This window comes from Cervus canadensis, chromosome 12, assembly GCF_019320065.1.
Source record: "Cervus canadensis isolate Bull #8, Minnesota chromosome 12, ASM1932006v1, whole genome shotgun sequence".
NCBI classification, from domain to species: domain Eukaryota; kingdom Metazoa; phylum Chordata; class Mammalia; order Artiodactyla; family Cervidae; genus Cervus; species Cervus canadensis.
Genome location: NC_057397.1, coordinates 73,186,772 through 73,258,860, shown reverse-complemented (window position 1 = coordinate 73,258,860; position 72,089 = coordinate 73,186,772). Strand labels below are relative to the sequence as shown.

General features: G+C 40.3%; 3 protein-coding genes across 5 annotated transcripts in view; all 3 read left to right on the top strand.

Annotated features, from left to right (window-relative positions):
* Nucleotides 1-14,505: 14,505 nt before the first annotated feature.
* LOC122451347 (solute carrier family 7 member 13-like) lies at nt 14,506-29,759 on the top strand. Its single transcript, XM_043484115.1, has 4 exons — nt 14,506-15,303; nt 17,223-17,354; nt 24,816-25,177; nt 29,443-29,759. Exons 1-4 carry the CDS (start codon nt 14,619-14,621, stop codon nt 29,734-29,736), a joined length of 1,473 nt encoding a protein of 490 aa, XP_043340050.1. The 5' UTR covers nt 14,506-14,618; the 3' UTR covers nt 29,737-29,759.
* Nucleotides 29,760-32,616: 2,857 nt separating this feature from the next.
* LOC122451348 (solute carrier family 7 member 13-like) lies at nt 32,617-48,839 on the top strand. Of its 2 annotated transcripts, XM_043484116.1 has the most exons (4): nt 32,617-33,402; nt 40,420-40,551; nt 43,654-44,015; nt 47,937-48,839. In XM_043484116.1, exons 1-4 carry the CDS (start codon nt 32,736-32,738, stop codon nt 48,210-48,212), a joined length of 1,437 nt encoding a protein of 478 aa, XP_043340051.1. In that variant the 5' UTR covers nt 32,617-32,735; the 3' UTR covers nt 48,213-48,839. The 2 variants fall into 2 exon arrangements, with proteins under 2 accessions (XP_043340051.1, XP_043340052.1); XM_043484117.1 differs by lacking the exon at nt 43,654-44,015 and having other exon boundaries at nt 32,623-33,402.
* Nucleotides 48,840-62,427: 13,588 nt separating this feature from the next.
* Nucleotides 62,428-72,089, top strand: part of LRRCC1 (leucine rich repeat and coiled-coil centrosomal protein 1) — a 39,317-nt gene continuing 29,655 nt past the window's right edge. The window contains exons 1-4 of one of the 2 annotated variants that reach the window (XM_043483481.1): nt 62,428-62,612; nt 64,911-65,116; nt 65,371-65,436; nt 71,529-71,696. In XM_043483481.1, coding sequence (XP_043339416.1) covers nt 62,524-62,612; nt 64,911-65,116; nt 65,371-65,436; nt 71,529-71,696 — 529 coding nt within the window. In that variant the 5' untranslated portion in view covers nt 62,428-62,523. The remainder of the gene's footprint in view (nt 62,613-64,910; nt 65,117-65,370; nt 65,437-71,528; nt 71,697-72,089) is intronic. The other variant, XM_043483482.1, reaches the window with a different exon arrangement.

Genomic DNA, 72,089 nt, shown 5'->3' with positions numbered 1-72,089 from the left:
CTGTTCCAGCAAAGCCACTGGGCACAGAGACTGCCTGGGGATGCTCGCACGCGATGACACAACTTCATGTCGGGGGGAACCGTTTCATCTAAGTGCATAGAGGCAGCGAGAGACAAACAAAATGAAAAGACAAGAATAATTTCAACAGAGAAAAAGAAGAGAATCCCAGAAAATAACCCCATTATGTGTGTTAGTCGCTCAGTCATGTCCGACTCTTTGCAACCCCACGGACTGTAGCCCACTAGGCTTCTCTGTCCGTGGAATTCTCCAGGCAAGAATACTGGAGTGGCTGGCCATTCCCTTCTCTAGAGGAGCTTCCCAATCAGGGATTGAACCCTGGTCTCCTGCAACGCAGGCGGATTCTTTACCATTTGAGCTAAAGGGAAGTCCTAAAATAACCCTAAAGAAACAGAAATAAATAATTTGCCAGATAAACAGTTCAAAGCAATAGTGATAATACACCTAACAACTTGGGAAACAATAGATGAACACAGAGATAATGTTAACAAGGAAATATATATATAATATAATATATATATATATAATGTTAACTAGAAAATATAAAAAAGAACCAGAACTGAAAAAGACAATGACTGAATCAAAAAAAAAAAAAAAAATTAAAAACAGACTAGGTGATAAAGAAGGCAAAAGTAATCTGGAATACAGAATAATGAAAATCACCCAATCAGAACAGCAAAAGAAAATTTTACTGTGAATAGTTTAAAAGTCATATGGTGCAACATCAAGTATACTAACATTTGCATGGTAGGAGTCCCAAAAAGAGAAGAGGAAAGGGTCAAAAATACATTCAATGAAATTATAACTGAAAATTTCCCAAAGTGGAAGAAGGAAACAGATTTCCAAGTAAGGAAATCAAAGAGAGTCCCAAACAAGATAAATTCAAAGAAGACACACCATAATTAAAATAGCAAAAGTTAGAGAATTTTAAAGGCTTCAAAAGAGAACAAAGGATTACATACAAAGGAACCCCCATAGGGCTATCAGCTGATTTTTCTGCAGATATTTTGCAGGACAGAAAGGAAGGGCATAATATATTTAAAGAGCTGAAAGGAAAAAAGCCTAAAACCTAGGACACTCTACCCACAAGGTTATCATTCAGAATTAAAGAGAAAAAGAGAGCTTGTCAGACAAGCAAAATCTAAAGGAGCTCATCGATACTACCCCAAAATTACAAAAAGTGTTAGAAGATTCTCATTAAGTATAAAAGATAAGGCTGCAAAAAGAAAGATAAATTTATAGGAAAGGAAAAATCCCACTAGTAAGACAAATATATCCCACTAGTAAGACAAATATATAGAAAAGTCTATGGATCAACCACTAAAATAAGCTGGCACAAAAACTTAAAATTGGGATTGCAAAATCAACTATAACTACAATAAATAGTTAAGGGATAGACATGAAGATGTAAAATATAAAAACAAAAATACAAAATGTGGAGAGGACACAGGAGTAAAAATGTAGATCTTTAGAGTATGTTTGAACTTAAATGACTACCAGTTTAAAATAAGCAAACCTATAAGTATAGGCTGAAATATATAAACCTCATGGTAACCGCATCAAAAACTTATAATAGATATATAAAACTAGGGAGGAAAGAACACAAGCATCTCACTAGAGCAAATCATCAAATCACAAGGGAAGATGATAAAAGAAGAAAAGAACAAAGAAGAACTATAAACACAGCCATAAATCAAGTAACAAAATGACAGTAAGTACAAATTATCAATAATCACCTTAAGTGCCAATGGACTACATGTTTCAAGCAAAAATCATAGGGTGACAGATTAGATTTAAAAAATAAGACCTATTTATTTGTTGCCTACAAGACTTATTTCAGAATTAGACATACACAGATTGAAAGTGAGGGGATGTAAATATATATACCATACAAATGGAAATGAAAAGAAAGTTGAGGTAGTAGTATCATACAAGACAAAGTAGACTTTAAAACAAAGACCACAAAAAAAAAAAAAAGAAGGGCACTACGTAATGATGAAAGAGTCAATACAAGAAGCAATATAACATTTGTTAACATATATGCACAGAAAATTGTCACTATTGTTGTTTAATCACCAAGTCATGCCTGACTCTTTGGGACCCCATAGCATTAGGCCACCAGGTCCCTCTGTCCATGAGATTTTCCAGGCAAGAATACTGGAGTGGGTTGCCATTTCCTTCCCCAAGGGATCTTCCCAACCCAGTGATCAAAGCACCTAAAATATGAGCACCTAAAAATATGAAACAAATACAAATAAACAAAAGGAAAGAAATTGGCAATAATCCAATAATAGCAGGAGAACTTAACACCCCACTTACATCAATGGACAAATCATCCAGACAGAAAATCCATAAGGAAACAGTAATCTTAAGTGATGTATTAAACCAACTGAAGTTGATAAGTGATTGCAGTACATTCCACTTAAAACAGAAGAGTACACATTCTTTTCAAGTGCATATGTAACATTCTCCAGCACAGATCATGTGGTAATCCACAAAACAAGTATCATCAAATTTAAGAGGTTAGAAATTACACCAAGCATTTTTTCCAACCACAGTGGTGTGAAACTAGAAATTATTTACAGGAAAAAAAAAAAAAAACCATGTGGAGACCAAACATTCTACTAAAAAACCAATTGGTTGATGAAAAAAATAAAAGAGGAAATCAGAAAATAACTTGAGACAGATAAAACAAAACTTTCAGGAACATAGCAAAAGAAGTTACAGGAAGGAATATTTTAGAGATATAAGCCTTTTACAATAAACAACAAAAAGAAATCCTTCAAATAAACAACCTAACATACCATCTAATAGAATTAGAAAAACTACAAGCAAAGCCCGAAGTCAAAAGAAAGAAGGACATAATACAGACTAGAGAGGAAATAAACAGAGACTAAAAAAGAATAGAAAAGATCAATGACAAAGACAAATGTTTTAATTTTAAAAATTAATAAGCCTTTAGTCAGGCTCATTAATATAAAAGAGAGGACAAAAATAAACAAAGTAAGAAACGAAGAGGAGAAATTACAACTGCTATCACAGAGATACTAAAAATCATAAAAGAATACTATTTATAGCTAAATGCCAACAAATTGGACAACGTAAAAGAAATGGATAAGTTTCTAGAAACACACAATCTTTTAAGACTGAATCAAGTAGAAATGGACAATCTGAGCAGGCCAATCACCAGTTATGAAATTGAATTAGTAATAAAAAAAACTCCCAGTAAACAAAAGTCCAATACTGGAAGGCTTCACAGGGGAATTCTACAAAACATATAAGGAAGACTGAATAACTATCTTTCTCAAACTTTTCCCAAAAAATTGAAGAGGAAAGAAACTCCCAAATTCACTATACAAGGCCACAGTACCCCAATACTAAAGCCAGACAAGGATGCTACAAAGAAAAGAAAATTATAGGTCAATATTTCTATTGCATATAGATGCAAAAAATTTGTTCCCTCTACCAACTCTGATGAGAATTTTAATCATGAATGAATGTTGATGGTTTTTGCACTTGTTGAAATGCTCATGTGATTTTTATCTTATGTTTTGTCAATATGGTATATTGCTTTGCAGATATTAAAACATCTTTGCATCCCATTTAATCATGGTGCATGATCTTTTAAAAATATTGTTGAATTTGGTTTGCTAATATTTTATTATTTCATGACTTTAACATTTTTTAGTGTTCCTTAATTTGGATTTCTCTGAAGTTTCTTTGTGGATAGATTCAGTTTATACCTTTTAGCAGGAATAACCACTGGCTGTACATTGTTATTTCATGACATTAACTTAGTGTTCCTCAATTTAGATTTCTCTGAAGTTTCTCTGTGGATAGATTCAGTGTATACATTCTATCAGGAATAATCACTAGCTGAACATTGTTCCATTACTGGTTAAGTTACTTTTGAAAACTTGGCTAAGATAGAATTCCTCCATTTTCTCCAATGTGGCTACTAGTTTTTCCATTAATATTAGTAAATAATTTCTGGAGAAAATCTTTGGAACTGTTTAAAGATTTTATCAAGTTTTTTCAAATTTTAATAGCCTTTAGCATTCTTTTTAGCATTCTTGTTTGAATCAATTATTATGATGATTGCAGCAAAATGATTTTTAACTTCATTATTCCTTCTAATTCTACTAATTGATATTCTGTTGTGCAGATTTTTTTAAATCTCTCACACAGGACTGGATCTTTATAATCAGTCCCTCTCTGAAACATGGAAGAAAAAAAAATTAGCATTACTTGGACTAAAATCTGATTTTACAATATTTTTTAAATATAAAAAGTTCTTAAAGTCTACCAAGCATAATGTTGGTAAAAGTTTAAATCCAATATTTGTTTACCATTAAACATTAAACACCAGCACCATCCTTTTTACCTCCGTTGTATTTCTTGTGTTCACCAATTAACATGACCTACAATTTTTAAAACACATTAACCACAGTATTTCTGAAAAACAGAAAAACCTGAGTAAAATTACATGTTTTGTAAGATCAATGTTGCTAAAGCCCAGACAGATTTACGCCTGTCTAATTCTTGCATTTTACAGACGAGGAAACAAAGTCCCCACACGGACAAGTAATTTATACAAGATGTCATCAATAATTAATTTTTTAAAAATAGTTCCAGAGCCAAGATCTCCTGTTTTTTTATATGTTAAATTATCTAAAAGGCATGATAACTAACCAAAATAAAATTTTATAGCAAAATGGTTAAAAAACAAGCTTCCTTATGTCTCTTCATATAGTTATGTGAGATCTTTTGAGAGGCAAATAGGAAAAAAAAATTATCATGGCCAATGACCTTTTGAAAATGTTAAAATTGCAACATAGAGACCACCAAGCTTCCAAAGGCAATGGACTTTTTTTGTTTCTGGAATCAAGGATTTCAGAAAAACAGATGTGGGAACCTTTCTGTCTCCCAGAGACCCTGATGTACGTCTCACTCAGGGAGAGAACCGTTGATCGGGCTGTGTGGTCAGGGGTCTCCACGCCGTCCGCGCTTAGTCGTGCAGAGACAGGACAGTTTTCTGGAAGTGGAGCACAGTGCTCTGCTCTCTGCCTTCTGACCCGCCTGGTGTCTCAACAGCATGAGGTGCCTGCAGAACTTCCCAGCCAGGAGAGCTTATTACCTAGCCTTTCCACCCCTGACATTCCAAAGTAGATCTCCTCACAAAGGATTTTGTTTGGTGATTTTGCAGTCTTGAGAAACTTTGATTTTTTGAAGCTTCAGTACGTGGTTTCAGTGTATACGGGAATAAGAGTTGTCCACTTTATTTCTCTAACTGTAAATGTGCTCAGGTACAGGAAGAAGGGAGTCTGGAGAAGACTTGTGAACACCCTCAGTGACAGTCTCCTGGAGACACTGACGGAGAAAGCTGAAAAAGGCATAAGTAAGTGGAAAGCTATTCCACATCTTTGAAGCAAATAAACTCATAAATACAGAGGACAGATTGGGGTTTGCCAGAGAATAGACTGATGGCAAGAGATTCCATACTCATGTCCTGGAAAAATCAATATTGTTAAAATGTCCATACAATTTACAAACAAGTCTAAAATTTGCATGGAACCACAAAAGACCCCAAAGAGCCACAGCAATCTTGAGCAAAAGAAGAACAAAGCTGGAGGTGTCATGGTTCCTAATTTCAGACTATATTATGAAGTTATTAATATAATGACCAATAAAGTATTGCCATAAAAACAGACACATAGATCAGTGGAACAGAGTCAAGCGCTCAGAAGTTAACCCACACATTTTTTTTTTAAAGTCACTCAGTCGTGCCCTACTCACCATATATGGAGATTAAATTTATATATTAAGACATCATTCAGCCATAAAAAAGCAAGAAATCTTGCCATTTACCATGATATGGATGGACCTTGAGGACATTATGTTAAGTGAAATAAGTCAGATAGAGAAAGACAAATACCATATGATGTCACTTAAACAAATAGACTCTTAAGTGTAGAGGACAGATTGGTGTTTGCCAGAGAACAGATTGATGGGAGCTGGGTGAAATAGGTGAAGGTGGTCAAAAGCATTTCAAGCTTCCACCTCTAAGTAAGTCATGGGGACAGACTATTTGAACATTGCTAAGAGAATAGGTCCTAAAAGTTCTTGTCACAAGAAAAATTTGTAACTATATATGGTGATGGATGTGAACTGGACTGACTGTGGTGATCATTTCACCACAATACTGCTGTACACCTAAAACTAACATCATGTTATGTTTCAAAAACATGCCAGTTAAAAAGAAGAAATATCATAGGTTTTGATATCTGAACCAAATTTTGGATGGCAGAGTACCAGGTCCATTCCGTCTCAGTGGGATGACTACAGTATCTTTGAAGATTGTTTTCTATCTTAAAAAGCATGTTAATTTCACCTTCTGCTCCATAATATATGCATGCTTGAAATAAGTGTTGCAAAATAAATTTAGAATGCTTAAATAAAAGCTTCAAAAATTTTCCTAAAAAAATGTACTCTGTGGAAGATGAATGACATTGGTCCCATGGCTTCATCTACTCTCTGGCACAGAGTTATTTGAGCAATGAGTATTTCAGTTTGAGAGTTATAGATGAAGTCCTGCTTCATTAACTTATAAATGACAGAAACAGATCCATTGAAAACAAAGGAAATTTCTAAGGATACATAATTGGCCAGAACGAAGATCCTGTTCTTCCAATATGACAATTATTCCAAAAACCTAATTTATTATTAACACTAAAAAGCTAGTGCAGTCAGGGTGTTTGTAAAAGTTATTCGCAAGCACAGTCAAACATAAACACCAAAATCAAATTACTATCTTAGGAATTAAAAGCATAGAGACAAGGGGAGAGTTACAAGTGCATGTGTGTGTGCTCAGTTGTGTTTGACTCTTTGCACACCCCAAGGACCGCAACCCACCAGGCTCCTCTGTCCATGGGATTTTTCAGGCAAAAATACTGGAGCAGGTTACCATTTCCTCCTCCAGGAGATCTTCCTGACCCAGGGTTCAAATTCACATCTCCTGCTTCACCTGCATTGATAAGCGGATTCATTACCACTGTGCCCCTGGGAAGCCCAGAGTTACAAGTAAACAGCTACAAAAAAGCAATCAGCATCTTCTCATGTACCTGTTAGCTACTTTTAAGTCCTCTGCCAGCTTTTAATTGAATTTTTTTTTCTATTGAGCTATATAAATGAGTTCCTTATACATTGGATATGAACCTTTATCAGATAGATGGCTTGCAGATATCCCATGCTGTTTCATTTTGCTTGTTGCTTCTCTTGCTGTGCAGAATCTTTTTAGTTTGATGTAGTCCTACTTGTTTATTTTTGAGTTTGTTGCTCACACTTTTGGTGTGATATCCAAAAAAATCTTTGGTAAGACCAATTTGAGGATCTTATTTTCTGTTTTCTTTCAGGAGTTTTATACTATTAAGTGTTATGTTTAAATCTTTGGTCCCATTTTGAGTTTAGTTATTGTGAGCATGCATGCCTCGCGGTATAAGATAGGGATCTAATTTTGCTTGTGAATATCCTATTTTTCCAACACCATTGATTGAAGAGACTGTCCCTTCCTCACAGTATTCTTGACTTCTGTGTCAAATACTAGTCGACTATAGACGCATGCATTTACTCTCTATTCTCTTGCATTGGTCTGTGTCTCTTTTTTAGCTAGAAAAAGTATAGACTATTCCCAACGAGTTTTGCTTGCAACTGTAGAAATATATCTGCTGTTCAGTCACTTAGTCATGTCCAACTCTTTGCAATCCCATGGACTGCGGCATGCCAGGCTTCCCTGCTCTTCACTATCTCCTGGAGCTTGCTCAAACTCATGTCCATTGAGTCGATGATGCCATCCAGCCATCTCATCCTCTGTCACCCCCTTCCCCTCCTGCCTTCAATCTCTTCCAGCATCAAATCTTTTCCCATAAGTCAGTTTTTCACATCAGGGGGCCAAAGTATTGGCACTTCAGCTTCAGTATTAGTCCTTCCAATGAATATTCAGAGTTGATTTTCTTTAGGATTGACTAGTTTGATCTCCTTGCTGTCCAAAGAACTCTCAAGAATCTTCTCCAGCACTACAACTCAAAAGCATCAATTCTTCGATGCTCAGCCTTCTTATGGTCCAACTCTCTCATATCCATACTTGGCTACTGGAAAAACCATAGCTTGAACTAGACGGACCTTTGTTGGCAAAGTGATGTCTCTGCTTTGTAATATGCTGGTGACTTTTGTCATAGCTTTTCTTCCAAGGAGCAAGCATCTTTTAATTCTGTGGCTGCAGTTACCATCTGCAGTGATTTTAAAGCCCAAGAAAGTAAAACCTGTCACTGTTTCCACTTTTTCCCCATCTATTTGCCATGAAGTGATGGGACAGGATGTCATAATATGTCTAGTGAGCTTCAGAATACTGTTCTACAGCCAAGACTTGAATTGAAGTCTATCTGTAGAGTTGCAATAACCTACGCTGACAGGCCATTGTAACTGTGCCATTTGTGAGAGACGGGAGAGTGAGGCTGATGATGCGCTCAGAGCTGTGAGTCTGACGTGAGTACTGCAAGTTGCTTCTTGGTTCCTTGTGGCTTTATGGATTTCTTTTTAAGTAAAATCATAAATATATTTTAAAAACATGTAAAGTCCATTAAATTAATTAAAGTGAATAGTTAGGTAATCTTGGCAAACTACTTATTATTCCTTAATTTCCTTATCTATCTGTACTATATCACAGGTGGTCGATTTGACTTAAAGAGTTAATATAAGTGTCTTAATATAAGTTCTGGACACACAGCAGGTGCCATGTAAATGTTAGCTATTAGTGTTATCATGTTGAATCTCACAACCAGTATTAAAAAGTTTTAATTTATATACATCTTCTCTAAACAGCAGCTTCTGGAGGATAAGAATGTCAAAACAGGGCTTCCGTGGTGGCTCAGTGGTAAAGAATCCGCCTGCCTATGCATGAGACGCAGGTTCGATCCCTGAAGCAGGAAGATCCCACATGCCTCAGAGCAACTAAGCCCCTGTGCCACAGCTATTGAGTCTGTGCTCTGGAGCCTGGGAGTCACAACCAATGAAGCCCAAGCGCCCTAGAGCCCATGCTCCGCAATAAGAGAAGCCACTGCAATGAGAAGCCCTCACACCACAATTAGAGAATAGCCCCTGCTCTCCAAAGCTAGAGAAAGCCCATGCAGCGATGAAGACCCAGCACAGCCAAAAGTAAATAAATAAATACAATTAAAAAAAAAAAAAAAAAAGAATGTCAAAACAGATTTACTGAGACATACCGTGTAACCTGAGCTGGGCCCGGTGCCAGAGTAAACTGGTGAACAAGATCCAGACCATCTCAGCCACTCCCGCACATGCGCTGATTCACACCGTACCAGGCAAAAGGGAGATGCTCAGCAGTGTGCCATAAGTCAGACTAGCTGAAAGCATAGAAAAAATTAATAATGCTTAAAAGATTAACCATGCCCCTACTGGAGTATCGACCAGGAAAATGTAAAGCACTAAATATGTGTACAAAGTGAGCTGTTTGTCAAAAATGAAGTCTAATTTGCAACTAACTACAAAATGTTTTTTAAAGATCTTACATAAAAATAATAAAAAGTAAAATTTTTAAAAATAAATAAAAGACCTTAAAGAATGAAGAACTCTGTATATAATGCAGATAGTGATAATTAAAATAACCGGTTATTTTGGTGTCTGTGCCATGCTGGAGCAGTGAGCGGCCATGAGGAGATGCCCCACGTCCAAGGTCAGAGAAACCCCAGAAGATGGTAGGCGCTGGAGGTGCTGTGAGGAGATACCCCACGTCCGGGGGCAAAGGAGAAGCCTTGGCAAGATGGTAGGAGGGACGAATTTGAGTTTAGAATCAAACCCCTTTCCCACCAGAGACCCTCAGAGGGCTCATGCAAACCTTGTGCGCACCAGGACCCAGGGACCCCACAGAGACTGAGACAGACTGTGTTTGGGTGTCTCCTGTGGAGGCGCGGTTGGCGGGGGTCTGCCGCAGGGACGGGGCTCTGGGTGTAAGCCCGCGGGAGGAGGTCGCCATTAACCCGCCATAGAGCCGCCAGAACTTACCCAGGACTGGGAAATAGGCTCTTGGAGGCACAACAGGGCCTTGGGCCCCAGAACCCAGGAGAAAGGAGCAGGGACCCCACAGGAGACAGACCCAGACTTGCCTGTGGGTGTCCAGGAGTCTCCGGTGGAGGCGTGGGTCGGTGGGGGCCTGCTGCAGGCTTGGGGTCGCTGAGTGTAGCAGTACATGCATGGGATCTTTTGAAGGAGCTCACCATTACCTTCATTACCCCCACCAGAGTTTGGCCCCAAATAAATAACAGGGAGGGAACACAGTCCCATCCATCAACAGGAAATTGGATTAAAGATTTACTGAGCATGGCCCCACCCATCAGAACAAGACCCAATTTCCCCTTCAGTCTCTCCCATCAGGACGCTTCCATAATCCTCTTATTCTTCTCTATCAGAGGGCAGACAGACTGAAAACCACAATTACAGGAAACTACCATTCCAATCACATGGACCACAGCCTTGTCTAACTCAATGAAACTATAAGCCACGCTGTGTAGGGCCACCCAAGATGGACGGGTCATGGTGGAGAGTTCTGACAAAATGTGGTCCACTGGAGAAGGGAATGGCAAACCACTTCAGCATTCTTGCCTTGAGAATCCCATATGAAAAGGCAAAAACATAGGACACTGAAAGATGAACTCCCCAGGTCGGTGGGTGCCCAATATGCTACTGGATATCAGTGGGAAAATAATTCCAGAAAGAACGAAGAGGCATAGTCAAAGCAAAAACAACACCCAGTTGTGGATGTGACTCATGATGGAAGCAAAGTCCAATGCTTCAAAGAGCAATATTGCATAGGAACCTGGAATGTTAGGTCCATGAATCAAGGCAAATTGGAAGTGGTCAAGCAGGAGATGGCAAGAGTGAATGTCGACATTTTAGGAATCAGCGAACTAAAATGGACTGAAATGGGTGAATTTAACTCAGATGACCATTATATCTACTACTGTGGGCAAGAATCCCTTAGAAGGAATGAAGTAGCCATCATAGTCAACAAGAATCTGAAATGCAGTACTTGGATGCAATCTCAAAAAAGACAGAATGATCTTTGTTCGTTTCTAAGACAAACCATTCAATATCATGGTAATCCAAGTCTATGCCCCGTCCAGTAAAACTGAAGAAGCTGAAGCTGAATGGTTCTATGAAGACCTACAAGACCTTTTAGAACTAACACCCAAAAAAGATGTCCTTTTCATCATAGGTGACTGGAATGCAAAAGTAGGAAGTCAAGAAACACATGGAGTAATAGGCAAATTTGACCTTGGAGTACAGAATAAAGCAGGGCAAAGGCTAACAGAGTTTTGCCAAGAGAATGCACTGGTCATAGCAAACACCCTCTTCCAACAACACAAAAGAAGACTCCACACATGGACATCACTAGATGGTCAACACTGAAATCAGATTGATTATATTCTTTGCAGCCAAAGATGGAGAAACTCTATAGTCAGCAAAAACAAGACTGGGAGCTGACTGTGGCTCAGATCATGAACTCCTTATTGTCAAATTCAGTCTTACATTGAAGAAAGTGGGGAAAATCACTAGTCCATTCAGGTATGACCTAAATCAAATCCCTTGTGATTATACAGTGAAAGTGAGAAATAGATTTAAGGGACTAGATCTGATAGACAGAGTGCCTGATGAACTATGGATGCAGGTTCATGACATTGTACAGGAGGCAGGTCTCAAGACCATCCCCAAGAAAAAGAAATGCAAAAAAGCAAAATGGCTGTCTGAGGAGGCCTTTCAAATAGCTGTGAAAAGAAGGGAGGGGAAAAGCAAAGGAGAAAAGGAAAGATATACCCATTTGAATGCAGAGTTCCAAAGAATAGCAAGGAGAGATAAGAAAGCCTTCCTCAGTGATCAGTGCAAAGAAATAGAGGAAAACAATAGAATGGCATAGACTAGAGATCTTTTCAAGAAAATAAGAGATACCAAGGGAACATTTCATGCACAGATGGGCACAATAAAGGACAGAAATGGTACGGACCTAACAGAAGCAGAAGATATTAAGAAGAAGTGGCAAGAATATACAGAAGAACTGTTTGGTTTGTCATAACTTTCCTTCCAAGGAGTAAGCACAGAAGATCTTCACAACTCAGATAATCACGATGGTGTGATCACTCACCTAGAGCCAGACATCTTGGAATGTGAAGTCAAGTGGGCCTTAGGAAGCATCGCTATGAACAAAGCTAGTGGAGGTGATAGAGTTCCAGTTGAGCTATTACAAATCCTAAAAGATGATGCTGTGAAAGTGCTGCACTCAATATGCCAGCAAATTTGGAAAACTCAGCAGTGGCCACAGGACTGGAAAAAGTCAGTTTTCATTCCAATCCCAAAGAAAGGCAATGCAAAAGAATGCTCAAACTCCACACAGTTGCACTCATCTCACACGCTAATAAAGTAATGCTCAAATTTCTCCAAGCCAGACTTCAACAATGCGTGAACCGCGAACCTCCAGATGTTCAAGCTGGTTTTAAATAAGGCAGAGGAACCAAAGATCAAATTGCCAACATCTGCTAGATCATTGAAAAACCAAGAGGGTTCCAGAAAAACGTTTCTGTTTTATTGACTATGCCAAAGCATTTGTGGATCACAATAAACTCTGGAAAATTCTGAAAGAGATGGGAATACCAGACCACCTGACCTGCCTCTTGAGAAATCTGTATGCAGGTCAGGAAGCAACAGTTAGAACTGGACATGGAACAACAGACTGGTTCCAAATAGGAAAAGGAGTACATCAAGGCTGTATATTGTCACCCTGCTTACTTAACTTATATGCAGAGTACATCATGAGAAATGTTGGGCTAGATGAAGCGCAAGCTGGAATCAAGATTGCAGGGAGAAATATCAATAACCTCAGATATGCAGATGACACCACCCTTATGCAAAAAGTGAAGAACTAAACAGCCTCTTGATGAAAGTGAAAGAGAAGAGTGAAAAAGTTGGCTTAAAACTCAACATTCAGAAAACTAAGATCATGGCATCTGTTCTCATCATTTCATGGTAAATAGATGGGGAGACAGTGGAAACAGTGACAGAGTTTATTTTGGGGGGCTCCAAAATCACTGCAGATGGTGACTGCAGCCATGAAATTAAAAGATGCTTACTCCTTGGAAGGAAAGTTATGACCAACCTAAACAGCATATTAAAAAGCAAAGACATTACTTTGCCAACAAAGGTCCATCTAGACGAGGCTATGGTTTTTCCAGTGGTCATGTATGGATGTGAGAATTGGACTGTGAAGAAAGCTGAGCATTGAAGAATTGATGCTTTTGAACTGTGGTGTTGGAGAAGACTCTTAAGAGTCCCTTGGACTGCAAGGAGATCCAGTCCATCCTAAAGGAAATCAGTCTTGAATATTCATTGGAAGGACTGATATTGAAGCTGAAACTCCAATACTTCGGCCACATGATGCGAAGAGCTGACTCATTTGAAAAGACCCTGATGCTGGGAAAGATTGAGGGCAGGAGGAGAAGGGGATGACAGAGAATGAGTTTGTTGGATGGCATCACTGACTCAACAGATATGAGTTTGGGTAAACTCCGGGAGTTGATGATGGACAGGGAGGCCTGGCGTGCTGCAGTCCATGGGGTCACGGAGAGTTGGACACGACTGAGGGACTGAACTGAACTGAACTGAAAATAACCAAATGACAAAACTAACTTTTATGGATCCCTAAAATATGTTAGGTGGGGCTTCCCAGGTGGCTCAGTGGTAAAGAATAAGCCTGCCCGTGGAGGAGACGCAGGAGATGTGGGTTCGATCCCTGGGTCAGGAGGATCTTCTGAAGGAGGAAGTGGCAACCCACTCCAGTACTCTTGCCTGGAAAATCCCATGGACAGAGGAGCCTGCTGGGTAGCAGTCCAAAGGGCCATACACAACTGGGCAGGCACGCAAACTGTGTTAGGTATAGTACTAGGAGCTCTGTATTAGTATTTGCTTCATCAGTAAATTACCTTATTTAATTCTATTAAAGAAAAAGTAAGATAAGGATTATCAGTCCCATTTAAAAAAAAAAAAAAGTGACGTGTATTTTCTAGTAAGTGGCAGGTGTGTGTGTGATTCAAACCAACATCTGCTAACAAGGGGCAAACTTATGATTCAGACCTTGTATTTTTGTCATTCTTTACAAACTTCCTTATGGTACAAACTTTTAAAGAATTACTTGTTTAAGGATCGAAATGAATGTGGTTACATATCCATAGTGGAAACCTGACCTGGATGTTTTCATCTCTTATTCCCAATTAACTGTGTCTAACTTGTTTAATTGTGTTTAACTTTTAAAATGTTTAACAGTAAAACATTTTAACCCTAATTTTAAGATCTCATAAACTTTAGTTTAATTAACTTTACAAGTTAACTTTTTTTTTATTATGCTAAGTGCTGTGGGGAAGTTTATTTGAGGAGGAGAAGAGGAGGGAACCAACACATTTAACTGTAAGAAGATCACAAGTGTCACAGAGTAAACAGTGAATTTATGTTAGCTTTGGACCTTAAGTGTCAGACTTGAGAAAATGAAGATGGGAGAAAGCACTCAGCTTCAGCGGGTAATAGGATATTTCCATGGGACGATTTTTTTATTCAGTATCATCATAGGTGCGGGAATATTTATTGCTCCTAAAGGGGTGTTAAAATACTCTTCACTCAACGTGGGCGTGTCCCTAAGTATTTGGGCTGCTTGCGCTGTGGTGTCTATGCTGGCTGCCCTGAGTCACGCAGAGCTGGGGACCACCTTCCCTAGAAGTGGAGCACAGTATTATTTTCTCAAAAGGTCTCTTGGACCCTTTGTTGCTTTCTTCTACCTCTGGATCAATCTATTCAGTACTCCCGCAGGAATAGCTGCGCGCGGCTTGCTGCTAGCGGGGTACATTACGCAGCCTTTCTATCCTGGGTGTCTTGTTCCCGAGATGCCAAAGAAATGTTTGGCTTTGGCTATCTTGTGGTGCTTGGGAATTCTGAATGCTCGGGGAGTGAAGGAGGTGACGTGGTTTCAGACTGTCAGTACCGGTGTGAAAGTGACAGTTCTCGGCTTCATCTCTGTAACTGGAATCGTGTTGCTGGTGAGAGGAAGAAGGGAGAACCTAGCCAGGTTTGAGAAAGCGTTTGATGCTGAAGTTCCGGATGCTTCACAGATTGCCGAAGCCTTCTTACAAGGATTGTATGCGTATTCTGGTTGGGGAGTCCTTGTCCGAATAGCAGGTAAAGTTATTATTTTTAAATTATAAAGAACTCCACCAGGCTATAAACATACAAGGGTTAATCAGCTTAATTCTAAGAAAAAAACACAATATTGTTTCACTCTGACGTGTGTCTCTCTTCTGTCAGGTGGGTGGAAATGCATTAAACTCTCTACAAATGTGGTTTTCTAACTTTGGAAGGCAAAATATTTTCTAGGTGTTTACAAATTAAAACAAGTAAATGTAGAACTGATACAGTTTAAGGACTCAACAACAATTGCATTTTTTTTTTACTGAACAAATATCTTAATAGCAAAAGCTCATCAGAGAAAAATTTAAATACAGAAAATATAAATTAAAATAAAGATTACCAATTATCTTGTATATACACACTTGCAGGGGTCACACTTGTACATATACTCATCATTTATTTTACTTAAAGCACATAGTGAGCATTCATAAACATTATTAAATATAAATGCCTTTAAATGAATACATAATACTCTATCATATGCAATTTGACCATTTTTCAAGCATCTCCCATTGTTGGTTACCAGAATTTTTTCCAGTTTTTCACTTTAAAATTTTATGGTTATTGTTCCAATCAGCATCCTTTTATATAAATCTTTGTGGAATTCTCATTGTTTTATTAGGAAAAAAGTCTTGAAAAATCTTAGTAAAATTACTAAGTGAACCATACAAATATTCAGAAATGTCTTGAGAAATATTGCCAAAATACATCCCAGAAAGGCTTTACAAATGTCTATTAGTGTGAATTAAAATGATGACACCTGAAATCATCAAACCTTTTTCACTCTTTATGGTCACTGAAGGTTGTGAAAATAAAATTTCAGAACTCATTTTTTCTTCATTTTCTAGTGAAAGGGCAGAGTTTTGCAAATGTTAATGACCAATTTCTTCCTTGTAGGATAGGTAAATGGCTATCTTTGTTTGTTTTCATTAATCTGTCTGTCAAGTCTGAGTTGCGACCTGCAGGATCTTTCGTGGTGCGTGGGCGCTCTAGTTGGGCATGTGGGCTCAGTAGTTAAGGCATGTGGACTTAGTTGCCCTGCAGCATGTGGGATCTTAGTTCCCTGGCAAGGATCAAACCCATGTCTCCTGCATCTCCAGGTGGATTCTTAACCATTAGACCACCAGTGAAGTCCCTGTTGTTTGGCTTCTTTTTTCATTTTGTTCATAAGATTTTAAAAATTTCAGTCTTAAAGACTAGAAGTTTAATACCTACAAGTATTAAACTATCTATCTTTTAACTTTTCATTATCTCCATACTTGAAAACTCTTTCCCCATCTCAAGGTTTAGATAAATATGTATCTGAGCTTTTTTTCTCTAAATCTTTATGGTCTTTTTTCTTTTTAATACATGTGAATTATTTTGAGGGAGTTGCATACTGTAAGTTAAAAATTTTCCAAGTAGTTAAACATCTGTGTCAAACTGGTGTTGGCAATGTACAGTCAAGTTTAATCTAAGATTTAGCTCATCTAGAAACTTAACCCAAGGAGTGAAAAGAGCAGGTGAATCTACCCTAATATCCTAGACTGTCGTGACCAGATTAACAGATGAGCTATTCCAACCCTTCATTATCACAAACTTTTACTTCTGTAGTGTGGGCTGTAAGGTAAGGGAATATTTGCTCCAGTCCTCCTGGCCTAGAATCCAGGTTTTCTGAGTTGTTTTCTTATCCAAAAAGCTTATGTTGGGCACATCAAAGACACAAGAGTAAAACCCAGAATTCAGCAAAATTCCATTGCTGCTAAAGTTAATACTTTGTCTAAACTTGGTAAATAAGCATTCAACCAAATGAACTCTTGCTGTGTGTAGTCGTGTCTACTTCTTTTAGTTATTGTATGTTATAATGAACCTACTTCCAAAGATGATCTGGTTAGTCATTTTTTTCTGAGTGGCACTTTTTTTTTTTGCAGGAGAGCTGAAAAACCCTAGTGAGAATATCCCCAAATGTGTGGTCACTGCACTTACCCTCGTGGCACTGATCTACTTACTAGTTAACATCTCCTACCTAGCCGTCCTGACCCCGAAGGAAATCGTGTCCTCAGGTATGGTTGCACAGAACCAGAAGGAAGACACTCTATTTCATTGTCCTGAATAAAGGGAGTTTCGAGTATACAGTGAATCTTTTGCAGACTTTAAAATAATTATGCTAATCTGGTTCATGTTTTGGCTTATTTATTTAACTATTTATGTAAAGGTAGATGTTCAAAAGGTCAAGCAATTTCTTTAGAGCATATAGTAAAGAGTAAGGTCTAGCAGCCAAAAATATGGAAAACACCAAGAAATGTAAAAGGAAAAAAAAGCAGGACACAATGGGTAGAATAGAATAGAAAATATGAGAATACTTATCAAAGTCTCTTGTGATATACTTCATAAGGAGCAGGTGGGCGCTCTGGGTCAGCATTTGCCTCCAGGAAATACAACTCATACATTTTGTCTTCAGACATATCCCCAAAATCTATACAGAGTTTGAGTACTTAACCTTTCCTATTAGTGAAGTGGACATGAATCATATATGTGTGTGTGTGTGTGTGTGTGTGTATGTGTGTATCTATAGAGAGAGAGAGAATTTCAGTTTACCATAAAAATTATTCATATTTTCAGATTTTCAGAAATTACTGCCTTATGGTAAAGAAACTGGTTTTTTGCTCTAAAAATAGACAAATTGAAAGAAGCTCATTTCTCAATTGCACTTAATATATCTATATAACTATATTAATAAAGTAAATATTTTTTAAACTTTACACTTTCAGTTATCAGAAAAATAAAAGAAAATCAGTAATAGCTTTCACTGAAAAGAAAAACTAGGCTTATCTTACATCCAAGCTTGACGCTCCTCAGTTATCTCAACTCTAAATGACACTACTTATCCAAGACATGCATGCAACCTAGGTGTCCATCAACAGATGAATGGGTAAAGACGATGTAGTAAATAGATGGATAAGTAGACACTGTGTGTGTGTGCTCAGTCAAGTCTGACTCTCTGTGAACCCACGGACTGTAGCCCCCAGGTTCCTCTGTCCGTGGACTTGTCCAGGCAAGGATACTGCCATTTCTAACACCAGGGGATCGTCTCAACCCAGGGATAGAACTCCTGTCTCTTCTGCCCCCTGCATCGACGGGCAGCTTTCGCCACTGTGCCAGCTGAGAAGCCCCAGACAGACACTATGCAGCCATAAAACAATGAAATATTGTCATTTGCAGTAACATGGATGGACGTGAGATTATCATACTGAGTAAAGCTAGTCAGACACAGAAAGACAAATATTATATGATATCACTTATTTGTGGAATCTAAAAAAACACACAAATGAATTTATTTTACGAAACAGGTAACAAACTCACAGGCATAGAAAACAAATTACAGTTTGTTCCCAAAGGGGAAAGGGAGAAGGAATAAATTAGGAGTATGGTGTTAACAGATACTCACCACTACACATAAAATAGATAGGCAACAAGGATTTACTGTATAGCTTAGGGAATGATATTCAATCTAATAATCTATCATGGAAAAGAATCTGGAAAAAATATATATATAACTGAATCACTTTGCTGGACATCAAAAAAGTAACACAATATTCTAAATCAACTATACTGCAATTTTTTAAAAATGTAAAAAAGTAAAATGAGAGTATATTATTTGTTCATTTCCCACATTAGTAGTAATAATGAATGTGAAAATGTATGTGAAGTTACTCTAACAAAAACTGAAAGAATTCATTGCTAGCAGACTTACTGAAAGAAATTCTTCAGACTGAAAGAAAGTAACTTGAATCAAAGGGAAGGAAGAAAGAAAACCAGAAATATTAAATATATGGGTAAATATAAAAGACTCCATATGTGTATACACACATTTTTTTAATTCTTTAAAAATACCTTAGATTATTTAAGGTAATAACTCTGAAACTTTAGTGTAGAGTTTATTAAATATATAAATATAACCTATATGACAATAATAGCACAAAGAAAAGAGAAGGAAATGAGCTATAGTAGGAAAGTTGTCCTAGTTTACTGAAATTAACTGGAAATTGACTTTTATGAATTTAAAGGTGGATGCTGTAATTACCAGACCAACTACTAAGAAAATAACTGAACAAATCAACAGAGGAATTAAATGGCACATTAAGACTATCTCTTTAGGGAATTCCCGAGCAGCCCAGTGGTTAGGCACTTTCACTGCCAGGACCCAGGTTAGATTCCTGGTTAAGGAACTAAGATCCCACAAGCCATACGGCATAGAAAAAAAAAAAATCTATTTAACAATAAATGAAAAATAGAAGAACAAAAGAACAAAAATACATAAGACATAAAAAACAAATAGCAAAGTGACATAGGTAAATACAATATCAATAATATTAAATGAGAATATGCAAATACAATAAGAAGGCAGAGATTGTCACACTGGATAAAATTATCAATCCAACTATATGCTGTCTATATGAGACACACTTTAGATTCAAAACACAATCAAGGATAAAGTAAAAGAACGGAAAAGTTTATCAGGCAAACATTAACTGTAAGAAAGCTAGAATATAATATTATTTATACAAAATAAAGACTAAAAGATTACTAGAGACAAAGAAAGGTTTTTGTAATGATATTAATAAAAGGATCAATGCATGAAGAAGATATAACAATTATAAATGTATACACCTCTAAATAACACAGCCCCAGAATACATGAAACCATACTAATGTAACTGAAAGGAGAAATAGATGATTCAGCAACTATAGTTGCAGATGTCCATACATCACTCAATAACTAGATGGAAAATCAATAAGGATATAGAAGATCTGCACATCACTATCAATCAAACTAATCTAATTGACATTTATAGAACACTCCACCAAACAGAAGCAGAATATTTATTTATTTCAAGCACTTATGGGACATTCCCTAGGATAGACATAATGTCAGGATATAAAGCAAGTCTCCAAAAATTTAATATTTCTATCATATGAAACATTTCCTTCAACAGCAATAGATGCACAATACAAACCAACAACAGAATGTAACTTGAGAAATCGCACATATTTGAAAATTAAACAACACACTTCTAAACAACCCATGGGTCAAGGAAGAAATCACAAGACTCTCAACAACTATGAGAAGTCTGAGATTTAACCCCTCATAAGGGAGTCGGGCACAGTTTCATGGATGTTGGCAATGGAGACAAAGACAATTTATTTTTCATATAATAGCAGTAGCTAGAATGTCATTTATGCTGTCCCCCAAACCCTGATTCCCAAAAGACAAAGCAAGGAAGGCCAAGTGATATCTCCACATAACAGTAGAAGATCCTCAAGCTTAGGGAATCTAAATCTTTTACAAGTCTTCCTTCAGAAGACAGGTCCCAGGAATGGCTCTAAAAGACAAAAGGTCATTATTGTCCTTCTATCCCTATATTTTTCAGTCTAAATATTCCCTTCTAGAAGGCCACAATTGCCGCTATAAGAGGACTTAGCAAAGAGTGTACTCAGTCAACTGGTTATTATCTGTATAATCTATGATCACATCAGTCCAAAAAGAGGATCCAGGTGTGTGAACCAAAATTGATTTTGAATCCTCTTGGCTTCTTTATGGTCAGGCTGCTGCCCAGAGTCTATACCAACCAGGTAGATTGGGGTTGCTATGTGAGGAAAAGAAGAAGCATAAAATCCAGCTATGTTCAGGAAATCGTCCTGAGTTTCCAAAATAGGACTATATAACTACCTATGCTACTCTCCCTGACCATCACTCAGGAAGCAGCCAAGAGCAGGTGATCACTCTCTGAGAGTGAAAGCGTTAGTCACTCGGTCGTGTCCGACTCTTTGTGACCCCACAAACTGTAGCCCACCAGGCTCCTCTGTCCATGGAATTCTGCAGGCAAGAACACTGCAGTGGGTTGCCATTTTCTTCTCCAGGGGATCTTCCCAACTCAGGGATCAAGCCCGGGTCTCTTGCATTGCATGTAGACTCTTTACTCTCTGATCCACCAGGGAAGATCACTCTTCCCTGAATAAACACTTAGGGTTTATTCAGTGACCAAACTACCTGACCAAGAAGTGTAGACCAGAAGAATGTGAGGGAGGTAGAGTCAGAAATATTTCTGGGTTGACTTTTGATGAAGCCATCCAAGCATTAAACAATATCAGATGCATTCAAATGGTGTATACGAAAGATACATTGAATACCTTTGCCTTCAGCACGTTGATGTGCTTCTGTGATGTCAGCTGTCACATTTTGAATGGCCAAACACGTAACAAAGATTAATTTCAAGGGCCACAGTGGTGTGGCCACAGAGGGCTGATCAAATTGGAATAGTAATACTGCAACCTGGAAAAGCGCCAACAGCTATGAGCTGTCATCCCAAGAGAGGGTCAAAGGTGCAACGCAGTCAATTTGCCAGAAGTGAGCAGGGACAAAATCTTGTGTAAATGGCCTCCTTCACTGTGAATAAATGGTCAAATCTTGACAGAAGTCACAGTGTAACATTTGGTGTTAGCCTTTGTAGCAAAAATATGGAGTCCTTTTTCTTATGTCCAATATATAATAGTCAGTTTTGCCATATCTAGAAAGATGGATTCAGACATTCAGTCATGGCAATCTGAATAGTTCAGTACCAATCAGCAGTTTTATTCCAATTATTCTCATCAGAGAATGGGCTCCATGGACAGAACTTAAGGTTATTCTCATAGCTCTGGCCAATTCCCCCCTTGATGAACCATGCTTATATTTCTAATGACATGAACTATTGTCAGAGGCCTGGGTGTTTGGTCTGTCACTTGGAAAACCACAGACTGGCAGACTAAAGACACCCCTCTCCGGGGCCATAAACTATAGAAAGAAATCAAGGCTGCTGATTGAATAATCTGCTTTTGATCACCAGTTCCCGAGCAGAATATCCTGTCTGTAGCATATTCTGCAAGCTGGTGCTGATACTCGCAGCTACAGCAGCCTGGCAGGCATCACAGGGCTTCAGTTCAGCTAACCCGTCGGTGGACCGTGACCAGATATTTACAGGGGCCCTTGTGAACAGAGGGCCCTGCTGAACCAGCAACTCTGCTGCAGTCAGCAAACTGGCACGTAATTTGCAATTTTTCATGCAAAACCAAGAGGCCACTGGGCCAGGCGAGCTGTGTTCTTGAATATACCATTTCCACTTGATAAGAGAGATTTGGGGGGCTCTTCATACCTTTTCAATAATTGAATTCAATTTGATTCATCCCCAAATGAGATTATCAGGCTGGAAAGTCATAAAGCCTCCATGAATGAGGTGTTCAGTTTTACAATATCCCAGTGCTACTTGCTAAGCTAGTATTATTTTTTCAAAAGGAATTTACCAGATAGTTGTATCAAGGAGGAAACAAGTAAAAAGCCTCAAGGGGCACCTCCAGCTATAAGGTGCCTCTCTTTGCCGGAAAATGCAGTAGAAAAGAGGCTTCCCTGGAGGCTTAGACAGTAAAGATTCTGCCTGCAATGCAGAAGAGCATCATCAGTCACAGAGACTTCCAAGTCAAAGCAGCAATTATGGTTGTGGATCCCCACTGGTAGAGAGGGTGCCAGAGTTTACTGGACAGCTTTCAGTACAGCTTTCAGTACAGTCTGTTGATTTGATCCTCCAGTTAAAGGACATTGATCTGTGAATTAGCTGATATGGAAGACTAGGTAGAATCCCAAGTGAGACACATGCTAACTATAACACACAAAGAATTCTTAAGGTGCTGAGTCTTCTTTTACCGGTAGGGAACCAGAGACAATTTTTTTTGACTACCAGAGGTACTAAGCGTTGCAAATTTACATACATGTTTCCAAGAAAACTTACTTGGCAAGCAGTACCCTAAATTTTATTGGTGTTCAACAGCCTGTTGGTAGAAGTTTAATAATACCAATTCAGATCTTTTTAGACTGAGGCTTTTAACTTGTCAACCAACCGATCACGAAGAATATAGTGTACATTTTGGATCTCAGGTGGCAGAGGCACTCTTGAAAAATCCTGAAGACCAGCTGGTGGCAAATAGCAGGGAAGTTTAGGAATCCCTAGTGGAGTGCTGTGAAAGCCTATTGCAGGCCTTGCCACATGAATGTGAATTAGTCTTGGTCTTCAGGGGCAAGTGAGACAGAAAAGAAGTGCTGGCAATGTTTGAGACAGGATATCAACTGGCATCAATCTATACAATGCCTCCATTACAGTCCCAGTGTCTGGAACAACCACAACTGGGGCTAGAGGACAAGTGATCACTTAGTAACAATCCCCTGTAAACCTCCAGCTCCCAGTAGCTTTTGTCACTGGGCACATCATAGTTAGATTGAGATATTGCATCTTTTACCACCACCGTTGCTGCCTCGAAGTTTTCCATCAGGTCTATGATCTTTCTCCCACTGAGATTCGACATTGTTTTTTGAACCACACAAGGAAGGAGAAAGGAGAGGGGTTTCGAAGGAACTCACATGTCCCATTATACTCTACACACACCTCTTCCTAAAATAGCAATACCAACAAATAGCCAACAGTGGAAGCCATGAAACTATAACACTTTGAGTGTACCCAAAGGGCTTTATTCACAAAGGAACCTCTGTGGGTAGAGGGCTTCCCTTCCGCACTGTGAGTTCAACCCAGATCCCCTTAGCTGAAGGGCTTGTTGATGACTTGGGAACCCATATCTAAGAACCGTCATAAAGTTTCCCAGCCTGCTCGGATGGGTATAGCTTTCAGGGTAGGGAGACCTCAGTCAACCCCTAGTCATCTTTCTCCTCAACCAGAGGTTGAGGAGCAAAAGGGAAGAAGCCGTGGAAAAGAGAGTGCTATGTGCCACTGAGTAATTTTTATTACTCCTCAGTTAACAGAACTGCCTCCAGAAGACATAAAATATCTGAATAAATCTATATTTTTTTAAAAAAATTGAGTTAATAATCTAAAATCGCCCCACAAATCAAATCCCAGACCCTAGTAGCTTTACTGATGAATTGCATCAAACATTTAAGAAAGAAACAATACCACTCCTAAACAATCTCTTCCAGAAAATGGAAGAGGGGACACATCCAAACTTATTTTATGGAACCAGTATTTCTATGATACCAAAGCCAGAATAATTATTTACACAAAGAAAGAAATTACATACACATGTTACATCCAACATGTATTGTTCCGTGAAGTACAATGTCACACAGTTCTTAAAAACACTGGTAAATTGAGTCCAGCAACGCATAAAAAGGAGCATACACCATGAACAAGTGAGGTTTATCATTGGTTGGTTTAGCATCCCAAAAGCAATTAATATTTTACTAAGTTAATTTCATAACAGACAAGAATCACATTATAATATTGAGAGTCACAAAATGCTTTTGACAAAATCCGAGACTCATTCGTGATTTTTAGAAAAGGTTGGCAGTTTCAACCTACTACTTACACCAGTCCTGTGTCTTTGCTGCAATGATAATTTAATACTTTCTAAGCCAACTAAAAATACTATGCAGTATGAATTTTACATCAGCATGTAATTAGTGGCTTCTCTACTCCCTTGCAGATGCTGTTGCTGTTACTTGGATGGATAGAGTAATCCCTTCCATGCAATGGGCCGTTTCACTTGGCGTTTCTTCCTCAATAGTTAGCTCCCTCAACTGCAGTGTATTTTCAACATCAAGGTTATGGTACATGGCAAGCCAGGAGGGTCAGCTACCTTTGATCCTCTCAACGTTGAATATTCACTCTTGTCCAGTTGCAGCTGTGATTCAGATGCTCATCTTTGCCTCCATCTTAATTATTCCCTCAGACTTAATCCTTTTAATAAATTATGTGGGATTCACAGACTGGATTCAGCTTGGGCTAATGATGATGGGCTTGCTTAAACTGAGATTCCAGGAGCCCAACCTACCCAGACCTTACAAGGTAAGTCAAACCAGGGGGAGGGAAAAAAAAATCCTATATCTTTTTAAAGAGCATTTTGTACTTTTATTTTTTTTTCAATTATTTTTATTAGTTGGAGGCTAATTACTTTGCAACATTGCAGTGGGTTTTGTCATACATTGACATGAATCAGCCATGGAGTTACATGTATTCCCCATCCCGATCCCCCTCCCACCTCCCCCCACACCTGATTCCCCTGGGTCCTCCCAGTGCACCTGGCCCGAGCACTTGTCTCATGCATCCCACCTGGGCCGGTGGTCTGTTTCACCATAGATAATGTACATGCTGTTCTCTCGAAACGTCCCACCCTCGCCTTCTCCCACAGAGTCCAAAAGTCTGTTCTGTACATCTGTGTCTCTTTTTCTGTTTTGCATATAGGGTTATCATTACCATCTTTCTAAATTCCATATATATGTGTTAGTATGCTGTAATGATCTTTATCTTTCTGGCTTACTTCACTCTGTATAATGGGCTCCAGTTTCATCCATCTCATTAGAACTGATTCAAATGAATTCTTTTTAATGGCTGAGTAATATTCCATGGTGTATATGTACCACAGCTCATTTTGTACTTTTAATACTTCTTCCTTATATCTACATGAAAAATCTTTCTAACCCACTGTGACCCCATTTTAGGAACATTTGAGAATAGATTTTATATTTAGGATATTCTACTGTATTACAGCTAGTGACACTTGAGTCAAGAAGGACCATATGTGAGAGGCATAAGGTCTGTATTCCGTCTCAGTGTGTGAGACTGAGCAGTGTCCAGGGCCGAGGATTATTTGAGCATCCTCTTAATGGCACTACCTTAGATTACCTTGTAGGCTTGCCTAGGGCTTTCCAGGCTTATCAGTTTAAATGTCTATCGATGTATAAGTCTCCAGCTTTAACTGGCCAACACAGAAGAACTACACTCTAGGTATCTGTGAAGTCGTATGATCACAAACTCATTCGTCTATTAAAATCTCACCTCAGAGACAGAGTATCTATGAAAGATTGACTGAGGGATACGTTCTCTGTTGATGCCTCAACCCACCAAAACCTCGGTCTACCATTAACTGCATTTGAAATGTTTCATATAAGCTTATGGAAAATTTTTTTCTTCTAATTGTCTACCATAACCCATCCATCTATATTGTGGATTTAATCGATATTCTGTTTAACCAAACAACCCCCAGCAACTCATTCCTATACTCACTGCAAAGAGAGTAAGTGGTTTATTTTTACATTATGCTACTCTCTATACTAGAGCCCCAAAGAAAGTTACTTCTAATATTTATATCAGAAATACTTGGGTTTCTATGTGGATTATTTAGTTTTCTTTACAGATCCTGATACCAAAAATCAGCCTGTATACACTGGTAACAAAGAGAATCTTGGAGACAGAGTTTGGGTGAAGTAGAAAAGAACAGCTGCCTTGTCAGGCAAAGGGGGCCACAGTGGGCTAACTCCCTCATGACTGTGTCCCAACCCGACATCAGGAGAGCTGTGAGGAGTCTTCTAGTCAGGGGCAGGGTTGCTGAGAAGGGTCAGGGGGCCTGCAGGGCCTGCCTTCCTTCAATCCAAATATCCTCTGACACCTGGGGGTTTCGTGATGACTTTCTCTCTAAGACCCTCTCTCTGGAATGAAGGATGCTTCATCAAGCAGTTAAAAATCTTCCATCTGGTGATGGTTTTAGTTCTTCAGAGGAGCTCAAAGATATTGCTATGCATATCCCCTGAGGGGAAGCCGCCCCACCCCGGCGCCACCCTCCCGCATCTCGACAGTTTCTCCCGTGTCTCTGCATCCCCGCTCCTCTCTGACTGTGGACTGTTTGAACTGTCCTTTGGAACTCAGGGAAGGTCACGGAGGCTGAATGAAGCCTGTTTCCTACAAATAAGAAATGGGGGACACAGAAAGGCTTTTGTACCCAGGAATCCACAGGGTTCTCCTGCTCAGCTTCAGTACTTAGACTGTAAGCTGTTGCTTCCCTTTTCATGTAGGCTGCTAGAACGCGCCAAGCTAAGTTAGCGGTCAGTCACTTGGTCAGCTTATGGCATGCATGTCTTGCTATATCACCTTTTATTGTTAGGCCTATAAGTCATTTTTAAAGGGGGTAGGTTTCAAATAATCATTGTTTTATCAATGAATCATATTCTAAATAAATCAAGGGGCCTCTTTTATTATGGACCTTGTATAAGGTAAAAGGATGTAGCAGAATACCGGCAGAAATACCTCAGCAGTATACAAAGTTGTGGAGTCAAGTAGAAGGTTAAAAAAGAAAATCAACACAGTTTCATAATTTAGACTTTTAAAGTCTACTGTGAAAAAGAATAACTTTTGGGTTTCTTGTATAAATTCAGATTCCTAGACATCACCCCTGGGGATTCTAATGCTTAGGGTGAGGACCAGAAATCCACATTTCAAGATTGAAAAGAAGGAAAGATAATGATAATCTGAGTCACTTAATGATCTAATAAATACTGAAGCAACTACTAAGGAACCACTATGTGGAAGACACTAGTCTAAACACTTTAGAGATAGATAGATAAATTTCCCATTAATAAGGCATTGATAACTTCCTAGTCTAATAGGAGAGAGAAGAGTTACACAAAATACAGTAATAGGCAAGAATCAACAGCATTTAACTAAGCATTTTACTGTTTGCAATTACCACTCTTTTTTTTTTTTTTTGCAATTACCACTCTTTAATTATGTATAAATGTGCATGCTTGTATATTCTTTAATTATCCAAATTAAGGTACACAAATTTGAAAGATATATATTGTTAAGATCCATATTAAGGAAAAAGTGAAGATCAGAGAAAATGAATCCAACCCTGTGGTCCTTTTATGATAAAAACGTTCCCAAAAGGAATTATATATAGGTTCCATTCAGCTTAGTCACTCAGTTGTGTCCAACTCTTTGGGACCCCGGGGGCTGCAGCGTGCCAGGCCTCCCTGTCCATCACCAACTCCCGGAGTTTACTCAAACTCATGTCATGAGTTACTCAAACTCATTGAGTTGGTGATGTATTCCAACAATCTCATCCTCTGTTGTCCCCTTCTCCTTCTGCCTTCAATCTTTCCCAACATCAGGGTCTTTTCCAGTGAGTCAGTTCTTCACATGAGGTGGCCAAAGTATTGGAGTTTCAGCTTCAGCATCAGGCCTTCCAATGAATATTCAGGATGATTTCCTTTAGGATGGACTGATTGCATCTCCTTGCAGTCCAAGGGACTCTCAAGAGTCTTCTCCAACACCATAGTTCAAAAGCATCAGTTCTTCGGTGCTCAGCTTTCTTATAGTCCAACTCCCACATCCATACATGACTACCGAAAAACCATAGCTTTGACTAGACAGACCTTTGTTGGCAAAGTGATGTCTCTGCTTTTTAATATGCTGTCTAGGTTGGTCATAACTTTCCTTCCAGGGAGCAAGCGTCTTTTAATTTCATGGCTGCAGTCACCATCTGCAGTGATTCTGGAGCCCCCAAAAATGACGTCTGTCATATTAGGTTATATGTAGGTTGTATGTTATGTCATTATGATTGAGGTACAAAAAATATTAATTTTGATATTGCTTGAAAATAAAAAGTTCAAAAAAATTTATAATGAAAAAATGCTTTATGGTAATAGTATGGAATATTTCTGAGGGTCATTATTCAAGAGATCTGCATGGGAGTTCCCTGGTGGTCCAGTAGTTAAGAATCTGTCTGCCAATGCAGAGGACACAGGTTGGATACCTGGTCCAGGAAGATTCCATATGCCACAAGGCAACTAAGCCTGTGTGCTAGAGCCCACGAGCTGTAACACTAAGCCTGTGTGCCCAAACTACCTGAAACCTGTGTGCCCTGCAACGAGAGAAGTCTCCACAATAAGACGCCCAGACACTGCAACTAGAGAGCAGCCCCTATTCGCCAGAACTAGAAAAATCGTGCATGCAGCGATGAAGACCCACACGGCCAAAATAAATAAAGAGAGCTAAATGGGCAAGTGGCACGCACTTATGAAAAAAATCAAAGGGAGAGCAAAATGGTGAAACTACTAGGAAAAAGCTTTCACTTCTGCTACTTCACACTCTGAGGAGATTCCCAGCAGATTGTTTTCTCTTATATAAAACTAAGGAAGACCTGGTAGGTAAATTTTTTTTTATCAATGAAACCAACTTCCTCCATATTAAACAAATGTTTGTATATAAAATATTTCACATTATTATTTGTAATCACTTCCAAGTCCACTCTAACACAAATTTATGTCTGTCCTCAGGTACGCTTGCCATTTGTATTTGGAACCATGGCCATGTCTTTGTTTTTGGTTTTGACACCCATCATCAAGTCTCCTCAGATGTACCATATCTATGTTATTCTTTTTATCTTCAGTGGACTTTTATTTTATTTGCCTTTTGTGCATTTTAATTTGGGTTCTACATACTTCAACAAGATAACTTGCTTTTTACAGTTACTACTAAATGTTTCACCTACTGATGACATTGATGAATATATTTCAATAGGAGAAAATGTACAGAAAAATTCACCTGCAACTGCAACCAAAAAAGAATAAATAAATTACGCATATTTGGCAAACTATTGACTTATTAAAAGTATCTTTCCCTTTCAACTAGAATATTCCTAATACATATTCATATTCCTTATGTATATGTATACACATGCCACATATGTAACACCGCACAAAATACTTAATGTCCAGCACTTTAACACTTTAACTCTTGTTGTTTGTAAACGAAACCTTACTTCTCCAATAAATCATGCCGATTCCCAATTTCCCAAGACTGTAGTAGATGTCCCTCTTTGTGCACTAATGCTTCTGAGTTTATTATTAATATGTCAGAGTCCACACCCTTTTTTAATTGTCTACTTACTTTTTCCCTAAAGACAGCGAGCACCCTAAAGCTAGGGATTACTCCTTAGCCATTAAAAAAATTTTAACTACATTTCATTTATTTAAATTTGTATACTCTCTCCCTAAGACAGTGTGTGCATAAAAATAGACAGCCTATAAAATAAATATCTGAATGCACAGGCAAGTGAGTGAGTAAGTGAATGGACTGTCAGGACACATCCCTGTAGAGGGCATCTCCCTTGATAGCCTGTCTCAGTTTGGGTTCTCGGCAGCACCTCAGAAGTATTCCATTAATGATTATAGCTCTACATTTCGGCATGACTGAGGCTGGAGCGCTATATAGAGACAGTACCAAAGAAGAGTTTAACTAGTTCTTATCAAATATTTATTCTCTTTCACCTCTTAACTGACTTCTCTGAAACTGCTTTTGTCAATATGACCCTACCAGTGTCAACATAAATGTATCCATTTGTATTTATCACAGTGGTCTCTGGGGACCTGACATCACTATTCTAAACATAACTGCAAACCATTTTTAGTGATAGTATTGAAAGGATTCATACAAAATGAAAATGAAATCCTAGAGAGGGCAAATAGGTATCAGAGAACCTAAGCTGAGAAAAAAAAAAAAAAACAACCTGTGGGTAATTGAGGACAAAACTAGGTATAGCATATATACTCACTTACGACCTAGTGGACACTTAATAAGACAGAGCCCTCTCTTCCATTCAAATTTTGTCTCAATGAGGTTTTTGACAAAATGTGTCTGGCAAAGAAACTCACACATGGTAGGTGTCTGAACGGTGTGTAGTCTATAATCTGTTTGAAAGTTGATTCAAATGTTCTAGAATATAGGCCTTTGAGTTTAAAATTTGACATTTTAAATAGCTAGGGAGTCTGGTTTGTAGGACGCAAGTCAGAGGAAAACCTTGCAGACTCACGATAACTCGCAGGCACGAGGCTGGCGGACTGCAGGCGGCCACGCGGACTCCGGAGAGCCAGCCAGGCGCGTCTGGCTGCGAGGGGAAGCGGGGAGGCGCGGAGGCTCCGCTCTAGGAGACTCCTGACGGCCTCCACCTCGCGCTTCCACAGGGAGGCTGGGAGAGAGCAGAGAGTCGCCTGTGTAGAAGGACTCTGAGCTTAGCAGTTAAGGCGTCGATCCAGCAGGCATGAGCAAATGCAAAGCAGTACTAACTGCTGCTGCTAAGTCGCGTCCGTCGTGTCCGACTCTGTGCGACCCCATAGACGGCAGCCCACCAGGCTCCGCCGTCCCTGGGATTCTCCAGGCAGGAACGCTGGAGTGGGCTGCCATTTCCTTCTCCAATGCATGGAAGCGAAAAGGGAAAGTGAAGTTGCTCAGTCGTGTCCGACTGTTCGCGACCCCATGGATTGCAGCCCACCAGGCTCCTCCATCCATGGGATTCTCCAGGCAAGCATACTGGAGTGGGTTGCCATTTCCTTCTCCAGGGGATCTTCCTGACCTAGGGATCGAACCCAGGACTCCGGCATTGCAGGCAGACGCTGGAGTGGGGTGCCATTGCCTTCTCCAATGATTATCGTAGATAAAATCAACGTATATTAAAGAAGAAACTATGCTCCTGGCAGAAGAAAGAATGCTCCTGCCACACTGAATTTAGTAGTGAAAAGAAGTTTATCAAAAGGCAGATAGATCCATTCTATAGATATAGAAGTAAATGTAATATTTGTAATGACACAGAAGTAAATGTAATAAATGTAATGAAGTTACATTTGTAATTCCATTCTATTTACATAAATAGAAAACTACACATTCTATAGACATAGCATGTAAATGTAACATCTATAATTACATTTGCAGTTATATTCTATTTACATAGATGTAAGTAGAAAACTGTAAAGTCATCTTCATTTTTCCAGTTGCAAGGCCCACACACCTTGGTGACTCTTATTCCTGTCAGTCTCTCACACCCCCACATCTAATTCAAAAGTCTATCAAGAGTCTAATCACCTCAAGCCTCCAGTGCCAACATTCTTGTCCCTAAGCTTAAATACCTGCTAGTTCTGTGTACTTGGAGTGGTCATCCTCAGTTCCTTTCCTAAAATGAAGGTCTAATTCCAAAACTACAAGTCACACAATAGATGATCCAGACAGCCAGTTATTGCATGCTTAGGAACATCCTTGCATCAGGAATCAGTAGATAGAAACCTCATTTAGCTCCAATTGCAGTAAGTTCAATTCAGGGCTAAACTTCCCTCAAGGTTGCCTGTGGTGGAGATATAATTCATACACCAAACGACTCACCCATTTAGAGTGTACAATTGTATGGGTTTTTGTATGTTATGACTCCTTAAAACTTGTGGCAAAATGCAGAGAACACAACATGTACCCCACTCTGAAGTGTACAATTCAGTGGCAGTAATCACATTCAGAGCATTGTGCAACCGTCAACAGGCATAGCTGAATTTTTAAATAATTAACATGTGGAACATTTTAACTTGGGCCTTCAGAGAGGTCACAAAATTTTAGAACTCTTCACAAGTTAATCATTTTTAAAACCAAGTTAAGTGCAGTAATAAAATGCTTATGTAAGGACCATGGCTAAATCACGAAAGCATGGTGCAGAAGCATCGTGAGAGGGATGTATAAGAGTTAGCAATACACATGAGATTTCAAAATTATTTTTCAGGAATAAGAAAACAAACAGGGAAAAGGCAAAAACATGCAACTCCTGAGGGCAATAGGATTCTTCCGAGGAAACATTTTAATCTTAAGTGCCACAATAGGGGCAGGAATCTTTGTGTCTCCGAAAGGGGTATTAAAATATTCCTCACTGAATGTGGCTGTCTCCCTGAGTATCTGGGCGGCTTGTGCGGTGCTGACTTTGATCTCCGCCCTCAGCCATGCAGAGCTGGGGACGACCTTCCCTATAAGTGGAGCACAGTATTATTTCCTCAAAAGATCTCTTGGTTCCTCTGTTGCTTTCCTCAATCTTTGGATCAAACTATTTACTCATCCCTTAAGACTAGCTACTGAAAGCTTGTTATTATCTACCTATACAATTCAGCCTTTCTACGCTGGGTGCCCAGCTCCAGAGCTACCAAAGAGATGTCTAGCGTTGGCTGTTCTGTGGTCTTTGGGACTTCTAAATGCTCGAGGGGTGCAAACTGTGGCTTGGCTTCAAACTGTCAGCACATTGGCGAAGATGACTGTCCTCTGCTTCATTTGCCTCACTGGGATTGTGCTGTTAGGGATGGGGGAAAAGGAGAATGTGGCCAGGTTCGAGAACGCTTCGGATGCTGAGCTTCCTGACGTCTCACAGGTTGCAGAAGCCTTCCTGCAAGGATTGTTTGCGTATTCTGGCACGTCCATTCTGAACAGCATGGCAGGTAAATCCCTTTCTGACATACTTCTGCTGTAGGTGTAAAGTTTGTCTACAACCCTCTGGAGAAAGACAATACCCAATTTGTTTCTTTGGGAGACACTGAATTGAATCTGCTCTGCACTACATGCAAGTAGCACAGTTTAATCATCATTAAGCCTTGGTAGATAATTATCTACCTAAAATACTGAGAATCTAGTGCTTTTCTGGTCACCCCATTTAAACAAACTTGGGGAAAGTTTGCTGGGGAAAAGATCACTCTCAGATTCTACTGTAATTTATTCTAGCAATTTTTCAAGACACTTTGAGTTAAATATCAATGATATTAGAAATATGTTAATATAATGTTAGTGTTAAAAAATGAAACCATCCGATTTTATACATCCCCTGCTGCACTGGTAAAATGCTGCATCCTACTTTTGATTTTCCACAGTACGTCTTAGAGAACTTTCCATAGCGGTCCCCAGTCACCCAGCATTCTTTTAACTGCTGCATAATATTCCTTAGAATGGCTTTGCTGCACTTTCACAATAGTGGATACTTGAAATGTTTCCCATTTTTCACAATTACAAGGACTGGTGTAATACCAACACTTCCCTGTTTGTATGCACTGTTGTTTCTGCAGGGCATTACTGTTCCTCTGACATCATGGTGCCAAAATACTTTGGTAATACCTACACAGCTGTCTAGAGTAAACAAAAGAACTAAACAGAAAATAATTCTTTATATTACTTGTTGGTTATAAAATTATAGGAATATAAAATATTGAGGATGTATTACATACCACAGTTGTATAAAATTCCAAACAAAATCCTTATACAAATTCTCAGTCTTTGAATTACTGAAACCTTTATGTTTTTTTTTTATGTTTTTTATGTTGGTCAATGAGATGCTTTGTTCATTCATGTAGATTACTAAAATTTAATAGTTGATATGATTCTTAAGTACTTTAACATTTTATTTTTTAATTGGCAAATGTAATGTTGAAATTTCTCACTATAAAACTAATGGATTTTTGAATATCAAGGCTTTTCAAATAATGATGAGACCTGAATTTACCTAGCACAAATTAATTATGACATAATCACCTTGCTGCTAGCTTGGCCATTAAAAGGTACCTGAGTAGAAAGTGGAAACCCTGGATCTACATGGAGGCAGAGTTTCACAGGTCACTGCTTGTTCAACTGCATCCTCCAGAGGACACCTGGTCAGTGGGGGGCGGGGGGTGCGGTTCTGCAAAATTAAATGTCGAGATGTTGGAGCACCCCTTCTAAAGAAAAGCATCACATGGGAGCAAGCAGGGGTGTTCCTGAGAGTGATTATTGCCTAAAGACACAGCACAGTGCAGCTTGAGACTCAGTTCTGTTTGCAGTACTCACCTCATTCTCCTCCTGGTCTCTCGTTGGATTTGTCATCAAACAAGTGAAACCTTGAATGAAGGACCAGAATCTCATAACTGGAGCCGGTCAGAGAAATGTGAGCAACGTCAGCTGAATGTGACTGTGTTTGAAAGGCCCGGTGAACTTTTTGCAGACGAGTAGTGTGTGCTCAGTCACTCAGTAAGGTCTGACTCTCAGAGCAGAAGGTCGAACGCCAGGAGGGCAGTAATAGGGTCAGACCTTGGGGCTAATTGAATGGGGCTGGCTAGCAGAACCAGCACTTCATTAACTTACCAAATTTAGAGATCTGGCTTCTTCTGTGTCAAAATAGGGTGATCCTGACTAGAAAGAACTAGCTCCCTCAGGTTTGGCTCTCAGAGTTTCTGAGCTGTCATATTCCTGACAAAGTATAAACAGAATAGACAGCTTGCATCTAGATTCTTGTGCCAGGGCCTCCTGAAGGAATAACACTGAATCCCAAGCACCACTAGACAGCCTTATATTTAATTCTGAAATAAGGAATTTTATTAGGTCTCCTTGTGGCTCAGCTTGGAGAAGGAAATGGCAACCCACTCCAGTACTCTTGCCTAGAGAGTTCTGTGGGCAGAGGAGCCTGGTGGGCTGCTGTCCATGGGCCGCACAGAGCCGGACACGACTGAAGTGACTTAGCAGCGGCCGCAGTGGCTCGGCTGGTAAAGAATCCGCCTGCAATGCGGGAGACCTGGGTTCGATCTCTGGGTTGAGAAGATGCCCTGGAGAAGGGAAAGGCTACCCACTCCAGTGTTCTGGCCTGGAGAATCCCAGGGACTGTAGTCCATGGGGTTGCAGAGTTGGACATGACTGAGAGACTTTCACTTTCACTTTCATTAGGTCTCAAAGCCATCAGTGCAGCCACCTCAGTAGCAGGTCTGACAATATTCAGAGAAGTCTCTAGTGATGTAGAAAATTGCTGGACTTGAGCTCTATCCACGCAACTACAAAAGGACAGAAGGTCTCTGCTTCTGTAACATGACTTGTGTGACTTTTGCAAGGAACAATCCTTGCGAGGAACCATGGTATGCTGTTTAGAAAATCAGGATCACATAAAATACATTAATATTGGGAGCAATTTAAGAAAGCCTCAGATTTCATAAGCTGCCCAGCATTACCATTGTTAGTGAAGGGAATTTAGGAGGAGAGATTGATAGCTGCAGTTTTGGTTGACCCCTAGAGAAAGCTGCAGTAATAATGACCCCACTAGCTTAGATCTGCATCCACTCCTCTTCCAAAGCCCTGAAAGCAGACTTGAAAAGTCTAGTTCCCCAGCTGCACACAAGGTTGCCCAAAACAACTTCACGTTTGACCAGACCAACACCCTGATTGGCTGCCTGTTAGAGGAACTTTTCAGAGACAGAATACACAGAAATACCAGGAAACCCTCCTCCTGACATTAAGCATGTTGCAATATACAGTAGTTCCCCTTTATCCACGGTGGATTCGTTCCAAGACCCCCAGTGGCTGCCTGAAACCATGGCTAATACTGAATCCTAAATATACTATGCTTTTTGCTATACTAAGGGATCAGGTCGATACATATACAGTGTGGACCTTAGAAAAAGGGGTGATTCTCATCCTGGGAAGGACAAGCAGGATGATGTGCGCTTTCACCATGATACTCAGAATGGCACGCGATTTAAAAGTTATGAATTGTTTATTTCTGGAATGTTCCATTTAATATTTTCAGATTGTGGTTAACTGCATGTAAATAAAACCATCGATCATGAAACTGGATGTGGGGGGGGTGGGGTGCAGTATGTCAGTTTCAGGGGGAAAGGCAAACTTCTTGAGGACTGGTGAGCCTGAAGCACCCATTCTCTTGTTTAATTTGCTGCAAGATGGAAATCTATGACAGACTTCATTCACCCTCAAGAGGCCCCGTTAGTCCTCCAGAAACTGAAGTTGTACACACATGGAAGAAAAAAAAAGGCTCATTAGGCCTAATCTTCCCTCCCTTTATGGGCCACCACGCAGGAGGTCTAAGCAGGCAGATCCCCTCTCCTATGGTTGGAAATCAGAGGCCCTGGTCTCAGCTCACACTCAAGACAGGAATATGGCAGGAAACACAACCTAAAGAGTCTACCACCTCCCTGGACATACTTAAAATTTGATAATACTCCCAGGTCCTAAGGATCTGAGCAAAGTTGGGATCTGTTTGGGAGGACAAGGAATTTTCCACACTAAAAACAGCCAGGCTGAACCAAGAGACAGTATTCCCAAAGGACTCTTTATAAAGGATGCTGTTTATCTGAACTATGGTGGGAAAAAGGTAGGATGAAGAAGAAAGAACTGTTAAAGGTACAGGTTAAATTTTTCTTATCTTTCACTTTTCCCTTCTTAAAGAAAAAAAAAAAAAATCCATGTTAGATGTTAATGTGAGTTTTAGAACTTCCCAAAGTTGGAGTTAAAATTATTAGTCAATTTTCTTATAGTATAAATCCAAAATCATAAGTTTTTATAAACTATTAACTTATAAATAATGATATACATATATAAAACTAAATATTTTCCATAAAATTCACTTTTTCTTGTTCTTTATTAAGTGGTTGACTAATATATTGAACATATTAAATTTCACTAAAGAATATAACCTCATTCTTTTAAACTCTTTCAATTGTGTGTTAAAATGTGCTTAATTTTTAAGCATTTTAAGTGTCTGACTCGAAAAACCTTTCTAATCTCATATCCCATAATGCTAAAATATTGCCTCATATAAGATGAATTTTATTTCCTTAAACACTTAAATATGGTTTATAAACTTAATGTCTCCTATACTTGCAACTTTAAATCGCACATATGAAAATTCATTTACATTTCAAATTTAGGTAACAAGGCTGTTCTTTCAGATTATCTAACACGCCAGATTCTCATAAAGATTAGACACTGGCACAATTTGTATAATTTAGCAGAAAATAAATGGTGTCAGGGGCTGATCATTGTTGTGTTTAATTTGATGCACTCCCATCTTATATTGGGTTAATGAGAAGCAAAGCCTGAGATGGGGATCCCTGTGCCAGCACTTTGTTGAGGACCTGCTTCCCAGAGACAGCTGTGATGAGTGAGGGAAGCAGGACAGGGCAGGGAGAGCTGCTGAGGACGTGGTTTCAGCTGGAGTCTAGCCTCAGCCAGATCCTACGGAGCCACACTGCCCAGCCTGGTAGCCACCAGCCTTATGGAGCCAGTGAGCATCTGAAATGTAGTCAGCCAAACCGAGGGGCTCCACAGACATAAAATACGCACCAGAAATCAAAATCTTGAATGAACAAAACCTTGTCCGTTGTCCAGAGCTCATTAATTCTTTACAAATGCTGCAAAGATGACATTTTGGATGTTTGGGGATAAATATATATCATTAATTCCATTTCACCTGTTTTTCTCCTATGTAGTCATTAGAAATTTTAAAATAGATAAATGGCTCACAATATATTTTGATTAGACAGTACTGCTAGAGTAGGAAAAATGCAAACGTTCCCAAGTAGTGGCCTTAGGGATGGACTTTTGTACCTTTTATCAGTTAATCAACGACTGGGGGCTGCCTCTGATGGGAGAAAGTAAACCTGTAGATTTTTCTAAGCAAGGCAGCTTACCCATCCCTGCCAAGCCACCCAAGGACCAAGGGCAAATCCCAGAAGAAGGGGTCAGCTGTGGGGAGCCCGCAGCCTTGCTCCCCGAAGCTGGAGGAGGGGCGTGCCTGCCTGCCGTGTTATAGAGTCATTGCTCACGCCGGGGCTCAGGGTCACTCTCCGGTGACTGAAGCTGCCGTGGGGAGAAGCCAGCGCACACAGTCACTTACACGACCCAGACTCCAGACGGAACATGTGATCCGAGCCCTTCAGGCCTCAGGCCGCATATGCACAGACTGGTTCCGTCACCCTGTTGCTATGGTAATAGGGGAACCCGAGAACTCACAAGTCACCTAACATTGATTTCATATTACCATCTCCTGATTTCCTCCCAATCGGAATTTGGGTGGACAGACTCTTCTGCATGGCTTACAGCAAATTTCCTCCACCACTTGAGTAGATTCAGGCAACCTCTTGATTGCCTAATGGGCTCTGAATTGTTTTCCTCTTCTTATTTCATTCATATTCCATAAGATGAATTCCATTCACACTTAAGCCTAGGTAAAGAAAAGCTTGCTTGGGAGAGAAAGGGAGAGAAAGGAACTTCCTCAGAGGTCCGTTTGCTTGAGGGAAAAAGATGACAAGAGAACCACTACTTCTGAAAAAAGGGGGAAAATGACATATCTCAGGCAGGATGAAGAGACAGGCTACATATTAAAGAATCTTTAACAGTTGTACATTTTTTATTTGCACAGATCTGTGAATCTGCAATCTTTGTTGCCAACTGCGAAGCCTGCTTCCCAAGGTCCAACAACTAGTGAGGGTTAGAGCCAGGTTCAAGCCCCGAACCCTCTATCTCCAGAGCCTATGTTCTTAACTACTTTCCTGAACTTCCTTTTTAAGAAAAACAGTATGATGTCTAGGAATTTTGAGATCATATGTCAATTTCCAGAATTCACTGGTGATGTGGTGTGTCCTCCCCTGAGATAAGGCCCCTGCGATTGACAGAAACTGACATTGTTGGGTGATTTGAGCTCATCCCTGCTATTGGTTTGAAAACATTATTATGTATCAGAGCTCAAGGATTTTCCCAACTGAGGACTTCTATCCAAGAGGTTGGGAGTAAGTGTCAAAATGGACTCTGCACCTTCTGTCCAAGAAACCCATCACCCCAAGGTCCAAGAGATCTAGCTACACCCAGGCTGGAGGGCCCAGTGCTTACTCTCTGGTGTCAGACTAAACGGTTTCAAATCCTTCCCTCACCACGTTGTGGCTGTGTGACCTTGGGCGAGTCTCTTAACTTCTCTGAGACCTTGCAGTTTCCTCTGTGTTTGAAATGCAGACACAGCCCAATATGTCCTTAACGCTATGGCGGGTAATCAATACCACACGGTGGAAGCCTCTGTGACAGGCAGACCTAAAAGTGCTCACAAAAAGTCGCTGGGGTGAGGCGGGGGAGGGGAGTTGTTTTCCTCTGGCGCCTACTGTTCCCTTTGCGTAGAAGGCTCCCTACTGAGATCTTCACATATCTCCCTCCCTCACCTCCTTTAGGTCTTCCCCAAATGTCATTTCCCGGCTGTCTCATTTAATGCAAACTTTCTCCCCTACTCTGCTCTCATCTCTGTTTCATTTCTTTCTCTCTTTTATTGAGGCATAGTTGATCTACAATATTGTAGAATTTTCAGGTGTACAACAGAATGAGTCACCGGTTTTAAAGGTTATACTCTATAGTTCTAAAATAGTGGCTACATTCCAACATATCCTTGTAGCTTATCATTTTGTACACAGTAGCTTGTACTAACTACATGGTCTTTTCCATCACTGTAAACCCATAATCATCAAATGACTGGAATAATTGGATTTTTAGTATAAGATGGTGAGAAATCCAAGCTTTCGGGCAAAACTTGCACAGAACCAGTGTAGAAACAGTCAAGCAGATGAGGAAACAACAGACACATGAATAATACTTTTTCATACATTTTATCACAAAGTCTTCAAAAGCCTCATAATACGTCCTTTTCTGATGAGTTTATTTGTGTTTTTTAGGAGAGATAAAAAATCCTGGTAAGAACATCCCCAAATCTCTGATTACTGGCATTCCCATGGTGGCTGTGGTTTACTTACTGGCCAATGTATCCTACCTGGCAGTTTTGACTCCCAAGGAAATCGTCTCTGCAGGTATGAATGTATCTAGACAAAGAGGAAATAGTCACTACTGTCTGTTCTGGGTAAACAAGGACTCCTATATAGTACTGGTTTGTTCAGTACACCCATAAGAGTATGAATACAATGGGTTCCTGCTTTGGTTTTTATAAGGAAAGGAAAAACAATCATTTAAAAATCTATAGAAGATGAGTACATGCTAAAGACCAAAGACTGTGAAACAATAAGAACTGGAAAGAGAAAGAGGAGAAGGAGGTGGAAAAAGAGAAGGAGTGGGACATAGAGGAGAGAGAGAAAAGAGCAACAGGAGCCAGCCAGGCGAGACGGCAGAGAAGAAACACTCTGTTAGGAGACGCTCCACTCTTCAGGGCGCGCCCGGATAACCACCCTCAAAGCAGTCATTTGGAACAGGCAGCGTCATCTTCTTTTTTCAGATGAGGAAACCGTAGTGCCTGGGAGTTAAGTAATGAACAAACTTGATAGGATTCAAACGTAGGCTTCAGTCATGCCCTTCTCATGATAAAAGATTGCTTCTTGTCCAGCTTATTGCTAGCAATGGGTTGTAAATCTGGATAGCAGTTCACAAGATCTGACCTTCAAAAAATATATTCTTCCCAGTTCTACCAATATGGTGCTCAAAGCTGCCCAGCTCGTAATTGAAAAAGACAGACTCAAATCCATGCTAACTCCAAAACCTATGTTCTCAATCACCATACTAAAATATCTCACTATAAGCAAGTAAAATGAAAGCAAAGCAAGCAATCGTATGAATACATATTAATATACATCAGGTGGTAAATTTTATTAATACATATAATTTTATAACATACACACACAGACATGACTAAATGGAAATATAACAAAAAGTTAATAGTAAATGGTGCCATCTGAATGGTAAGATTATAAGAAATTTTTATTTCTTTTTTTATACTGTTCATATTTCCCACAATTAGCATCTTATGATCAGAAAAAAAAAATCATTTTTCTAATACTAGATAATTATATTTCCACAGAATTAACTGATGATTTTTAATGACAACATTGGGTCTTCCCCAAAAAAGTGTTAAATTATGTTCATCTTACTTTAAAAAGGTCGAGTAGTGTTTGAAATATATTAGAAAAATTTCACCAAATTTTAATTTTGAAAAGATAGTTATTCCCAAAAGAAGTTTGGTTATCTAGAAAACTCATTTATTGATAGTGACTAGCTCTTCAAATATTCTGGATAAAGGCCAAATAACACATCAACAAAAACACAGACTACAAAACTGTACCTACAGACAGGCATAGGTGACCACGTGTGGTGTGTGTGGCCGTGGAGGGGCTGACGGGGTCACTCCAGTGACCTGGGTCCCCTGCCCTGGGTGTGGTCTCAAGGCAGAGGCCACAAAGGATCAGTCTGATGTGCTGCCCCTCTGAACTGGAGCTCCCCGCTGTCGTCCACACTCAAAGCCTTCACCAAAATCAGAAGATTTGAAATTCATTTAAAAAACAAAAAACCTATACATGGCTCAAAAACACCAAAAGATGTATTTCTGCATCTTCTCTGGGATGAGTATAAAAATGATGTGGTGATTCTAAAAGGAAAAGAGAAATATAAATTTTTAAAAGTAAACAAAAAACGTGCTCCTTGCCACAACTTGGTCTCACAGGAATACAGTAACACGCTGGAGGAGAATTCTTTTAACTATTAAACTGAAGGGGAGAGCTATAATTTGCCTTTCACCCCACTTCCAAACCAGGTTGCCAGTTTTGTGAAGACCTACCTCACTCACATCTCCTCAGCTGTTCTTTCCTCTTCTTTCCCACCCCACATGCCCAGGCCCCTATTTTCCTCACTTCATTCGCAGCAACAACCTTTAAATTTACACCCTCACCTTTAACTTTCTTCTATCCAGCCTCCACTCAATCTCAAGAAATAATTCTATGAGGGGCTCAGACAGTAAAGAATTTGCTTGCAGTGCAGAAGACCTGGGTTCAATCCTGGGTTGGAAATATCCCCCAGAGAAAGAATGGCAACCCACTCCAGTATTCTTGCCTGGAGAATCCCATGGACAGAGGAGCCTGGAGGGCTACAGTCCATGGGGTCACAAAAAGTGGGACTCTACAAAACACAAATGCAATCCTGTCACCTCCCTGCTTAAGTGTTCTGCCATCTTGTTTTCTTACATCTCCTCCTAAGCTCACTGTCACCCCATCATCACCTTCCTTCAGACCAAGTATCAGCTCCCCTGGTGAAGGAAATGGCAACTACTCCAGTACTCTTGCCTACAAAACTCCATGGATGAAGGAGCCTGGTGGTCTACAGTCCATGGGGTCGCAAAGAGTCGGACATGACTGAGCGACTTCATTTTCACTAAGCTGACGTGGCAGGTTCCCCAAGATCTGAGTGAAGCCTAACTTTCCATCCTCATCTCTTGTCTCTTTGTGCACACATACACCCTGGCCACGCAACAGCCTTTCTGAACAGTTTGCTGTTTCCAGAACAGATACTCTCTGCCTCCCCCACAATGTCATCTCACCCTCCTCAGCCTGAGTGGGATGCCTATCTCCTGCCTGATGTCCCACTAATAAGACTGATTCTAAGTTCAATACACTCGGGCTTCCCTGCTGGCTCAGATGGTAAAGAATCCACCTGCAGTGCAGGAGACCTGGATTCGATCCCTGGGTTGGGAAGATCCCTTGGAGAAGAGAATGGCTACCCACTCCAGTATTCTTGCCTAGAGAATCTCATGGACAGAGGAGCCTGGCCAGCTACCATCCGTTTGGTCACAGAGTCAGACAGAACTGAATGACTAACACTCACTTTGCTTTCACTTCGATACACTTTGAGCCCTGAAAAGTATGGAAAAGTGCCTCCCAAATCTTATGCAAAAGCTAGTCTTAGAAAGCTTGAACTGCAGGGGCAAACTACCCCATCCAATGCATTCTATTGGCCAAAAGCAGACCACAAGGTCAAACTGTATTCAAGAATAAGTAAAGAGACTCCCTTTCTTAGAATAAGCGACAAGATTTATTTAAAAGGGTAGGGATGCAGGAGGAAGTAAAGAATTGTTGCCATAATTCCAATCAAGCAAAGGGACTGACCATTTTGAAATTTGTCTAAAATTTTTGTAGATGCAGTTGCTCTCACCTGGACGGACAAAATCATCCCTTCCATGCAGTGGGTCATTTCTTTTGGGATTTCAACTTCAGTATTTAGCAACATGTGCTGTACAGTGCTCTCAGCGTCAAGGATGATCTTCACAGCAAGCCAAGAAGGACAGCTGCCTTCAATCTTCTCAATGCTCAATAACCACTCCTGTCCAACCCTGGCTGTGAGCCAGATAATCATCTTAACTTCCATTGTTATTATCACCTCAGATTTAATCAATTTAATAAGATATTCAGGATTAGCATTATGGTTTTTAAGAGGGCTACATATGATAGGTTTACTTAAACTAAGGTACCAGGAACCCAATCTACCTAGACCCTACAAGGTAAATCAAGTCTAAAAACTTAGTATTAAACTTCTATTCTCTTTTTAAGAATATAATTTTTATTCTATATTAAGTGTTAGCATTAGTCACTCAGTCAACCACATGGACTGCAGCCTGCCAGGCTCTTCTGTCCGTGGGATTTCCCAGGCAAGAATACTGGACTGGGTATTCTCCAGGGGATCTTTGTAACCCAGGAATCGAACCCACGTCTCCAGCAGTGCATGCGGATTCTTTACCATCTGAGGGACCAGGGAAGCCTTTTTTATTCTATATGGGATGCTTCTAACCAATCATGAGTCGAACTTTGAAACATCTGAACCAGACCTACATTTCCCAGCTTACTAATGTGTAATTAACTGACTCATTGGAAAAGACCCTGATGCTGGGAAAGATTGAAGGTGGGAAGAGAAGGGGACGACAGAGGATGAGATGGTTGGATGGTATCACCGACTCAATGGACATGAGTTTGAGTAAGCTCCAGGGGTTGGTGATGGACAGGGAGGCCTGGCATGCTGCAGTTCATGGGGTCACAAAGAGTCGGACACGACTGAGCCACTAAATTGAACTGAATGTGTAATTGGCCGTATGGGGTGCATTTGGTTTGATTTTTCTAGAGTATAATGTCGAAACTGATTTTCTATGAGGAAGATAAATGTTATCCTTTTCATCATCTTTCAGGAGTTAGGCAATAACACTTTTGAGGGAAGAATCCTGGCCCTGTTCAAAAGCATCCCCTCAGTCCATGACCCAATGTCAACCATTGTCGACCCACGACCCATGACATGGCATTCTCTTCTTGAGTATGTCCTTGAAGGGTCTTCATTTTATCCAACAAGATGGTATTCTAAGCCTCAGTTTAGTTGATTCTAAAAATTTTGAACCTGAACTTAGCTAACAAAATGCAACCACCATCCTGTAGGTAATGTCGGCAGGGCCACTGTAGCTTCCTAAAGTGTCTTTGTGCAAAAAACTATAAAGCACCCCTGCTTCTAGGCAGACACAGCTCCATGCCCAGACACAGGGCCTGGTGAGCAGAGCACGAGCTAGATAAGAGCTTCCTTTTGCCCCCTCAGCCGGGTATGAGTAATGAGCTACCTAAGCAACCATGTGCTTCCCAGGTGGCACAGTGGTAAAGAATCCATCTGCCAATGCAGCAGATGTGGGTTCGTTCGATCCCTGGGTCAGGGAGATCCCCTGGAGGAGGACATGGCTACTCACTCCAGTCATCTTGACTGGAGAATTCCATGCACAGAGGAGTCTGGCTGGTCGCAAAGAGCTGGACATGACTGAGCGGCTGAGCATGCATGCAAGCAGCCATATGTAAAAGCAATAAAATCAAACCCCCATTTGGAAAAAAGCCCATTCTGACAATGGTGTAGGAAGTGTGTTAGAAGAAGGCATGCGCACGGCCTGTCCAGGTCAAACAGCTGGCGTAGGTTTTCTTGGTTTTGCTCCACTTAACTTCAGGAGAATCCTGGAGCTCAGAGACTAGGTGAATTACCCTAGTGGAAAGGATCAGGGATGGGATTTAAACCACACGTTCTGATTTCAGAAACCAAAATTTTGTTATATTTACTGAAAAGATAGTGATGAAATCTGTATTCTATGAAAGATCCACTGAGGAAATTTTCTCTGATTTTAGCATCAGGAATACTTGGGCCTCCTCTAAACAACAGTTTAGCCTATGCCTTTTGGTGGCCTGCTTCCAGATTCTACATGGTGCTACGTGGCATGCATTTTGTGAGCCAAATTCATTCTTTACCCATATTTATTTCCCTCATTTCTCTTTCTTATTTTCATTTATTCTGCCTTGGTATAAACTAAGCCATACCTTGCTATAAAGTAAATCCTAAAAGGTACCAGTCTTTGTAATATTCTGCTTTGTTTTGTTTGGTTTCTTGACTGTGCTGGGTCTTCATTGCAGTGCACGGGCTTTCTCCAGGTGCCACGTACTGGGTTACATCCCCTGGCATGCGGGATCTTAATTCCCTGACCAGTGACTGAACCCACGTGGCCTGCATTGGAAAGTGGATTCTTAATCACTGGACTGCCAGGGAGGTCCCCAAGTAGTCTTTGTTTTACTTTTTAATTGTGTTATAATTATAATCCAGTGGTCAATATAATTAAGATACTTCCTGGTTGTAGAGATTGTGTGGAAAATAAAATGATAGTCCCTTATTTCATGCCACTGACCATAAAACCACTTGAGTATGTTTACTGATTTCTGAATTCCCAGACTCACCCCAGGGGTTCTTATTTAGTAGATCTTAATTGAGCCTTAGGAATCTGTGCATTTATCAATTATCTTGGGGATTCTTATGCAGAGAGGTCGACTGATCCTATTTTAAGAAACGCTTGTTTAGACAATCTTGACATTCTTCCCCCGCCAATGGATCCCTCTTGGCCATGCTTCATGTTGAAAAGAGTGAGCAATATCTTGGATTTCAGTCATCCATTTCTTCAACAAATACGCAGTGACTACCTGTTGTGTATCAGTTACGTTATTAGGCAGTTCAGAAAAATAAAGATGAATCTTTCATCAAGAATCTTCTTAGTCTCATAGAAGAGTAAGAAGTGTATACAAATTATTTTGATAAAGTTAATTAATAAATGTTATTTTGTTGAGCACATTCTGTTGAAGTACACTGTATGCAATTCTGACAAAGACTTTAGAAGACCAGAAAAAAATCATTTTGCAAATGGGTCTAAGAGGACTCTTTTTTTTTTTTGAAACTCAGAGTTTAAATGGTGTGTGTGTGTGTTTAGTTACTCAGTCGTGTCTTGACTCTACAACCTCATGGACTGTAGCCCGCCAGCCTCCTCTGTCCATGGGAAGTTTGAGGCAAGAACACTGGAGTGAGTTGTCATTTCCTTCTCCACACAAAATACACATTTCACAAATATTTGATTGAAAACCCCTGAACATATTTATCCCTTAGCATCTGCTGACCCACCACGTCTTTCCTTCAGGGGCTGGGGGGGGCGTGAGGCCCTGAGGATCTCACTGTGCCGTGTTTGGGGTCTCCTTGGGATGGACACTTGGGGAGCCACCTGCTGGCTCTTCTCTGCAAATGGGTTTGAAGATCAGATTATTAGGTAGACCAAAGTTACACTGCTAGATACTGGCACTAAGCTCCCTGGAGAAGAACCTTCTTTATCTGTTTTAAATATCTCTGGAGAAGGAAATGGCAACCCACTCCAGTATTCTTGCCTGGGAAATCCCATGGACAGAGGGGCCCGGCGGGCTATAGCCCATGAGATTACAAAAAGTCAAACACAACTTAGCAACTAAACAATAATAACAATAATCCACAGCACTGCACGTGCCATTTAGAATTTCAGTGAATACTTCTCAAAAGAATGAGCAATTAACATAATAGAGGTTGCATTTCTAACCAGACTTTTCTGATTCCAGCGTTCCTGCTATTTCTATTACTTGATGCTTCACTAAGAAAGACTGGCATACGCCCCATTAAAGAAGCATTATAAACAAATATTACAGTTATGACATGACTGGGTTTCCATATTCCCAAAAGTAGAAGTGCTTCAGTGACTAACACTAGGATGACACAGCTAATTTTTATCTATGATGATGATGATGCTTAAAATGTATTTTTTTCTATGCTTGAAAATAAAGCACTAATCTTAGTAAATAAATGACAATATCTGATGACTAGAGTAGGCATTCTTGATAAGTATAAAATGAATAAAATAACTTTTTTCCATTCAGTCTTTGATTTACTTTTTATAATGTAATACTGACACTCTCTCTCTAAATATATTTGAAAATATATTTGTAGTTTTCTCTCTGGTGTTTGGAAACACTTGCTCCAAAAGAAAGAGATTTTTTTCATGTTGTTTATAGAAACTTTTAGACAATGTCATCACTAACCTTAACCTTTTTTTTTTTTTAACTTTCAGGTGCCTTTGCCATTTATATTTGGATCCATAGCTATATCTTTGTTTCTGATTTTGACGCCATTGATTAAAACTCCTAAAATGGAGCATGTCTATGGGCTTATCTTTATATTCAGTGGACTCTTGTGTTACTGGATTCATGTTCATCTTAATCAACATTCTGTGTGTTTTGTCAAAGTCACCTGTTATTTACAATTACTGTTTAATGTTTCACCACCTGAAGACCACAATGAAGGCATTTCAACAGAAAAAAATGATCTTAAAGAAATCTTTTTGTAGATAAGAAATTTTGCAATGTAAAATTTGTAGTGAATGAATGCACTCTTAAAGGTAAGCTCTGTTTCAAACTATGTACTCACAAACACAAAGCCTGCCACCTCCTGCCCTGTTCCCAGCTACACGTAGCCGATTTACCTCCCACTCGGTTATGTGATCAGATTCTTTACAGTTCAAATTATTTCCCTTGTAATCGAAGCTTTAGCTCCTTAGTGTCCAGTATGTTTCTCACCACTATTTTCCTGGTCAGAAATTTTAAATGAATGCATGCACACACAAACACACACAAAGTTAAAAGGGCATAATATGACTTAATCACTTAATTACTGCCTACTTCTGTGTGTAGAAAATATTATAATGCTGTATGCCTGAAATATTATCATATTGTATACCTGAAACTAATAAAATGTTGTATGTCAATTATATATCAATAAAATAAACAAATAAGCAAGCAAGAAAAAAAAAAATACAAAGAATCATTTCCAGGAAGAGAAGTTCGTTGATGAACAGTACTTAGTATACAGTAGACAGTTAATATCTGTTGAATGAATGAATGTAAAGTGTATCTGCAAAACTAACAGAAAATATTGTAAATCTGAAATTTATATTAATAAATATTATTGCTTCCTACTCACTGGTCTAAACTCTTCCAAGTGATACCAATTAAAAGAAAATATTTTAATTTTAGGCCTCTGTGTTCAGCCTTTGTAAAGCAGGAAATGCTAAATCATGGCCCTCAAAAAATATGCCCATGTCAATTAAGTTCATAACTAGTAAGAGAATTTTGTCAAAATGTTTCCCAAATTCTGTGGGATCCTAAAATCAATGCATTAAGTGGCATTGAAAGGGGAAGAAAAGAACATAACAACACTAAAGCTTCTCAAGTCTGATAACACTGAATTGACCATGACTTTATCTTATTCTATTTCTATTATAAACGAAAATAAAACATTATATATATATTTTTAAATGGGGACAGTGACATGAAAACTTGGTAAAGACTTTGAAATTGGGATGAGAGGAGGATTACTGGATATCCGGTAAAGTGTACCTTTCTGAGTTACTTGCACTTTTTATTGTCTTAGGCTATTTTTAAACATTTTTAAGTTGTAGAATGGGCTTCCCGGGTGGCTCAGTGGTAAAGAATCTGCCTGCCACTGCCTGCAGCCTGTGATAGCACACACAAGCCTTACTGGGGCAATCCTCTGCCTTGCAAGACATTTGCCAGAGGCCACAGCAAGTCACCATGCAGGAGGATGGGAAATCAAGAAAATTCCTGGGAGGAGGGAGAATCCGACAGGGGGCTTGCCTGTCTAGAAGGCATCAGTCAGCAGTGCAGCAGGCAGTCTCTGCGTCAAAGAGCCCCCCGGGGGCAGCAGTGATGGGGGTCTTTACTGCCCTCAGCTTATCCTACTTGTGGCTCACAGATGTGCCGGGCAGTTTCAAGGGGCATGCAAAGCAGGCAAGTTCTAAATGGTTAAACCTATCCTTTCTTGGGCTATGTGTTAAGCAATCAAATGTTTGAAAGCTTGAGTTTGGTGCTTGCTGGCTTTAGGGTTACTGGGTCTCAGCCTGCTACGAGGAACCAAACAACGTAGAATCCAATATGCACGGGTCACCTTTGGCTCCTTCATATAACATGGGTGAAATGGACAAAACATCAGTACACCTTAATTTCTCTATGGCTGATCCTGCGACCAAATTAGGGCAGGAATAAATGTTTGAATTAATGAATAAATACACATTGGCTAAATTAACACATATATATTAGGGGAAGAGTAGTAGCCTTACCGGAGAAGACAATGGCAACCCACTCCAGTACTCTTGCCTAGAAAATCCCATGGATGGAGGAGCCTGGTAGGCCGCAGTCCATGGGGTTGCGAAGTGTCGGACACGACTGAGAGACTTCACTTTCATGCATTGGAGAAGGAAATGGAAACCCACTCCAGTGTTCTTGCCTGGAGAATCCCAGGGACGGGGGAGCCTGCTGGGCTGCCGTCTATGGGGTCGCACAGAGTCGGACACAACTGAAGTGACTTAGCAGCAGCAGCAGCAGTAGCCTTACATAAATTTAATATTAGACTGGTGTGCATATATCCTCAGGGCCAGTAAAGATATTCTAATTAATCCTAACTGTGGAGTAATTATCTCTACTATGTGAGGAAATCAGTAGGTATGTCACATATATTATCTCATTCAATGCTATGGAGCTGATCCTACAATATTAAAGTGTTATCCTCATTTCATGGATGATGAAATGTGCATTCTTAAAAAAAAAAAACACACAAGTTACTGAAAACCATGCTGCAGATAAATGGCAGAGTGGAATTCAAACCTCTGCTGACTTGAATGCAAAGCTTACATTCTTTCCTTTAAACTACAACTTCTTCCCTAGATACTCATCTACAAAGGACTATTTCAGAGTTAAATATCATTGCTATACCTCCGGAGCAGACGTCTCCACCCAGAACTTTTGAAATCTTCCTTTCTTAATTAGCCATGACTAACTTTTTCAGCGGCCTAAGTCATTTAAAAAAAATAATAATTAACATGAGAAACATTTTAACTCTGGCCTTCAAAGAGGTCACAACATCCTATAACAAATCTCAAGTCAATCATGTTTTAAACCAAATAAGGTTTAATAATAAAATGCTTGGGGAAGGATGAGATGGTGAAATTAAGGGAATGTCCCTGTTTGGGGTGCCTTCCAGGAATGTGAAAGGAAAATGTAAAAACACAGTAACTCACACGAAATTTTAAAATTATTTTTCAGGATTTAAAAAAAGGAGGGGGATGCAAAAGGTAAAAGCATGCAGCTCCTGAAGGCAATTTTAATGTTGACTGCAGCAACAGGAGCAGGAATCTTTGTGTCTTCCAAAGGTGTATTAAAATATGCCTTACTGACTCAGCTCCGTGCTCTAAGCCAACCTAGAGGGGTGGGTTGGGGGTGTGCATGGGACGGAGGCTTAAGAAGGAAGGGGATATATGTCTACTTAGAGCTGATTCACACTGCTGCACGACAGAAATCAGCACAGCATTGGAAAGCAATTAACTCCCATTTAAAAAATTTCAACTGGGGCATCCCTCGTGGCTCAGTTAAAAGAATCCTCCTGCCAACGCAGAAGACACAAGACTGACCCCTGATCTGGGCAGATCCCACGTGCCACGTGGGAGTAATGAAGCCCATGTGCCACAGCTATAGAGCCTGAGCACTAGGGCCCGGAAACCTCAAGAGAAGCCGCGGCAGGGAGAAGTCCGCACACCGCGGGGAGAAGTCCACACACCTCAGTGAGAAGGCCGTACACCTCAGTGAGAGGGCCGCACACCTCAGTGAGAAGTCCGCACACCTCAGTGAGAGGGCCGCACTCCACAGTGAGAGGGCCGCACACCTCAGTGAGAAGGCCGCACACCTCAGTGAGAGGGCCGCACTCCACAGTGAGAGGGCCGCACACCTCAGTGAGAGGGCCGCACACCTCAGTGAGAGGGCCGCACTCCACAGTGAGAAGGCCGCACTTCACAGTGAGAGGGCCGCACTCCACAGTGAGAAGCCCGCACACCGCAGGGAGAAGTCCACACAACTCAGTGAGAAGGCTGCACACCTCAGTGAGAGGGCCGCACTCCACAGTGAGAAGGCCGCACTTCACAGTGAGAGGGCCGCACTCCACAGTGAGAAGCCCGCCCACCTCAGTGAGAAGGCCGCACACCTCAGTGAGAGGGCCGCACACCTCAGTGAGAAGTCCGCACACCTCAGTGAGAGGGCCACACTCCACAGTGAGAGGGCCGCACACCTCAGTGAGAAGGCCGCACACCTCAGTGAGAGGGCCGCACACCTCAGTGAGAAGTCCGCACACCTCAGTGAGAGGGCCACACTCCACAGTGAGAAGTCCTCACACCGCGGGGAGAAGACCGCACACTGTGGGGAGAAGTCCACCCATCTCAGTGAGAGGACCACACACCGCGGGGAGAAGTCCGCACACCTCAGTGAGAAGGCCGCACACTGCGGGGAGAAGTCCGCACACCTCAGTGAGAAGGCCACACACCTCAGGGAGAGGTCCTCACACCACAGTGAGAAGTCCGCACACCTCAGTGAGAAGGCCGCACTCCATAGTGAGAAGTCCTCACACCGCGGGGAGAAGTCCACACGCCGCGGGGGGATGTCCGCACACCGCAACTAAAAAGTAGCCAGCACTCACCACAACCAGAGAAAAGCCCAAATAGCAATAAACAGCCAGTACAAAATTAAATTAATAATTAATTAAAAATAAAATTTAAATTAAATAAAATTATTTTTTTAGAAAGAAAGGGAAGAGGAAGGGATGTAAAACCTTTATTTATTTATTTATTTAGTGTACAGGTCTTCTATTCCTATGACTGTGTGTGGGCTCAGTCGCTTCAGTCGTGTCTCTTTACAATGCTATGGACTGGCTCCTCTGTCTATGGGGATGCTTCAGGCAAGAATACTGGTGTGGGTTGCAGTGCGGTCCTCCAGGGGACCTTCCCAATCCAGGACTGAACCTGAATCTCCTGCATCTCTTGCATTGCAGGCAGATTCTTTACCCACTGAGCTACCTGGGGAGCCCTCTATTCCTACAGGAACATAAAATACCCTTTTGTTATAGGTGAAAAGTGAAAGTGACGTCTCTCAGTCTTGTCCGACTCTTTGTGACCCCATGGACTGTAGCCTGTCAGGCTCCTCTGTCCATGGTATTTTCCAGGCAAGAGTACTGGAGTGGGGTGCCATTTCCTTCTCCAGGAGATCTTCTCAACCCGGGTTTCCCACATTATAGGCAGATGCTTTACCATCTGAGCCACCAGGGAAGTAAACTACATTAAATCCAGGTTTCCCAAATTGAAAAAAAAAAAAAAAAACTTAGTGAAGGTAGCTGTCTCCCTGAGTATCTGGGCAGCTTGTGTGGTGTGACTTTGATCTCCACTTTCAGCCACGCAGAGCTGGGGACGACCTGCCCTAGAAGTGGAGCACAGTATTATTTCCTCAAAAGATCTTTTGGATCCTCTGTTGCTTTCCTTGGTTATTGGATCAAACTTTTGTTTAGCCCTTAAAAATGGCTGCTCAAACCTTATTACCATCTGCTATATACTCCAGTGTCTGTGACAGGGTCTAGGTGTCCATGGAGCACAGATAGGGAAGCAGTGAAAAGTATAGCAACAGAAGATGGGGACAAAAATAATTTTGTAAAGTTATTTTACTGTTTCCTCATGTGAGCAAGGTTTCTCATTGATGGTAACCAGTAAGAACTTGAAGAGATGACCATTAAAAGTTCTTGAATTAAAATGTTAAGTGTATGTGCTTTGTCGCTCACTTGTGTCCAACTCTTTGAGACCCATTGGACTGTAGCCTGCCAGGCCCCTCTGTTCATGGGATTTCCCAGGCAAGAATACTGGAATGGGTTGCCATTTCCTTCTCCAGGGGATCTTCCAGACCCAGGGTTGAACCCACATCTCCTGTGTCTCCTGTATTGCAAGCAGATTCTTTACCTGCTGATTTTCAATATGAAATCTCTTTTAGCTTCAAAATTAATTTTTGAAACCATATCAGTTCAGTTCAGTTCAGTCGCTCAGTCATGTCCGACTCTTTGTGACCCCATGGACTGCAGCACGCTAGGCTTCCCTGTCCATCACCAACTCCCGGAGCTTACTCAAAACTCATGTCCACTGAGTTGGTGATGCCATCCAACCATCTCCCCTGTCATCCCCTTCTCTTCCCACCTTCAATCTTTCCCAGCATCAGGGTCTTTTCAAATGAGTCAATTCTTCACATCAGGTGGCCAAAGTACTGGAGTTTCAGCTTCAGCATCAGTCCTTTCAATGAATATTCAGGACTGATTTCCTTCAGGATTGACTGGTTGGATCTTCTTGCAGTCCCAGGGACTTTCAAGAGTCTTATCCAATGCCACAATTCAAAAGCATCAATACTTTGTCACTCAGCTTTCTTTATAGTCTAGCTCACAACTACTGGAAAAACCAGAACTTTGACTAGACAGACCTTCATCAGCAAAGTAATGTCTTTGCTTTTTAATAGGCTGTCTAGGTTGGTCATAACTTTTCTTCCAAGGAGCAAGTGTCTTTTAATTTCATGGCTGCAGTCACCATCTGCAGTGATTCTGGAGACCCCAAAACTAGTCTGTCACTGTTTCCACTGTTTCCCCATTTTTTGCTATGAAGTGATGGGACCAGATGCCATGATCTAAGTTTTCTCAATGTTAAGTTTCAAGCCAGTTTTTTTCACTCCCCTCTTCCACTTTCATCAAGAGGCTCTTTAGTTGAAACCATATGCATTTTAGAATAATTTTGTCAAGTTCCATAAAAGATTCAGTTGGGACTCTCATAATGGAATTTTATTTGAAGTGTATTTAGGGAAAATTGACACCTTTAATGTAATGATTAAAGGTTTCTCTTGATTAAACTTTTTGAGGGAGCAGGGGGAAGCTTCTCCCTAAGCTTCAGTTTCTTACACAAACCTTTGCATACTTCCTGTTAGACTTATTTCACAGCTTACAATTTTAGTTGCTATGTTGATTTAGAAAATCCAAGAAAATTATATCTTATGCAAATGAAGTTTATCTATTATTTTTAAATTCTTAAGACATTTTTTCTTTCTTACAGAATCAGTTCTAGTTAATTTCAAAAGAAAAACAGAAATCCTGAATTTGCTCACGACTTTAAAGAAAATATTTCTAATGTTTCATATTAAGCATGATATTTGCTATAGGTGTTTAGAAAATGCTGTTTAGTTATCTATACCATTGTCTACTCTTCACTTGCTAAGATTTTAATTATGAAAAAATATTGAATCTACTAAACAACCCTTGGCTTCCTGAAGATAACTATGGTTTCTTCTTAATCAACTAATGTAGGATATATTTTGCTCATTTTTAGCTTAATGAGTCTTCCCTCTTTTTTTCTGTTAGTCCAACAGTTTCTCTATTTTATCTTAAAAAAAAAACAAAAACAAAAACAAAAAACCACCAACTCTGTTTTGTAGTTTTCCTACAGTTTTTCTAGTCCCTAGTTCTCTTTCTTCAGGAGCCCATAGTCTCTTACTCCCTCTGGTGTACGACCTCTATACAAACTGAAGGCCAGCTTGGGAAGGCAGTTGCACAGTTCTCCTCACTTCCTGTGAGAAGCCTCAAGTCTGGGCTTTCTCCCAGCCTAGCAGAACTGTGCCTGGGTGCACAACAAGCCTCTGGTCTCTTTTCTTTTGTTCTTAGCTCCCCACCCCACCCCACCCCCGATCCGCAAAGAATGCCAAAGCCAGCCCCTCTAGCAGCTCCATGAAAGGCCAGGATGTTCTGGCATGCTCTGTCCATTGTTTGGAGCGGGTGATGTACACAACTAAGCATAACTAGAATTCATGAGTGATGTAAATTTTTTCAAGGCCACAAGTTACAAAGGAAACTGATCTTCTGTGCCCATGTCATTGACCTGATGTTCTCTACTGCGATCTGGAAGTATCACATCATCATAATGTTTTAAAAGCTTTGGGTTTTATTTTGCAAAAAGCTTGTACGCATTTTACGTGGTTAAAAAGAAAAATGGTTTTGTATCTTGTCTGAAAAAATTATCATAAAAGTGCCAGGAGAGTCTAACCAGAAAAAGACAAATGTAAATTACAGGATGTGTAACACCACCATTACATTTTGGTCTCATAGGAAGGCGGTAAAACACAAGAGGATATTTAAAAACTATCAAGATGAAGAAAAAGTCAACAACTATAGTTGTCTTACACCCTGCATCCAAATCAGTCAACAAAGCTTGTAACATCTCGGGTCTTTTTCTTTCCTGTCAGTCCCACCCCTAGTGCCTTCGACCAGGCTTTCATTTTTCTCACCTAGTTTATGCAACTGTATCTTAATTTATGCACCCGCAACCAATATTTTCCCTTCGATCCAGCCTCCACTCCATTTCTATACATATCATAAAACATAAATCTAATCCTATCACCTTCCTGCTTAAATATTCCACCTTCTCATTTTGTTGCATCTTCTCCCACTCACAACTGTGCAACCACCACACCATCACCTTTCTTCAGACCAAATATCAACTCCTAAGCTGACCATGGTAGGTTCTCCAAGATCTGATTCAAGCCTAACTTTCTACCTTTCTGTCCTCATCTCTTGCCTTCTCTTGCATGCACACACATACACACATACACAAACAGACAAACCCTCATCACACACCAGCCTTTCTACATAACTTATCATTTACAGAATAGATACTATTATCTCTACCTTCCCATAATACCAGCTCCTCAACCTGACTGCCTATCTCTTGCTTGATTACACATTGATAAGATTGCTTCCAAATATATTGCCCATTTTGCAACCAAAAACACTTCATAGATACCAGGTAAAGCAAGTCAAAGGCAGACTGAAGTGCAATTCAAAATTGTAAAATATAGGGACTTCCCTGGTGATACAGTGGGTGGGAATTCAACTGCCAGTGGGGGAAAGGGGATGCAATCCCTGGTCCAGGGGGATCCCACAAGTCGTGGAGCACCTATGCCCAAGTGCCACAACTACTGAGCAAGGCTTTAGAGCTGGCAAGCCTCAACTACTGAGCCCACAATCCACAACTATTGAGCCTGTGTGCTGCAACTACTGAAGCCTGTGTGCCTATAGCCTGTGCTCTACAAGGGAAACCACAGCAATGAGAAGCCCACGCGCTGAAACCGAGACCTAGCAGAGCCAAAAATAAACAAATAAATACATGTTCTCTAAAAGGAATTTTTTTCAATGTAAAATATAAAATAAAATTACAGTGTCATTACTGAAAAGTGTTGATTACAGATTATTTACAAATGATATTGTTGTTTTGAATTTTAGAACTGAGATATCCTATAGAAACTACTTTAACAATCCTTTTTGCAGATAGAGAATAAAACTTCAGGTTTCTAAGAATTAGTGATTTTAACAGGCAAATAATAGAAATATAATTCACCAAATTATCATTCTGAAAAAATCAATCTTTCAGTGCTGAGGCAATTCAGATACAATCTACAAGTTTTAAGCTTGACTAACTATAATAAATATCTTGATTAATTGTGCACTTAATTTTGGAGGAAAGATCTGGTACATTTAAAATAATTTTAAAGTGATTTATTTCTTATATCTGTTGTTTGTTTAAGGTTAGACTATAATACTTATCCTAATTGAAAAAAATCTCTATTTTAATTGATATTCAGTTACTGTATAAGTGACTTATGTGTCATCTAATCCTATCTCCTCCATAATTTACTGACCTAAACAAACTGTTTATAAACAAAACTGTTTATTTAGCTTCTATTTCCAGTATTTGGAAATTTGCACTTGTTCAACTAAGTGCTTCCAGGCTCATGCATGCATCTGTCTGTCCTTAGATGGGGTGACTTATTTCTGCTCCAGGTAGCTTGCTCAAATGCAGCTCAGGCAGTCTTCCAAGAGACAGAGCAGAAGCATGCAAGACATCTTGAGGCCCAGCACTTGATATCTTGGGACTAGCACTACAATTTCAATGAATTCTACTGACTAAAACAAAAAGTCACATATAAACCCAGAATCAAGGAGCTAGTAAAGAGTTCATACCTCCACCTTTTGTTGAGAGGAGCTGCGGACACACGGTCAAGTGCATAACTGTAAGACACAGTTAATTGTTGCTACAAGCTTTAGAATATATTAGGTACACCTATACAGTGTGTGACTAATGACAGTTACGTCTGTAAATATTTTGCATTTTAGATTAGAAAGTTAGGCCTTTATTTAGATGGCCAATGTTGACACTGATAATCAATAAATGATCTATAATAAGAATAGGAAAGAGTTTTATTACAACCAAACTAAGGATTATAGCTCAGTAGGCACAGATTCAAGAAGAACTTAAACAATGTTCTGATGGGCTACAAAATGGGGAAAGTCTATATAGGCAAAAACAGCAAAATTATATAAATTGTTTGTCCAGAATTAGGATTGGAGCTGGCAAGAAGTATGGATGCTTAATAAACAAGGATTGGTTGGGGTCTGAAGTGGTTGCATAGTTACAAGGGGAGACTTGTGACCATAATGTTGCAGCTGGTAGGTGGTAGCAGATACTGTTTTGAAAACAACTGGTGGTGTCCTAGAGTTTGACAGAGCACAGAAAACTCAAATTCTTAAAGATGCAGGAATGTGTTTGAAACCACATCCACAATGGCCATTCAGCTCCATTTTGATTGTCTGAATCAGTTAATCCATTTCGATTTTTAAACACACTCTCATTTAATGGTGAAAGCAGATGTACACTGCATGTTTGACATAACACAGAAGTTCTAGTTAGCATAAAGACAAATCATATAAAAGCCGGAATGACTTCTGCATAACTTAATATTTGAAAATTTCTTCCATCACTAATGAGGAACCACTGAAGATTTTAGTTCAGGACAGTGACAGGTCCAGGGTTGAGCTATAACTTTTGTCTCCATTTAAAGATATTCCCAGTGGCCTTCCCAGGTGGAACAGTGGTAAAGAATCTGCCTGCCGAGGCAAGAGATGCAGGAGATGCTAGTTCAATCCCTGGGTTGGGAAAATCTCTGAAAAAGGGAATGACACCCCACTCCAGTATTCTTGCCTAAAGAATCCTATGGACAGAGGAACCTGATGGGCTATACAGTCCATGGGGTCGCAGAGTTGGACAAAACTGAAGCAGCTAGGCACACCGATCAACTGCAGTGAACCGAACTGAACTGAATCTCATGGTCATTTTAGCTATACTATGGTTGTATAGGGCTTCCCAGGTGGCACAGTGGTAAACAATTTGCCTGCCACTGCAGGAGACATGAGATGCAGGTTTCATCCCTGGGTTGGGAAGATCTCTTGGAGGAGGGCGTGGCAATACACGCCAATATTTTTGCCTGAGAATCACATGGACAGAGGAGCCTGGAGGGCTATAGTCCATGTGGTCACAAAGAGTCGGACACAACTGAGTGACTGAACACAAAGCAACAAAATTTTTCCCATGCCACATAGAATAACCAGGAGTGTTTTTTGACCTTATCTGGGCCCTATTTGCTTACCTGGAATGACATTCTGTACAGAACACACTGTAACCTAGTAAGATCCTGCTCGGGTGTCTACTGATGACCTCATTTTAGAAAATTTCCCCACTACCCACAAGAAATGTGCAGTTGGCCATAAATGCTATTGTGCTATTCCAAGCAACAGCATTGCCGCACAGTGGTTCTTCATATGAATGCTTCCAGGAACGAAAACGGTTTTCATCTTATTCCTTATCACAAGGTGAAGTACCTGGCACAAGTCAGTCAGTCAGTCAGTCAGTTCAGTCGCTCAGTCGAATCCGACTCTTTGTGACCCCATGAACCACAGCACACCAGGCCTCCCTGTCCATCACCAACTCCCGGAGTCGACCCATGTCCATTGTGTCAGTGATGCCATCCAGCCATCTCATCCTCTGTCGTCCCCTTCTCCTCCCGCCCTCAATCTTTCCCAGCATCAGGGTCTTTTCCAATGAGTCAACTCTTTGCATAAAGTGGCCAAAGTACTGGAGTTTCAGCTTCAGCATCAGTCCTTCCAATGAACACCCAGGACTGAACTCCTTTAGGATGGACTGGTTGGATCTCCTTGCAGTCCAAGGGACTCTCAAGAGTCTTCTCCAACACCACAGTTCAAAAGCATCAATTTTTCGGTGATCGGATTTCTTCACAGTCCATACCTGACCACTGGAAAAACCATAGCCTTGACTAGACGGACCTTTGCTGACAAAGTAATGTCTCTGCTTTTTAATACGCTATCTAGGTTGGTCATAACTTTCCTTCCAAGGAGCAAGTGTCTTTTAATTTCATGGCTGCAGTCACCATCTGCAGTGATTTTGGAGACCCCAAAAATAAAGTCTGACACTGTTTCCATTGTCTCCCCATCTATTTCCCATGAAGTGATGGGACCAGATGCCATGATCTTAGTTTTCTGAATGTTGAGTTTTAAGTCAACTTTTTCACTCTCCTCTTTCACTTTCATCAAGAGGCTTTTTAGTTCCTCTTCATTTTCGGCCATAACGGTGGTGTCATCTGCATATCTGAGGTTATTGATATTTCTCCCGGCAATCTTGATTCCAGCTTGTGCTTCATCCAGCCCAGCGTTTCTCATGATGTACTCTGCATATAAGTTAAATAAGCAAGGTGACAATATACAGCCCTGACGTACTCCTTTTCCTATTGGGAACCAGTCTGTCGGTCCAAGTCCAGTTCTAACTGTTGCTTCCTGACCTGCATATAGGTTTCTCAAGAGGTGGGTCAGGTGGTCTGGTATTCCCATCTCTTTCAGAATTTTCCACAGTTTATTGTGATCCACACAGTCAAAGGCTTTGGCATAGTCAATAAAGCAGAAATAGATGTTTTTCTGGAACTCTCTTGCTTTTTTGATGATCCAGTGGATGTTCACAATTTGATCTCTGGTTCCTCTGCCTTTTCTAAAACCAGCTTGAACATCTGGAAGTTCACAGTTCACGTATTGCTGAAGCCTGGCTTGGAGAATTTTGAGCATTACTCTACTAGCGTGGCAGATGAGTGCAATTACGCGGTAGTTTGAGCATTCTTTGGGATTGCCTTTCTTTGGGTTTGGAATGAAAACTGACCTTTTCCAGTCCTGTGGCCACTACTGAGTTTTCCAAATTTGCTGGCATATTGAGTGCAGCACTTTCACAGCATCATCTTTCAGGATTTGAAATAGCTCAACTGGAATTCCATCACCTCCACTAGCTTTGTTCCTAGTGATGATTTCTAAGGCCCACCTGACTTCACATTCCAGGCTGTCTGGCTCTAGGTGAGTGATCAAACCATCATGATTACCTGTGTTGTGAAGATCTTTTTTGTACAGTTCTTCTGTGTATTCTTGCAACCTCTTCTTAATATCTTCTTCTGTTAGGTCCATACCATTTCTGTCCTTTATCGAACCCATCTTTGCATAAAATGTTCCCTTGGTACCTCTAATTTTCTTGAAGAGATCTCTAGTCTTTCCCATTCTGTTGTTTTCCTCTATTTCTTTGCATGGATCGCTGAGGAAGGCTTTCTTATCTCTGCTTGCTATTCTTTGGAATTCTGCATTCAAACGGGAGTATCTTTCCTTTTCTCCTTTGCTTTTCGCTTCTCTCCTTTTCACAGCTATTTGTAAGGCCTCCTCAGACAACCATTTTGCCTTTTTGCATTTCTTTTCCATGGGGATGATCTTGATCCCTGCCTCCTGTACAATGTCATGAACCTCCATCCATAGTTGATCTGGCACTCTGTCTATAAGATCTAGTCCCTTAAATCTATTTCTCACTTTCACTGTAGAGTTATAAGGGATTTTATTTAGTTCATACCTGAATGGTCTAGTGGTTTTCCCTACTTTCTTCAATTTCAGTCTGAATTTGGCAATAAGGAATTCATGATTTGAGCCACAGTTAGTTCCTGGTCTTGTTTTTGCTGACTGTATAGAGCTTCTCCATCTTTGGCTGCAAAGAATATAATCAATGTGATTTCGATGTTGACCATCTGGTGATGTCCATGTGTAGAGTCTTCTCTTGTGTTGTTGGAAAAGGGTATTTGCTATGACCAGTGCGTTCTCTTGACAAAACTCTATTAGCACAAGTAAGGAATCCCACAAATGTCTGTGGAATCAACAGGAGAGCCAATTGCCCCCGGGGAACAACTTATAGATATGGAAGCCTATACTTTGGCCAAAGAACTGACTCATTGGAAAAGACCTTGACGCTGGGAAAGATTGAAGTTAGGAGGAGAAGGGGACGACAGAGGATGAGATGGTTGGATGTCATCACCGACTGGATGGACATGAGTTTGGGTAAACTCCGGGAGTTGGTGATGGACAGGGAGGCTTGGCATGCTGCAGTCCATGGGGTCCCTAAGAGTCGGACACGACTGAGGGACTGAAATGACTGAACTGAACTGAAAGCCTATACATCTGTAAGAACAATATGCTGTGAAATCGCCTTCAGAAGTCAATCGCCCACAGTGCAAAAACCATACAGAAAAGCCACACGGAAAAGACCTATTCTTTCCCCAGACACCTAACGGCCCGCGAGATGTCTCGCTTTACGGCAAGTCCCAAGCGTTCGCCATAGATGTCGTAAAAGGGAAGGACGCCCTCTAGCGAGAATCTCCGGCTTCCGGCTTCACGACGCCGTCCGGGCGGGAAAGGGCTCTCCGTCGGTTGGAGAGGGGGGTTTCGCTCCGCCCCTTCGGGCCGGGCTTCCGCCAACCCGGGAGGCGTGTTCCGGGCTCTCGGCCCTGCGCTGGGCGCCGGTAACGACCCCGCTCCCCTTCGCCGGTGCCATGGAGGTGCCGGGGGAGGCGGAAGTCGAGAATGAGGACGGCGACAGCACCTGCGGGGATTTGTGCTTCATGGACAAAGGCCTGCGGAGGTAAAGGGCGCTCCCGCCGCCGGGAGCGGCCCGCGCAGCCCCGGGCGGGGGTCGTGGGCCTCGGGCGGCCTCGGGGGAGAGCGGAGGTGCGGAGGGGCTTCTCCGAGGCCGCGCCCGAAGGCGTCTGGCTTCGCCCGCCGCTCCGCGCCACAGTCGCTCTGCTGAGGGGCCAGGCTCGTGTCCAGCGGGCCGCCCGCCCTCCGCTCCCGGGACTGCCCGCGTCCCTGCCAGCCTTTGCGGGTCCTTTCTTCACCGCTGCTGTTCGTTTGCTCGCTCTGTCTTTCTGGTCCTCTCGGGTTCTCTCCTCTCTGCCCCTTCCCTGTGACAGAAAGTGGCAGCGGAGTGTCTCTGGCAGCTGTGAAGTAAGACTTGGCTGCTCTTCATTGGTTTTGCCTCGGTTCTCTTTGCCCCCATTCTGATTTGTCCTTTGCAGAGCGCTGTGATACGTGTATTGTTCACGCTTTTTGAAAATGCTAACCCTATTTAGTTTACCGTTTCCTTGTTTCATGCAGCCCAGACGTGTGCACGATGGTAGGCTCTTGGTTTGCGTTGCTAATTGGCCCCTGTGCTTTTTTTCATTCTCACCCCTCTCCCCTTCTCCATTTGACACCCTGTAATTAGCCGCACTAAAGCCCCAGGCAGGCAGTTCTGTGCCACTGTGGGCTTGTCTTTGCCTTTCCCAAACGTGGTTTCTTTGTTGCCTGCGCTCTGTGCGCACCCTGCTGATAATTAAAATAGCTTGTTCTGGATCTCGATCTAAAATTTGCCAGAAAATTTCACGAAGGTGTTTTTTCCAAAGGACTATTTATATTTAATAATAGCTGCCACGTTGAATGCCATCTATGTGTGTGACTGTATTATCATCAATCCTCAGAATTGTGCAAGGTAGTAATGTTACAGGGGACATACCTGAGACTCAGAAGATCTTTATAACTTTCCCAACTTCATGCAGCTGGTGGACTAAGTTTGAATTCAAAATCATTTCTGTCTAATTTCACGGTCTGCTTTTAAGACAGATAACTATACTAAGATATCTGCACAAATTATCTTCCAGAAACAATGTTTCAGAAAATAAATGGCTGTCATTAATAGCATGTGTTACTAGCATCCGGTCTGGTACTAAATAATAGCTCATCCTGAGTCTCCTGCATTGCAGGCAGGTTCTTTACCGTCTGAACTACCAGGGAATACTCAGTAAATGACAGAAGCTAGATAATTGGAAAATATTAGAAATAGCCACATTCAGAGAGTGCTATATGAAATTTAGAAACACATAATCTTTTTCTGCCAGGGGTTCTTACGAGCTTCAGTATGAAGAGTAAAGCATAAACTGATCTTACAATGTATTCAAACTTTATGTGTTTCAATTTTAAATTTGAGATTCTTAATACTAATTTGGAAGCAAACCTGAATTCCTTGTTTTCCGTTTTTACTCTTTGACTGCTAACTCATTTTCCCGCTGTGAGATTTCCTCCAGCTTTACTGTGGCTTCTACAAAACATGGAAGAGATGCCCCTGATTTTGTGTGTCCCAGTTCCAGCATCTCTGAATTATGTGCACTGTAGCTTATATTCCTGGAACTCCTATCTTCAGAAGAGACTCTAGTTAAAAATGGCAGCAATTCAGAGAATGAAAAGATGAGTTCTGTCTAGAGGAGATGCGGTCCAAATTTCAGCAAGGGAGGACAGGGACTTTTTCACTACGAATGGCTATAGCTAGTGATTTATTTTGAAATCAGCTACATTCTGGGTTAAACAGACATTGCAGACAGTGATGAGAGTAAGATTGTAAACTCAAGTGTCAGATCCATATTTATTCTGGCTCAATTAGGTAATTTGCACAAGAACTTGGACAAGTTACCTACTTTCTATAAATTGTATCCTTAAATACCTACTGCTTGGAGTTGTGAGGATTAAATGAGCAGGGGGAAACAGGTTTAGAGAGACTAATTCATTTACTCAAATAACATAGCAAAAAAAGTGCAGATTTGAACTTTTATAAATATTGCTTTTGCTTTATACTGATGACTGCATATAAAACCTAGAAATGCCCAGCATCCCTTTCCTTTCTTGATTGAGTTACTTATCTATATAAATAGTACCAAATACTGGCTGGTTGTAGGAAACATTGCACCTTATGAGACATTTCAAAGCTACCATAAGTAGGAAAAATTTTATTATAGAATGAATAGAGTACCTGCATATTATCTACATGCTCTTTGGTTAATTTTAGTTTTTTAGTCATGAGTTTTAAGTCCATTTTTTACTTGTTTTTAATATTATATATTTTCCTTTGTAGCATATCAGAGTTATCTTTAGATTCAGCTCTTCATGCCATCAATCTGCATTGCAATAACATCTCAAAGATCACATCCATTGATCACATTTGGAATTTACAACATTTAGATCTGTCATCTAATCAAATAAGTCAAATTGAAGGACTAAACACTCTGACAAAACTATGCACTTTAAATTTGTCCTGTAATTTGATCACAAGAATAGAAGGTTTGTAAGTGCTTTTCATGTATTACTTTGTGTAAGGAAGATGATAAATATTCATAAATTTTTAAGTCATTATATAAAAAGTTTTTTCTAAAAACGTTACCAATTTTTTAAAAAATTATTTTGCAAAGTACCAGTAAAACTGATTTCATTGTTATCAGACTGTAGATTTGCTTCAAAGCAATCTGAAATAGTATTGTAATATTATATAATCCTAATTAGTTGATTATTTGAATCTTATAATGACTTTATTTTAGGTCTTGAAGCACTGAGTAATCTGACTAGACTGAATTTATCCTACAACCACATAAATGATCTTAGTGGTAAGTAGATGAGTTTCTGTTTTCTATAAAGCTGAACAATGACCACATGTAATGAGTGATATAGCTCTGCATGTTGTAGAACTGAATAATAAAATAATTTTTGACTTAAAATCTCATCTAGAGAGTGTTTCTCAGTCATATTTTTTTTGCTGGAGCTGAAGCTATAGATGAATAAAAAAGCAGGAATAAAAACTAGAGTAATGAGTTACAGAAAAAAATCTGGTTTAAAAGGACATACTTTGGGAGGGATGTACTTTTAATCTTAGAGAATTGATGAGTTATCTGTTACCAGTATATAGAGAGGAACAGTTCCAATAGAACTTTTCACAGTGATGAGAACGCTCTGTGTGTGTGCTGTCAGGTATGGCAGCTAATAGACAGGTGTGCCTTTGAGCTCCCAAAATGTGGCTAGTACACTGAGGAACTGAATTTGTAATTTTAGTTAATTTTAATTAAATTTTTATTTCAATTTAAAAAGCCACATGTGGCTAGCACTACCATGCTCAATGTAACATAGGTGCGTAGCATTCCAAAGGCTATAGCAAATTGACTGTCAAACAAAGGGGTTTTTCTTTTTGACATTTCCATGTCTTAAGAACACTAAAAACTGTTAATCTTTTTTAAATGACTTACAGTGATACACTAACAGAGTGAGCAAAGTTTTATGATGATTCTTAAAATAATCTGTCAGAACCAGGGAAATTCTGTAATTATCTTCATGCTGCTTCTTGTCTGTTGGTCAATCAGTCTCATCCAGCTCTTTGCAAACCCAGTCCACGCCAGCCTCCTCTGTAGGTGGGACTCTCCAGGCAAGAACACTGGAGTGGGTTGCCATTCCCTCCTCCAGGGGATCTTCCTGACCCAGGGATCAAACCTCCGTTTCTTTCATCTCAAGTATTGGCAGGTGGATTCTTTACCACAGAGCTATCTGGGAAGCCCCTAATTGTCTTCATAATCCTTATCAATACTGTATTTGAAGCAGTCTTATTTCATTTGTTTGCTTTTCTCCCCTGCTAGGAAAATACTATCCTATGCCAAGAATTTAGTACACAAAAAATAAAATACAGTGACCTAGTCCCTACCCTTAAGCAAAGCAGCAAAAATATTTTAATTTGTAAAAACATTTTTTCCCCCAAAATGTGAAAGTATTAGAATTGAGTATTAACCATAGCTCTGTCTCTGCTGTGTGATATTGGGCAAAGTATATTGTTCTTTGGATGCAGCTTCCTTAACTTAAAAATGTGAATCTTGGATAAGATAGTTTTACTCAACAAATATTTATTTAAGTTTCTTGTCATAGGGCTTACATTATAGTGGGGAAATAAATAAATGAGATCATGTCAGCCCCCTAAAAAAAATAAGCAAAAGATTTAAACAGACTCTTCTCCAGAGGATATCAAAATGACAAGCACCAAAAAAAAAGTTTTGCATCCTTAGTAATTAAGGAAATACAAATTAAAATCACAGTGAGATCCATTTTATACCTCTAGACTAGATATAGTTTAAAAAACTTAACAATACAAAATGTCGGTGAGATAGATTAAAGCTTGCATGCATTACTAGTAGAATTCAAAATGGTAAAACTACTTCAGAAAATAGTTTGAAGGTAAGCATATAATCATGCGTTTCTACTCCTAGGTGTTTACTCAGCAGAAATGAAAACATGTCTAATCAAAGACTTGTATATGAATGGTAAAATGATTATATTTCTGTTTTAAATTATCATGTTTATATGGTTATTCATAATCTCCAAAACTAGAAAACACCGACATGTCTATCACCTGGTAAATGGGTAAACAAATTGTGTTACATCCACAGGATGGATTATTACTTGGCAATAAAAAGGAATGAACTATTGGGTCTTCCCTGGCAGTCCAGTGGTTAAGACTCCATGTTTCCAGTGCAGGGGGTGTGGGTTGGAGCCCTGATGAGGGATCTAAAATCCCACATGTATAGCCCCCCCCCCAAAAAAAAGAGTGAACTATTGATATATGCAGCAACATAGGTAAATCTAGAAATACTAAGTAAGTTATGCTAAGTGAGGACTTCCTGGTAGCTCAGTTGGTAAAGAATCCGCCTGCAATGCAGGAGACCCCGGTTCAATTCCTGGGTCGGGAAGATCTCCTGGAGACAGGGTACGCTACCCACTCTAGTGTTCTTGGGCTTCCGTGGTGACTCAGCTGGAGAAGAATCCACCTGCAGTGAGGGAGACTTGGATTGGCTTAAAACTCAACATTCAAAAAATGAAGATCATGGCATCTGGTCCCATCATTTCATGGCAAATAGATGGGGAAACAGTGATGGACTTTATTTTCTTGGGCTCCAGAATCACTGCAGCCATGAAATTAAAAGATGCTCTTTGGAAGAAAAGCTATGATCAACCTAGACAGCATATTAGAAAGCAGAGATGTTACTTTGCCAACAAAGTTCCATCCAGTCAAAGCTGTGGTTTTTCTAGTAGTCATGTGTGGATGTGAGAGTTAGACCATAAAGAAAGCTGAGTGCCAAAGAATTGATGCCTTTGATCTGTGCTGTTGGAGAAGACTCTTGAGAATCCCTTGGACAGCACGGATATCAAACCAGTCAATCTTAAGTCAGTCCTGAATACTCATTGGAAGGATTGATGCTGAAGCTGAAACTCCAATACTTTGGCCACCTGATGCAAAGAACAGACTCATTGGAAAAGACCCTGATGCTGGGAAAGATTGAAGACAGGAGAAGGGGATGACAGAGGATGAGATGGTTGGATGGCATCACCAACTCGATGAGTTTGAGTAAGCTCCTGGAGTTGGTGATGAACAGGAAAGCTGCAGTCCATGGGGTTGCAAAGAGTTGGACACAATGAGGGACTGAAATGAACTCAAGCTAATTGAAGGGAGCAAATCACAGAAGATTATATTGTATGATCCTATGTGTGTGATATCGGGAGAAGGCGATGGCACCCCACTCCAGTACTCTTGCCTGGAAAATCCCATGGACGGAGGAACCTGGTGGGCTGTAGTCCATGGGGTGGTGAAGAGTCAGACACGACTGAGCGACTTCACTTTCACTTTCACTTTTCACTTTCATGCATTGGTGAAGGAAATGGCAACCCACACGAGTGTTCTTACCTGGAGAATCCCAGGGACCTCGGAGCCTGGTGGACTGCCATCTATGGGATCGCACAGAATCAGACACGACCGAAGCGACTTAGCAGCAGCATGTGTATGATATTCTGACAGAGGCAGAAATGAGATAGTTACCAGGTATTGAAGACAAGAAAAGATTGATTTACATAGGGACACAGTGATTTGAGTGATGAAAATGTTCATCTCCATTGTAAGGGTAACATAACCATATATGTTTGTTAAAGCACATCAAATTCTATGTATATATTTTCTATGCAGAAAATATATAATTTTGTTGTTGTTCAGTTGCTCAGTTGTATCCAACTCTTTGTGACCCTATGGACTGCAGCACACCAGGCTTCCCCGTCCTCCATCATCTCCCAGAGCTTGCTCAAACTCATGTCCATTGAGTCAGTGATGCCATCCAACCATCTCATTCTCTGTCATCCCCTTCTCCTCCTGCCCTCAATCTTTCCCAGCATCAAGGTCTTTACTATTGAGTTGGCTCTTCACATCAGGTGGCCATAGTATTGGAGCTTCAGCTTCAACATCGTTTCATCCAATGAATATTAAAGGCTGGTTTCCTTTAGGATTGACTAATTTTATCTGTCTGCAGTCCAAAGGAAAGTATAATATGCAGAACTATAAGTTCTGATAGATAATTCTTCAAATGATATGTTTAAAAGCACTTCAGTAGGTAATGACAGTTTATATTATTAAGCACATGCAGAGACACCAAGGTGTGATCAAGCTTGACAGGATAAGGAACAGGAAAAAGGCTGCTGCAGCTACAGCGTAGCAAATGGTGGATTAATGTACTAAGAAAAGAGTTGGGAAAGAGGCGAAATCATATCACATGCAGCTTCATAAGCCGGGTGAGAAATTGACATGTTATTCTCAGAACAATAGGAAGCCATTGAAAGGCTTTAAATCAGTAAGTGCTTAATCCATCTGCTTAAAGAATCACTCTGGCTATTGAGTGGGTGAAGAAGAATGAACTTTAGTAGGACAGGAGTGAAAGGCCAGTGACCAGTTAGAAAGCTCTTTCAGTGGTCTGGGTGTGAGATGACGGGGCCTTGGACTAGTATGGAAATAGTATAGAGAAGTAAATAATAGGTTTTGCATGTGAAGTTCATAGAATTTGTTGATAGATTAAGATGAGGAAGTGAAGGGAAAAGGAATCAAAAGGTATTTTAAGAGTTTTCTTTGTAATAATGAGTGGAAGATGGTGCTATTTCCTGACATGGCAAAGATTGGAGCAGGGATAAGAATTGTGGATTCTCAAATTTGAGACGCTCATGAGGTATATATATGTGTGTATGTGTGTGTGTGCACACAAACATGTGTGCAGGGGTAAGAGTTAAGGATTCTGTCTTAAATTTGAGAACCTCATCGGGGGTGTGTGTGTGTGTGATCTGCGGTTTGGGGGTAAGGCATCACGGTGGGTGTTGTAGATTCAGCACTTCAGTGGTCTTCGTTGTCATGACTCTGGGAGATTCTGGGAGTCTGTGGCTAGAGAAGGAGGACCAGAAATGAGCCCCTAGGGGCACTTTAAAATTGAAACATAAACAGGATGTGAAGTTGCAACTTAAGAGAAAGAACAGGTAACAGGGAACTGGAACTCGGAAATGTGATGGTAAATTAAGAAGAAATGTTGAGTACACATGAGAATACATGACAGGAAATCTGATCTTGTAGTGAGTGGTCAAAGAAGACTTCTGAGGGTGTGACAGATGAACAGAAGTTAGTGATAAAGCCTATGAAGAAAATAAAAGAGGCAGCTCTGTAAAAAAGATAAGTAGAAGTTAGCAAGAAACAAAGATCATTGAGGAGAAAAGAGTATTCCAGTCAGGTTGAAGAAATGGAAGAAAAGAAAGGTGAGTCCTCTTACATTATTATCAATAGTGTTAGTATACTACTGTAATGGGCTTCCAGAATCCCCTGCAATGCAGGAGATCTGGGTTCGATCCCTGGGTCGGGATGATCCCCTGGAGGAGGGCATGGCAGCCCACTCCAGGATTCTTGCCTGGAGAATCCCATGGACAGAGGGGCCTGGCGGGCTACAGTCCCTGGAGTCACAAAGAGTTGGACATGACTGAGCAGTTAAGCACAGTACTATATTGTGTACTTATCCTTTTATTATTATGTTAGGGCAGTTTTTATATTAATTTTTATATTTTTTCTTCCTATTTGTGTTAATGTTTTCAAACAACTAGAAGTTTGTGTCATTATGAATGGAGAGTACTAAGCCAGGCAAAATTTGAACACTAAGACCTTCAGTGGAGCAGAGTAGAGAGGTCTTTTTGAAAGAATGGCCCTTCCAAAAGAAGGGAAGCTAGGGCCTGCCGCCGCAGGTGATTCTCCTCTCGTTGAGGGGTGCTCCTGGAGGTGTTTCACTGCCTCACACTTCCGGGTTAAGCCGTGCTCAGCGCACTCCGTTTTGAGTAGAACTCTGACCCCTGTGTGCTGCAGCTGCGGCTGAAGTCAGGCTGGCCAGGGGCTGTGCCGGCACCAGGAGCCTCTACTGCGAACCTGGTTTATGACGTCACCTTGCTCTAGATGAGCTTATGTGAGAACTAAATCAAAGGGATGCTGTTGGTGTTTGTTTTATACTCAACCCAATAAAATTGGAGTATTAGCTTATGTCTGATCATTTAAAAAGATGTGTTGGTTGAGAACTTGGAAGCCATTGCCTTATTCTTATTCTCATAAAAGTGCATGGGCCTGGGGAGGCCCATTTTTTGGTTGGAAGAGAACCAGAGCCTAGGTACCCCAGGCTCTGGCCTCAAGAGATGCCAAACCCTCGTTTCTTCAAAACAACAGCTCACTTTGCTGATAGCCTATTCACTAGATAGCTCTTTGCAGCAGAGTCTTATTAATGCAGCTCCTTTGCCTCTTGAAACAGAACGAATATGAAAGTTATTTTTAATGAGTTGTTAGAAAAATGACTGCTGTGACATCACAAGAGCATTGTTCATATTGCAGGTTTGATGCCTCTTCATGGAATTAAACATAAACTTAGATATATTGACCTGCATAGTAACTGTATCGATAGCATCCATCACCTACTTCAGTGTACAGTAGGATTACACTTCTTGACCAATCTTATTTTGGAAAAAAATGGAGAGGATAATCCTGTCTGCCATTTACCAGGTATGAATGATTCACTTAATACTTTTTATAACAATGATATTAAAAGGTTCTTTATTTTCTGCAACTGCTGTTTATGACCTCCTTTAATTTGTCTTAAACTTTGCAGCTTAATATTTTTGGAAGAATATAATTACAAATAAATTATTTTAAGACTAAATTACTGTTAAAAGAGGGATACAGACTGAACAGATAAGTAATTGTATTTAGACAGTTTTATATTTAATAAATGATGCTTCAAAATTAAATTGTGTTTATGATATATTCATATAATACTAAGCAACCATACAAAAAAAGAATATAGAATTTCTATAGCTATTGATAAGTAGTTATCTCCAAGATATACCACTGTTAAGAGAAAGAAAAGCAAGCAGGTTGCAAAGCAGTGTGTATAAT

What these genes read in the sequence shown, in the direction of transcription:
- LOC122451347 (XM_043484115.1), top strand. Translation starts at nt 14,619, where the DNA reads ATGAAGATGGGAGAAAGCACTCAGCTTCAGCGGGTAATAGGATATTTC. An exon ending in AGTCCTTGTCCGAATAGCAG is followed by an intron (nt 15,304 to 17,222) that starts GTAAAGTTATTA and finishes TTTTTTTTGCAG; the next exon opens with GAGAGCTGAAAAACCCTAGT. An exon ending in ACCTACCCAGACCTTACAAG is followed by an intron (nt 25,178 to 29,442) that starts GTAAGTCAAACC and finishes GTCTGTCCTCAG; the next exon opens with GTACGCTTGCCATTTGTATT.
- LOC122451348 (XM_043484116.1), top strand. Translation starts at nt 32,736, where the DNA reads ATGCAACTCCTGAGGGCAATAGGATTCTTCCGAGGAAACATTTTAATC. An exon ending in CATTCTGAACAGCATGGCAG is followed by an intron (nt 33,403 to 40,419) that starts GTAAATCCCTTT and finishes TGTGTTTTTTAG; the next exon opens with GAGAGATAAAAAATCCTGGT. An exon ending in CAAGGAAATCGTCTCTGCAG is followed by an intron (nt 40,552 to 43,653) that starts GTATGAATGTAT and finishes AAATTTTTGTAG; the next exon opens with ATGCAGTTGCTCTCACCTGG.